The sequence below is a fragment of the Nuphar pumila genome, chromosome 17 (genome assembly GCF_984573655.1).
Source record: "Nuphar pumila chromosome 17, dmNupPumi1.hap1.1, whole genome shotgun sequence".
Classification (NCBI taxonomy): domain Eukaryota; kingdom Viridiplantae; phylum Streptophyta; class Magnoliopsida; order Nymphaeales; family Nymphaeaceae; genus Nuphar; species Nuphar pumila.
Window position 1 is genome coordinate 20563319 of NC_143265.1, and position 72089 is coordinate 20635407.

Genomic DNA, 72089 nt, shown 5'->3' on the forward strand with positions numbered 1-72089 from the left:
GTCATCTCCGTCTGTCTGACTCTGTCCTTTAGCAGATCGTGGAGAGGCTATTTCTTGCTCGGATGCAGAAGAATAACTAGTATGTTGGATGGGTGTGATTATTTGGTTGAACCTTGTCTGAACCATGTAAAATCATGAGTACTCTCTGCAGAATAAGACAGATGATTAAATTTGGAGGATGATTTGGGATAAAAATGAATAAAGAGAAAATATTTGGTGAGAATCAGGTTGACAATTTAAAGAATATTCCATTACCAGGGATCGAGTTGTCGCTGGAATTGCGATAATTGCGTTGCTATTTTTGTAAAGAAAATAAACAACTAAGATATGCCTTATTACCTAGGCGAGATCGATCATCCATGATAAAATGAAAATTGTTGAAGGAAAATGATTTTATTAATAATAAACTTGATAAAGAGGGGGTGAACAAAAAATCTACCACCACTCAAGATAATCAGAGGACACTCGAGGACCAGAAAAAATAGTAAGGATGACAAAAGAGTCCCAGCTATATTTAGCAGAATGGTATGTTCCGGGCCACTGAGCCGACTTCAGATCGAATTCAGACACAATGCCTGATAATAGTCGAGCATCAATTCACTTATGTCTTTGTGAGAACTACCTGACACATTGCTATGGCTGGTAATAGATGGAGAAAAATGGTTCGAGTAACTTAAGGTGCTTGCCATGCGCATAAGTGTATCGAGGGGATGACTCTCGACGATCAAAGTAATCCCACACGATTTCATGGAGGTTCTCGATCAAGAATCTGAACCAAGGAATAGGTAGTGGCACTTTGCTGTTATATATGAATGAGCTTGTTCGAGTTGTCATGTGACAAAAAACCAAGACTGTAATGCGTAGATGCATCCTTCTACTAAGATTGAATCTATGAGCGTGAAGCGGGTCAATCCACGGTACAAGAAGGCAAGTGTGGCCATGGCGATCGAGAGATGGTTGGTCTGTCGACTTCTTCATCTTCGCAAAAGTTGCACTATTCTGATATCAACATAGTTTTCTCCATCCTGAAAGAGGGCTAGTCCTACTGTACACAAGACCATTGCATGATGTATCCTTTCTCGCGCTACTCGGGATAAGAAATTGACTTCTTCAAATGTTACATATTGTCGGTATAGCTTAAACAAATCGACACACTAACTCTCATATGCTTCTATCAATGGCCAGGATATGCGTCTAGTTATCCGGGCTAAAGTGTCTCGGGGGTCAAGTCCCTTGATGTTGATCAAAAACTTCTACTCTAATAGATCCTCTGGCTGACCAGCTGGCTCGGGCAGACCCATGATATTTGAAAATTCATCCAGTAGTAGAGTCATCTCTCCCCACTAGAATCAGAAAATAGAGGTACACGGATTCCACCGCTTTGCCAGTGCTTGAATCAGATTGCCATTGATAATCTGTTTGCTAATTTTCGTTGCCAGTTCCAATCCGTAGTCGCTCAAATGGTCCAGAAACATACGAGAGAAGTTTTTGAGCAAGGAATAATACCATCGGAGAAAGAAAGGTCTGGTGTTCGAAGTTTGATGTTTAGGAAGACCTTGCCATACCTCATAAGAGATATGGCCCTCAGGAAAGACTGAATCAAGCTGACTGAATGCCATCATGATAGACTGAAAACAAAGAGAAAATCAGGACCAGACTTGAGGAATATACATGATTTTTTGAAAAAGATTGCAGACAGGATCAAAACAAGGCTGAAACTTCGAGATCCAGGGGAACGAAAGGATAGAAATTGCCTGGAGCTTTAAAGAAAAATAGAATATTTTTTGAAAAAATCATCTAGGGTTTGATAAAATCTTTGTAAAAAAATAATGTAAGTCAATACAAGAAAAATAAGAGATTTTGAAAATCATCCAAAATTTTTTAAAAAAATATTAGAAAAATAGAAGGGAATAAAGGAAAATAACTAAAATACATTCAATCACATCCTGCACAAACAAGTATGAGCATACAGAACTCTCTAAAAGGATGACTCTAAATGCACAAGTTTTGAAATAGTTATAGGACCCTAACCCTAACTCTAAAGCTCAGATCATCTGTGTTCAATCATGTCATTCCGATATACTCGAGCCAAGGCTCGATGTACGTGGCATAAAAAGAATTTCTTTGGTTTTAGGCTCATATTTTTCAACATCCTTGAGCACATGCTGATATACTTTGGACTATGACCCTCGGTACGTGGTAGGGGAGAATCAACCCAAATAGGTGGCTTAGTTGTGAGGCTTTGTCCCGAATTATGGTTTTGGAAGAAAGCCCAGCAACGTGGTGGCCAGGTAAAAGTAGGTGGGTTTTTTTAAATATGATCAATATGCAAGAAAACAGAAAGCTCTAATGACCTAAAGAGTTACAATTTTAAAAAATTATGAGAAGCAAACATTGTTTTCAATCAGATCCTAGATTGAGGAGGATTGTATGAGACCTAAGTCTATGTGAGCATGAATAATGTCTCCTCAATCGGTCCTACCAAACCATGCCTAAGTCTACATGCAATCCATGTCAGTTGGGTTTGATTCTAGGCTCTTAGGTTCACATGAAATAAAGTTGACATTGTAGAACACGATTTTGACAAGTTGAATAGAGAAAATCACTAGATTGATCAGGCGAAGACAGATCTCATCACGATCGCCAAACCTGATATCATTGCAAAATTTTACTTTTACAAGTCAAACTGACCTTTTGAAAAAGTTTTGGAAATAACTTGCCTCCGTTTTGAAAATTTTGCGGGAAAGGGACTCACTTGTCGGTACGATGTTCAACCATTCTTGATGCTATAATCAGGGGTAATCAAACCAAGGATCAATCATGTGATTTGCTTTACTCAACTATCTAAATCGATTGTTTTATTCCTAAATGCACAATGAATCAGGCATGTGTTGTGAACTTTGGAAAAAACAAATTGAAAACATGATGTATGCTTCGAAGATTGAAAAATAATTGGAAAAAAGAGACACTTTGAAAATCATGAACCACATTTGGGAGATATTTTGAAGAAAAGGAAAATTGATTTTTGAATAAATCCTGATGTTTGGAGAAAGTCGATTTTTGAAGGAAACTTGGGTAATTTTTGAGAAAATTGATTTCTCTAAATTTAACCTCTGGATTTGGGAAATATTGAAGGTTAGAAAATCATGAATCTATACTTAGAAAAATATTTAAAAAGGGAAACTATTCTAATAAAATCGATTTCTAAAGAAAAGGAGGTTTTGATGCCTTGGAAAATCGATTTCTGAAGAAAATTCGGATGACTTTAAGAAAATTGATTTTGAACTCTTGAATTAATCAAAAGGAGGGGCGTGTGGCCCTGTGAAAAACTATTCATGATGCAATCTAGACCTAGATGATGCATGAATGCAATTTGAGAAAATATTTTTTGAAGAATTTATGAAAAATTATTGACAAAAGGATTTTTTTATGCCTGATAGAATTTAGATGCAATAAACTCAACACATATTCCTGAATATAGCCACAAATATGTATTGAATATAGTTTATTTGATTCTAAAAGGGGAAAATACTTGGAAAAACTTTAGAAAATATGCAATGTTTTCTTAAGATAGCCTAAGAGTGTAGGCTGTTTGTAACTTAAAAGAAGATGATAAATCTGGGTATTGTTCGTATTCTGACTATTGCTACAAATACAAACTTCACCGAGTTTATTAACTCCTTAGAAGCAAGTGCACGTGTCATTCGTGTTGACCATTATGAATTTGAAATATGCATGAATCATCATTCATCACATGATTAATATTACTGAAAATAAACTATATGCAATGTAACCCTAATTTAAGCAGAAAAGAAAATTCTTATTCCAATATCACAATTTACATCAATAATAAATTGAAAAAGAGAAAAGAGAAATAAAGAAAAATACAATCTTGAGTGTCCCTGCAAAATTAGCAAACTTATTAGTGAACAAATATTGGCTTTTTAGCATTTATCCAACAATATCTGAAATTGAGGGATTTATCTGAATATAAGCCTTTTTTTCATGCTTCTTTTAAATAAAAAACATTAAATAACATAATGGATGATGCATAACTGAATAAATAATAAAAATAAACAACTTTAAAATTTGGAAATTGAGGAAAATGGCTAAAATACCTTTGAAAATTGACCTTTATTGCAAAAAAGGGTTAAAAACAGGGTTTTTCAGAAACATTTTTTGTAAAATGCTTAATCCGGGGATCAAATGGATTCAAAACAACACCAAATCGGGTGGAGGACACCCTGATATGATTATAAACATGATCAAATCCTAAAAATATAAAATTTTGCATGAAAAAAAATAAAATATTGAAAAAAAATCAATTTTTGTTCGTGTTTCAATTAATACAGGTCTTCGTGGGCATCCTATTTTAATGAATTAACTAAGTAATGTATCAAATGAATTCTAAAATTCATAAAAATCGACATGGACACTTCTAATAACCCTAAAATTAAAATCTAATTGAAAAATGTATCTTTGGGATTTTTTGGATATAAATATTAAGTAAAAAGATGAAAAATATACGATTTTACTTGCGGTCATGTATCTATCACAATGTCAGACCTGAATCGGATATCAAATAGCCATGAAAACTTATAAATTTTGACAAAGAAAAACTAGACAGATTAATAAAGATAACCTTTTTTACAGATCTAAAAAAGCATCTTCGATTAGGGAGATATGATTCTGACAACACGTACCTGATTCTGGTCTATGCATAACGATGTGAAGTAGATAGATTTGGTTTTGGGTGCAGGAAAATATAGCAAACAGACTTCAAAATTTATAAAATTTTATAGAGATAAACTAGAGATCACAATGAGAAAAACCCTTTTCATGGATCATCGATACGATCTTCGGTGAGGGAGAGATCTTCTGGCATTATGACCCACGGTTCGAATCAAGATTATCAATCAAGAAACACAGGTTCTGATTGCGAGCTTCAAGAAAATAAAAATCAACAGTGAAAATTTATAATAATCACAACATAAAAAATAGAGATGCAGACGAATCAATAGCTATTTACAGATCATCGATACAATCTCCAGTGAGGTAGAAATTGCTCTAGCAAGTTGACCCAGGCCCTGAATCATACCTATCGGTTCAAGAAATACATGTACTGTTGTTGGATCAAATATATATAGAAATCAACTGTAGAAATTTATAAAAATTTCACAGATTAAAGTAGACATCATGACGAGTACACTTCTTTTTACAGATCATCGATATGATCTTCGACAAGAAAGATATGACCTTAGAAAGATGCTCCTGGATTTTCACAGCGCTTTTCCGACTCAGAAAACATATTATGACTTTGATTTTTGAAAACGGGATTACATACCTAAAAAAAAATCCAATTTTTTTTGTTGAGAACTATAGGCATATGCATGATTCCACCATAATAAATTCAGATTTTATTAATGAATATAAACTGATAAAATAATTACATTAACAGACAGCCAAATTTGTAAATATGTAATTTAAAACCCTAAAATGAAATAAAATTGTTTAAGCATGCTAAAAACATAAAAAAATGTGTAAAAAATGATATGAATCATGATTTAATGCATGAACAACTAAAATAAACATGAATATAATAAAAAAAAATCAAGGAAGCATGGCTGATTTTTTTTATTTAGCCATCAAAAGAGGGATTTGACCTATAGAAAGGTTGAATCTCGATCTTTTTCGAGCATTTAACATAACAATCATATTGCAAATGATTCTAACAGATCAAAAATGTGTAAAACATCATGGATGATCAGTAAATCATCATCTTGGGTCATGAGCATGGGTTTTTGAACAAAAAAGAAAGGAAAAAGATGAATAAAAGGGGGGCGACAATGGAGGATTTAGTGGAAAAAGTAAATAAATTAAGCAAAAAACAAAAAAAAAATAAAAGGAAAGAGAAGCTTACCTTGGGGCTTTAATGGAGAAGGGCTGCTAGGGCTTGAAGGAGAGATAGGAGGGAGAGCATGGGTCGACCTCTCCCTTAGGAGCCTTATTTATAATGTTTTTTTATTAGGTTTATTTAGAGAGTTTTGATTTTTTGGAACTCTCTTAATTGATTCAATTAAGGAGGAGTGATTTCTACCTGGACTTCTAACCTAAATCAAACACTAATTAATTAACCTAATTGAATCTGAAAATCTCAAATATGGCGCCACCTAATGTGGGCCCACATTTTGTTTTTAAAACCCTAATTACAAGATTTAAAAACAAAGTTTTTAAAATACCAAAATAAAGGTGAAGTTTTAAAATCAATTTTGACTTTTTCAATTTTCTAATTTAAGTAGAACACTAACTAAACCTAAACTAACCTAAACACCTTCAAATGTGGCACCACCTACTGTGGGCCCCATTTGATTTTTTTCAGAAAACGATTTTAAAAACTTAAAAATAAAGGGGTTAAAAATGATTTTTTTTTCAAAAAACTTCAAAAGGACACCTAGACTCACTAATATTTTTGTATTTATGAAATGTGTATTATATGAAAATGAAACAAAATTAGACAAAAGAATGAAAAAATAGGGTTTGCACCCCTACAGGGTGGGTCCCACATGAAGAAAGTTGATAAAAATGAGAAATTGATTTAGAAATCAAGTTTAAAACAAATCCAGATCATTTTTCTAAGGAAAATGTTTTTGAACTAAGGAATGTAAAGCCCTGGGGGGTGGCCAAACGACAAATGTTGGTTTAAAACCTAGGTTTTTGGAAATTGATTTCGAAATAAGGTTTTAAAACTCGAGTCTGAATTTGAAATTTTGAAAAACCAAAGTGCTGGATCTTGAAAATGACATGCAATGCGGCAAAATGACATGGAATGATACAAAATGATATGAAATGATTACAAAATATAAACCCTGGGCGAGGGATTTGAAGTCTCGGACCCCTGGCAGAGACAAAGAATTGAACATTCCTGTCCGAGGATGAAAATTGAGGATTGAACATCAGACCCGATATTGGATCCGATCCAAATGTGAATTGAGTCTTGGATATAACTAAAGTTTTCAAGAAGGGAACTGATCTGAGCTCCGATTAGTAGTTATACCAACTAGGGGAATAATAAAATGAAGTTATGAACAAGAATGATTTGAGGAATGATTTTGCCCCTGTAGGGCATGGAGTGACACTAAAGAAACGAGTTTGAACCAGTTTCGACTGGTTTAAACAGAATCCTAGGGTTTCTAAACTCAGAGGTACTTAAACGATACTGACTCAACTAAAATTTTAGGCTGAATGATTAAGAAATGGTACAATTCTCAGAGAAATTGTGAGAAATGCACCCTGGAGTGAAGTGGGTGACAGAAATATACTGAGTTTGAGCTGGAACAAAGGTCAGAAATACTAAGGTGAACTAATTTCAGAGCTCAAACACTAGCTAAACTGGCTGGACTTAGCTCAATTTCAGCTGAAATGAGCTAAAATGGGCTCCTAGACCGCGGAAAATAGATTTGAATTGAAACTGAGCCAATTGAACTCCTGGTGAGCTCAAGTTAGACTTAGGTGAACAAGATTAACTGGACTTGACAGACTCGAGAATAATTGACTGAAATTTGAGCTAGAAATAAGCTCATTTCTTGAGAAATAGACTAATTTTAGCTGAAATGGTCAGGAATGAACAGGATTCGCTCATCGTGAGCTCATGGGAGCTAGAAATGATGAACATTCTAACTGTTTTGAACTTAAAAATGAGCTTGGTCGGACTCTGACTGACTGAGATCTAAGGTTACCTAGGGGTAAAATGGTAAATTTTCTAACAAAATAGGGTGAAATGACACGTAAACTTGGATCAACCTAGGGCTAGTCTCCTAAGGGGATTGGCATCTGCTGAAAAGGGGTGTATGAGGATGAATGAGGAAATTTTGGGGTGTTTACAACAACCCAAACCGGTCCTTCAGGCATCGGTGAAAACTACAGAACCTCTATGTCCTGAGGGTAAGGTCAGCACTGAGGCTGAGGTGAGCTTTTGCTTCAAGTTTTGAAAGCTTTTTTGGCACTTATCGTTCCATTCGAACTTACTATCCTTTCACAGTAGCTTAGTTATGGGCATTGCTATTCATAAAAATTCTTGAATGAAACGTCTGTAATAGCCAACCAATGTCAAAAATCTCCTTATCTCACTTATGTTCTTCGGCAACTCCCATTTCAATATTGCATCTACCTTAGCAGGGTCTACTGACAATCCATCCTTAGAGATTATGTGGCCCAAGAACATTACTTGTTCGAGCCAAAACTCACACTTGAAGAACTTTGAATAAAATTGGTGGTTTCGAAATATCTCCAAATTATGATCCATAGATAATCTCGATGTTGCTCGTTATCTTCAGAGTATATCAAGATATTATCGATGAATACAATTACAAATGAATTGAGATATGGGCAAAATACTTGATTCATCAAGTTCATAAACGCTGCCTGAGCATTTATGAGTCCAAATGGCATCACAACAAACTCGTAGTGTTCATATCTAGTTCAGAAAGTCATTTTTTGGACACCCTCATCCTTTACTCAAAGCTGATGGTAACCTGATCTGAGGTCGATCTTTGAAAACACCTTTATGTTTCGCAATTGGTCGAACAAATCCTCGATACGTGGTCGTGGGTATTTGTTCTTGACTATGGCCTGATTCAACATCCTATAATCGATGCATGGTCTCATTGATCCATCCTTCTTCTTTACGAATAGAACAGGTGCACCCCAAGCTGATACATTGGGTCATATGAAACCCTTATCCATCAACTCCTACAGTTGTTTTTTCAATTTTTCAAGCTCTGTTGGCGCCATCCGATAGGGTGCTTTGGAAATTGGTACAGTTTTTTATACTAATTTGGCACCAAACTCCACTTTATGTGTTGGTGGAAGTCTCAACAGATCTTCCAAAAATATCTCTAGAAACTCTTGGATGATCTCTACCTCTTTCATCGATACGTGTTTTGGATCTACCACTGTCATGCTAACCACAAATGAAGTACATCATTTCCTGATATACTTATGGGCCTTCAATATGAAGATAATCTGACTCCTCAAAACATGCCTAAGAGGATAAACTCAATTTTAGGGCATCCAAGTCAAGAAAACACAACTTTTTTTCATAGCACATCACACATGCATAGTGTTCGTACAACCAGTCCATACCCAAGATCACATCATACTCAATCATGTCAAGCATGATTAGATCAGCAGGTTGACTATGGCCATCTAATTCGATGTTTACATTTGATACATATGTCACATACATTGAATTAAAGTCTATTGGGTTATATACATCTAGTGAATGATTCAATGGCTCTATGTGTACCCTAAGTTGTTTTGTAAACTCAAATGATATAAAAGAATATATTGCTCCATAATCAAATAAGGAAAGTGTCACATTTCTAACAACAGAGATTATACCTTTCACCAGGTCACCCTTCTTTAGTTGTATGGTGATAGTGGCACACACTCACCCCTAAACCTTCTTCTGGGTGGTATGCAACTATGGTTGTTGATGTGGTTTCCTTCCTCTAGTGGTTTGTTCCTGAGCGTCCGCCATTGTTTTTTTGCAATCCATCAACCTTTACACAGTAATGATAGGTGCTTGTGTTATAGGGACACAACCATCCTAAATAGAAATGGTTGCATTTCAAACATGCCTAGTTCTTCTTCTGTAGCGAGTGATTTCTTTCTTGTTGTTTATGCTTCTTGTAGGGAGGTTGTCCCTTTCCACCATTGAATGGTGGTCTGCAAACTCCACCTTTGCTACCTGACCTATTGTTGTCCTTCTTCGATCTTTCTTACTCTTCAGTCTGAGTGGTAGCTGCTTCGATAGCATCGTTGAACGTAGAAATTTCTCAGATCAGTACTCGGTATCTCAATATGTCCTTAAGTCCTCAGACAAATTTATTAGTCCTAGCCTGATCGTTAGGAAAAAGATTCAGGTAGTGATGCTCTAAGTTCCAAAACTTTATGGTATATTCAACTAGGCTCATGTTGCCCTAGATAAGCTTCAAAAATTCTTGTTGTTTCTTTTGTCGTGCATGTAGTAGAAAGTATGTCTCTAGAAAAGTTGTCTTGAAATCTCCTAACGCAATTTGTTCTACCCTAACAAATCAAACCCCTCAAACAGTATCCCACCACTTTCGAGAGTTTCCCTTCAGTCGATACATTCTTAAATCCATCTTTTGGTCATCTAGCACTAGTATAACACGAAAGGCTTGCTCGATTTCTTCAAGCCAACTCTCAGCTACCTCGGGATTAGCTTTTCTCAAGTACGTAGGTGGGTCCAATTTTAAAAACTTCTTATAAGTCACCTAACCGTTATGTGGGTTTGCTTGTACTGGCACTGCCTCAACTGATACTGCCTGTTCAGGCTGATTTTACATGTGCATGTGAGTGCCTCCATGATGAAGCCTCTCGGCTGCTGCCACTCATTGGCATTATTGGTAGTCATGCTTGTGTTTGCATGTGCACTCACATTCGTGTTCCCATTAATATTTGTGCAATGAATCATCTGCCATTTCAATCAACTTTTGTCATGAGTGATAGCCATCACACAACTAAGTATAGAAGTTTCAGATCAATAGTTTTATTATGATAATGGTACTATATTAAATTAGATCCAGCCTTTCAAAAGATTATCATAAAAGAATTTATTCATCACGAGTCCATTCTTGACTCGTTTCAACTACTAGGAAAAAAAAGGAATCATTGTCCTTCATGGACATCGCGAGTACCTCCTATGGTATCCCTCGTGTTACCCGTGCACCTTTGCTTTGGCAGATGTTCTACCTCCTCCTTCACCACTATGTTAGACAAGGAAGGTCCCACGTAGTGACTTGAGTCGTTATCAGAGAGTTGATGTCATAGTGCATTTTCTATATGTGGCCTTCCTCACTTGGCAGTCTCAAATTGTATGGTACATCTCACCACAATAGATACAACCATTTCCGTTGTGGGGACAGATCTGTTCCTCCATGTGGTTACGATACCACCAACAACTGAGTCCTAGTTGGGTACCTGACTCTGACATAACTCTCGGGTTGGAATTTCCCCAAACTATCAATTGCAGGTCCCAAATGGTTGTGGCCTATTGTTGTACTATATTGACAAGATCGTGAATAGTTTCAATCAACACACTCATCTGAATTTCCATAGTCATCTAAAATTTACAAAACCAATTTTCAATAAAGTAAAATTTCAAATTAAATATAGTTTCTACTTACAAAGTGTTGCCAAGTTGCTTGAACAGGTCATGAGTTCAATCTTCCCAGATCTTGGCTCTGATACCAAAACTGTAATGCCTCAAAATTTAATCTAAATTTTTAATTTTTTTTTTAAATACACACTGAAAACAATTGATTGAAGTTGAAAAATCTTGGAGAATTACAGATCAGTGCATCTTGAATCAAGTAACTAAAAATAAAATGATCCCATCAAGTTTTAATAACTATTACATCAAAGAGTTTCAAAATTTAATAATAAGCATCAAACCAAATAAAGATAGATCCCAGATCGGCAAGGAAGAGGTGAACACCATGACTCCGATCCTAGCATCTAGCAACAACTATCAATCATTCATCCTGACATATAAATTGGTAATATCGAGAGTCAAATGCCATAAGCCCTAGTAGGAAATCTCTTTCCAAGGCATGTAAATAAAGTGCCAGCACATAAGAGCATAATGAAGTTTAAACAAACTAGAAGTACATTGGATTACTGACAAACAATATGTAATATAGGCATAACAACAATCATATTCATTTCTTATAAACATTTTCAAAAGTGGAATATAAAATTGTCCAGTAATAATTATGTTTTCACTTGATTAATTCCCTGTGGGTACGGGCAATTCAAATGCGTTGATACATATGAGATCAATTGGGAGTTTACTACGTTGTAAGTGGTTTACTACCCTAATTGACTATCTGGATCAGACTCCAAAAGAGGCAGTATAATGACCGAGAGATAACCCCTAAAGGACAAGATAACATGATGCATCTGACTTCTGCAAAAGTTTTTGGACCTACCCGCCTACGATTAAATTTTGGTAGTTCGGATTGTTGAGAAACTATATTTTGATGACACACAATATGATACACTGTCATATTTGATTTAATATGATATGATAATATGTCTTCTTGAAAAATATTATATTATGACTGAATATGCTTTGCCATGTATCTAACGAGTATTTGATGCAAGGATATTTCATCACAAAGGGATGGAGACCTCCTGTTCAAGTACAACCGTGGTGCAATCATACTTCTTGAAGAAAAAGCATGTTGAGCCATGCGTTCTTAAAGATCATCTAAAGAGATCGGCTACCTCAAGATGAAAACTTTTTTTCTTCTTTAGAGTCATATGTAATAGAACCTTCAGAAGCATGCATATTGTATATTACATAAAAGTCACTCATTCCCAAAAGCTATATTTCATAAAAGTATACGATAGTTTCAAAAAGCACCTTTTGTAAAAACCAATAATTGTACATTCTTACAACCCTTTATGAAAAATGTATTTTGACATGATATATTAGCTCATGATTTCAAAAAGTAATAATTGTACCTTCTATCATGAACAAGACAACTTGAAAAATAATGATTTTAAATAAGTAAGAAAAAGACAAAACATAGAAATCGGCTAAACAAAGAAAAACAAATATAATATGTTTTGAAAAGACTTTAGTTACCTTTTTACAACTCAAGAATGTCGACTTACTTGAAGTCATCATTCTCTTTGTAGAACATTAAATACCTCCTCTAAAAATCTTTTTAGAAATAACTAGTTTAATCCCACTCAAGAATGTCGACTTACTTGAAGTCATCATTCTCTTTGTAAAACATTAAATACCTCCTCAAAATCTTTTTAGAAATAACTAGTTTAATCCCACTCAAGAATATCGACTTGCTTAAAGCCTTCATTCTCTCTATAGACATTAAATAGCACATCATAAAGCAATTCTTGATATGACTATTTACAAATAAAGATCTCAAGGAATTTATTGTACTTACACTCATTTAAGTAAGGAAGTGACAATCTCTAAATAAAATACTTAAGTACTACAAATCATTAATTAGAATAGAGACAAAACTACATAATGGCTTACACATCCAACGTTCAATGTACTATTGTAAGAAAAAGACTTATTACATAAACTATATAATACCTAAAATTTTACAACGACTAGTGTACCTCATATACAACTTTTATGGAAATAAGACTTTTTCGAAAATCCATAAAGATGGTTTTTGAAATGACTTGACATCTCACATCCCAAAAAGACTATCATTTCAAAAAGGCAACGACTATTTTTCTAAGGCTATATAAACACAAACAAATTACTTATTTTCACAATGGACATGTGAGCTTACAATGAGAAAAATTCTTATTCGATATTTGAAAGAGAGCCTTGAAAAAAAGAAAAGAAAAGAAAGAGAAAAAGTCAAGAATAGCTCTTTGACAAAGAGTATCTTCTTAGTGAAAAGAACAGAACATTCTGAGAATCCTTCATTCGTGCATTCATATCATTCTAAAGGTTCTATAAGAAGTATTGTAACTTTCTGTTATTCACTGTATTCCTTCTTTGTTAAAAGAAGTAGACCTCTGAGAAAGAGGGTGTTGTCCTTCTCTGTTGAGAGAAGAAGACCTCTGAGAAAGTGGGTGTGCCCCTTCTCTGTTGAGAGAAGTAGACCTCTGAGAAAGAGGGTGTTGTCCTTCTCTATTGAGAGAAGAAGACCTCTGAGGAAGAGAGTGTTGTACTATTTATCCGGTGACTTGGATGTTATAGTGGAAAGCTCAAGTGGTTTGCTTGGGGACTGGATGTAGGTCTGGGAATTGACCGAACCAGTATAAATTTTGTGCTTTATGTGTTGTGCCTTATTGCATTATGTCTTTTATTTTATCGATCTTTATCGTATTTCACTATTCACCCCCCCTCTAGTGGAATTTCATTTGGTATCAGAGCAGGTTTGTTGGTTTCGACATAACAAGTCTTCCAGCACATATGGCATCTACCTCTTATGCTCGTGATATTGAAGGTCAACACGCATCTCGTCCTCCTTTCTTCAACTGCTCCAACTATGGATACTGGAAATGCAGAATGACTATATTTCTCAAGTCCATGGATTTTGTTGTATGGAAAATTGTTGAGCATCCATACACATCTCCATCCGCAGACTATAGCTCATGGTCTGATGAAGAAAAGAAAATGGCAAATTTAAATGCAAAGGCTATGAATGCCTTATATTGTATCATTGATCAGAATGAATTCAATAGAATATCTATTTGTGAATATGCTTATGATATTTGGCATTCTTTGGAGGTTATTCATGAAGGAACCAACAAAGTGAAAGAAGCCAAAATCTCATCTCTTGTCAGAAAATATGAGCTGTTCAAAATGAGCAAAGATGAACCCATTACAGAGATGTTCACCAGATTCACCAACATCACCAACGATCTGAAATCTCTGGGTGTAACCCATTTCCAGACAGATAAGGTGAAGAAAATCTTGAGATCTCTCACAACTGATTGGGAGAAAAAGACTACTGCTATTGAAGAAGCTCAAGATTTATCCAAACTTACCTTGGACGACTTAATAGGCAATTTTATGGCCTATGAAGTCCATATGAAAGAAAGAAGGGAAGAGAAACAACCTTTAAAGAAAACTCTAGCCTTCCCAGATCTTTCTGAGAATGAGGACTCAGAAAAAGAATCTGAAATTGCGCTACTCACCAGAAAATTCCAGCGCTTTATGAGAAGGAACCGACTTCCAAATAAGCACAAGGAAAGAAAAGACCCTAAGGAAGACTCCATGTGCTATCAGTGTAATAAGCCAGGTCACTTAAGACGTGACTGTCCTCTTCTCAAAAGAAAATCCAAGACTGAGGAACCAAAGAAGAGGTTCTTCAAGAAAAAGGCTCTGCATGCTCAATGGGATGATTCAGAACCATCCACAAGTGAAGAGTCAAGTGATGATGAAGCAGAAACCGCCAACATGTGCTTCATGGCAGAAAGCTCTATAAGTGAATCCCTTGATTTCTCCTTTGAAGAACTTCAAAATGCTTTTCAGGAACTTTTTGAAGAATCGAGGAAAACAATTCTCAAAAATAAACTTTTGAAATCTGAAAATCTAGAGCTTATGCTGAAAAATGAAAAACTCAGTATTGAAAATTCTAAGTTACAAAAGAAAAATTTTCTGATTACTTCTGAAATCTCTTCTACTAGCTCAAAGACTAAAAATCTGCAAGTAGAAATTTCAGAATTAAGAAGTAAAACTGAGAACCTTATGAAAACGGTTTTCAAGTTTACTAAAGGAAAAGAGAACCTGAATAAACTTCTATTCTCTCAAAAAGTCTCTTTCTACAAGAATGGTATTGGCTACTCTCATTTCAACAAATCTTCTTGTATGAATCAAAAGACCACTTTTGTCAAAGGTTCTTCTGAACCTAAAAAGGAGTATAATATTTCTTATTCCTTGAACTCCTCTAAAGTTACAGACAAACCCAAATCAAAATGGATATGGGTTCCAAAGTCTAACAAAAAGGGACCCGACTGGGTACCAAAAAGAAGTTTTACAGGCTCCAAAGAAGAAGAACAGATGGATATTAGACCGTGGATGTTCAAAACACATGACAGGACATTCAGATCTTTTTGTTGTTCTTCATCATAAAGAAGGAGGAACTGTCACCTTTGGAGATAACAACAAAGGTTTGATTATTGGTATTGGTAATATTGGCAATATTGATAAACCTCTTATCAAAGACGTTCTCCTTGTTAAAGGCTTAAAACATAACCTTCTAAGTATTAGTCAAATGTGTGACACATGTTATAATGTTAGCTTTAAACATGATGCATGCCTTATAGCAGACACCAACGAAAACATCATTTTAAAAGGTATAAGAAGAAATAATATATATGAATTATACCTAGAAAACATTACTGAACATCGCCTCATAGCTAATAATGACACTCAACTTTTATGGCACATGAGAATGGGTCATGTCAACTCCAAATACATGTCTAAATTAGCTAAAGATAAGTTAGTACGTGGGTTACCCAAAATATCTTTTAAAAAGGATTATTTTTGTGATGCATGTCAATTAGGAAAACTGTCAAAATCATCTTTCAAATAAAAAAAATATCATTTCAAGCAAAAGACCCTTAGAGCTTCTCCACCTGGATCTTTTTGGTCCTTCTAGAGTAGCTAGTCTTAATCATAATAAATATGCTTTTTTCATTGTAGATGATTACTCAAGATTTACTTGGGTAATATTTTTGAAAAACAAAAGTGATACGTTTTGTCAATTTGAAATTTTATGTAAAAAATTACAAAATGAAAAATCATGTTCTATTGTAAAAATCCGTAGTGACCATGGAGGAGAATTTGATAACGAACTTTTTGTAAATTTTTGTAACGTGCATGGTATTTCTCATAACTTTGCCTTTCCTAGAGCTGCACCTCAAAATGGTGTAGTAGAAAGAAAGAATAGAACCCTACAGGAATCTGCTAGAACTGTGCTCCAACATAATAATCTTGCTAAATCTTTTTGGGCAGAAGCTGTTAATACTGCATGCTATATAACAAATAGAGTTATTATCAGGCCCTTATTAAATAAAACTCTCTATGAATTATTCTATGACAGAACTTCAAGAATAGACTATTTTAAAGTCTTTGGATGTAAATGCTTTATCCTTAACACAAAAAGATAGCCTGAATAAATTTGATGCTAAATCTGTTGAAGGCATATTCTTAGGATATTCAAGTCATAGTAAAGCATACAGAGTCTTTAATAAGAGTTCATATACTATTGAAGAATCTATACATGTCAGTTTTTGTGAATCTATTGATGAAACTGTTCTTAAGCAGACTAACGATGATGATGTTGAGAGTACAGATTTATTCCTAGATAACACAGCTAAATCAAATGAAGATGATCATCAAAGAACATTTGTTGAAATCAGAGATCATCCTCAAAAGCAGATTTTGAGAGACCTGACCAAGGGGGGTCAAACTAGAGCTCAGCTGGAACAGATTGCAAACATGACTTTCATTTCTCAACTTGAACCAAAGAAGATTGATGAAGCCATCATCGATGAGTTCTGGATGCTAGCCATGACTGAAGAACTGAATCAATTCCAAAGAAATGATGTTTGGGATCTTGTACCAAGACCAAAGGATCATCAGATCATTGGGGACAAGATGGATCTTCAGAAACAAGCTAGACGAAACAGATAATGTTATAAGAAACAAGGCAAGACTGGTAGCTCAAGGATACAACCAGGAGGAAGGTATTGACTTTGATGAAACATTTGCTCCTGTTGCTAGACTTGAATCTATTAGAATGTTTTTAGCATATGCAAGCTATATGGATTTCAAACTATATCAAATGGATGTTAAAAGTGCATTTCTAAATGGTTTTATAAATGAAGAAGTTTATGTAAAACAACCTCCAAGTTTTGAAAATGAACAATATCCAGATCATGTTTATAAACTAAAACGTGCATTATACGGATTGAAACAAGCACCTCGTGCTTGGTATGACAGACTAAAAACTTTTTTATTAAAAACTGGTTTTTCTTTAGGCAAAGCAGACTCTACTCTATTTGTGAAAATAGTGAATAATCATACCCTTATTGTTCAAATTTATGTGGACGATATCATCTTTGGATCTACTAACAGCACTCTCTGTGAAGATTTCTCTAAATCCATGCAGAAAGAATTTGAAATGAGTATGATGGGAGAACTCACCTACTTTCTTGGACTGCATATTAAGCAAACCAAGGATGGAGTTTTCATCAATCAATCCAAGTATGCTCATGAACTTCTAAAGAGGTTCAACATGAACTCAACTGCTTCAAAGAATACTCCTATGAGCACAACTACTGTTTTGGACAAAGATGAAGATGGTAAGTCTGTAGACACAAAGGTATACCGAGGTATGATAGGATCACTACTCTATTTAACTGCTAGTCGTCTAGATATTATGTTCAGTGTTTGCTTATGTGCTAGATTTCAGTCAAATCCAAAAGAATCACATCTTAAAGCTGTAAAAAGAATAATGAGATATTTAAAAGACAGTTGATTTTGGATTATTTTATTCAAAATCTTCTACATTTGATTTAATTTCATACAATGATGTTGACTTTGCTGGAAGTAAATCTGACAGAAAAAAGCACAAGTGGAACATGTCATATGCTAGGGCACTCACAAGTTTCATGGTTCAGTAAGAAACAAAACTGTGTATCTTTATCTACTACTGAAGCTGAATACATAGCTGCTAGCCTAGCGTGCACTCAAGTCATCTGGATGAAACAAACTTTAAAAGACTTTGATTTAAATTTTGAAAATACAACTATTTTCTGTGATAATACTAGTGCTATAAACCTATCTAAAAATCCTATTTTACACTCACGAACGAAGCATATTCAAATAAGACACCACTTCTTAAGAGAACAAGTCTTAAACAACATAATTAAACTTGAATTCATACCCACAAATCAATAGTTAGCAGACATCTTCACTAAACCCTTGAAACATGAAGATTTTACACGAATTAGAAGAGAATTAGGAATATGCAAACTAAGTGACTTATAATTAATCACACTTATTAATACTAAAACATCTTATGAGTTCTATTAAAATTTTATTTTTTTTCTCTTATCGATGTTTTTTTATAAGTACTTTTTACCACTATTCAAAGTCAAACTATATTCACGTATGCTCTAAAAAACACATTCATCATGACACATTCTTTGTCTTTCAACTTGTCATCTTTCAAGTACACATCAATAATTACTCCTTGTCCTATTTCCTTTTCACTCATATCCATAAGAACAATTAATATTAAGTAAAGCTATCATGACTTTGTTCACATCACTCATCTCATAACACCTTTTATCACTTTTGTCTTCTTGTGAAAACCTCTCTTACGATAAGCTGGCCATGATATTATGTTATTCATTTATTCTATTTGTTAAATAATATATCCTTTTTTTTGTTTTCATGACTTCCTTTCCTCCTATCAAGACACTTCACTAAACTTTATGGTAAATAAATCGAGTGTTTGTCCTTCTTATTTTTCTTTACCACCTTTTTCAAAATCAAGTTGTTATATTTCACGTAAAATTTTACTACATCATCCTTTATATCATATACTAAGTACATTCTATTATCGTCCCTTCATCCTTTACACCTTTTTATGAAAAATTATTCGACAAACTTGTCCTCCATTTTGTTTCCTCGTGAGTACTACTAGTATCACTCTTTTCTTTTTTTCTCTTTCTCTCTCTTATACAAAGTGAGACTCCATCTGTGACCCTTGACCTCTTAAAATTTATTTATTTTAAGCAAAACATCAACTCTTATCAATCATATCTTTACTTATGTCATACATCAAGTGTTTGTTGTCCTTTAGGACCACCTTTATCTCTCTATATTCACACTCCTTCCACGCATACCTATAAAAATACTTATTAAATAAGAAATTATTGCATCTCACTCATATGTCCTTGTTTGTCTTATTCACGTCTCATTCTTCACGAATTTAGAATGCTTTCACATAAAGTAAAATTTTGTATAAAAAATTGCTTATTTTATTAGGCCATTATTTCCTTCACTCTATAACTATTCTTACATCTCTTCACTTCACGAAAATCTTTAAAATCCTTAGAGTATTCACCTTCTTGACTTTATTCATTCATCACACGTGAAGTCCAATAGGACACTCCATACTCAATACATGACACTTCTCACAATTCGATAACCTCTCCTATAGAAAAGTTTTTCTCTTTATAGAAAGTTATTCAAAACTATGTCCTTCTACACTAATATAATACACTATCTTCCAAAATTTGATTTGATTTATCATTCACAAGCTTCTCAATCCACAACTCACGAATTTCTTCATTCAACTAAAATCTAAAAATCATTCACTTCAAATGTCATTCATTTCATATCACAATTATTTTCTTCCTTCTATTTATTAGATTGGTCCATCCCTCATCACTCACTCGCAACTCTCTATCCTCATACTAGCCATCATCCTTTCCAAGTTCTTCTTTTGTTTGAGTCTCTCCTTTCCTTTTCAAAAACATACAATGGCATCCTCTTCCACATCCGACATGCTTGAAGCTTCGGAGTTGAGATTTCCGGATCTCATTCATACCTTTCACTCCATAAACTCCATGACCATCCACCCAGGAAAGTTGGTTCACCTTGAAGCCTTTCCAACTTTTGATTTACAAACTTCTCTTTCCGAACTTATTCATGTTCTAGCCTCTCCAAAATTAATTCCCATCTATCCTCATCTCATCAAAATATTCTACACCAACCTTTCTGTCAACCATGATCACTTGTCTATCACTTATGATGCATGGAAAAGTTTTCTCCTTCGACATGTCTCAGTTAGGGAACATTCTGAATATTTCTTCCTACGGGATTGAGCTTCCCAACATTGTTCCTCTCGACCACTCAGTGTTTCAGAAAATCCTTCTCTCCACTCGCTCCACTCACTTCCAATGGCATGAAAGCAATCTCAAACCTCATGCTCTATTGTTGTCCAAAATTCTTTCCTCCAATATAGTCCCCAAGTCACCTTTTAGGGGGTTTATTTCAAATGAAGTCTCCCTTCTTCTTTATGTCATCTTCTCTGCCTTTCCCATCAACTGGTCCAGTGTCATATTTCATAACATGATCAACTTCCGTTCCTTTAAGTCTATTCCCTTCAGATATTTCATTACACTCATTCTCAAATTCTTCCAGATTCCTCTTGTAACCGATGTCGTCTATTACTCAAACCGTATATTTGATGACTCCTCTCTCAATGAAGAAGAGTCCTCTCACCTTAACTCTGACGACGAAGGCCCTCAAGAAGCAGATCAAGCAGCAACTTCTAACCTTGACATCTTCTCAGCTATTGTCAATGTCTAGAACACCCAGGATCTACTTCTCAAGAATCAAGCTTCACTACAAATTGGCCAAGATGCACTACTCCGGAAGTTTCACCCCTCCTCCAGATCAAAATGAACTCTTCATTCATATCGTCTGTAATAACTTTAACTATTTATTCTTTTCGGTCTGTAATAACCTTACTCTGATCCCCTCCTTTTTGTCCATGACAAAGGGGGAGAAAAACCCTGTCTCCAACATGGAGAAAAATACTCTTTGACATTTTTCAATATTTGTTATGATATTATTATTACTATGCATAATATGTTTTTGACAGGGGAGCATATTTTGTCATCATAAAAAAGGGGGAGAATGTTGAGAAACTATATTTTGATGACAAACAATATGATACACTGTCATGTTTGATTTAATATGATATGATAATATGTCTTCTTGAAAAATGTTATATTATGACTGAATATGCTTTGCCATGTATCTAACGAGTATTTGATGCAAGGATATCTCATCATAAAGGGATGGAGACCTCTTGTTCAAGTACAACCGTGGTGCAATCATACGTCTTGAAGAAAAAGCTTGTTGAACCATGCATTCTTAAAGATCATCTAAAGAGATCGGCTACCTCAAGATGAAGACTTTTTTTCTTCTTTAAAGTCATATGTAATAGAACCTTCAGAAGCATGCATATTGCATATTACATAAAAGTCACTCATTCCCAAAAGCTAGATTTCATAAAAGTATATGATAGTTTCAAAAAGAACCTTTTGTAAAAACCAATAATTGTACATTCTTACAACCCTTTATGAAAAATGTATTTTGACATGATATATTAGCTCATGATTTCAAAAAGTAATAATTGTACCTTCTATCATGAACAAGACAACTTGAAAAATAATGATTTTAAATAAGTAAGAAAAAGACAAAACATAGAAATCGGCTAAACAAAGAAAAACAAATATAATATGTTTTGAAAAGACTTTAGTTACCTTTTTACAACTCAAGAATGTCGACTTACTTGAAGTCATCATTCTCTTTGTAGAACATTAAATACCTCCTCTAAAAATCTTTTTAGAAATAACTAGTTTAATCCCACTCAAGAATGTCGACTTACTTGAAGTCATCATTCTCTTTGTAAAACATTAAATACCTCCTCTAAATTTTTTTTTAGAAATAACTAGTTTAATCCCACTCAAGAATATCGACTTGCTTAAAGCCTTCATTCTCTCTGTAGACATTAAATAGCACATCATAAAGCAATTCTTGATATGACTATTTACAAATAAAGATCTCAAGGAATTTATTATACTTACACTCATTTAAGTAAAGAAGTGACAATCTCTAAATAAAATACTTAAGTACTACAAATCATTAATTAGAATAGAGACAAAACTACATAATGGCTTACACATCCAACATTCAATGTACTATTGTAAGAAAAAGACTTTTTACATAAACTATATAATACCTAAAATTTTACAACGACTAGTGTACCTCATATACTACTTTTATAGAAAGAAGACTTTTTCGAAAATCCATAAAGATGGTTTTTGAAATGACTTGACATCTCACATCCCAAAAAGACTATCATTTCAAAAAGGCAACGACTATTTTTCTAAGGCTATATAAACACAAACAAATTACTTATTTTCACAATAGACATGTGAGCTTACAACGAAAAAAATTCTTATTCGATATTTGAAAGAGAGCCTTGAAAAAGAAAAAGTCAAGAATAACTCTTTGACAAAGAGTATCTTCTGAGTGAAAAGAACAGAACATTCTGAGAATCCTTCATTCGTGCATTCATATCATTCTGAAGGTTCTATAGGAAGTATTGTAACTTTCTGTTATTCACTATATTCCTTCTTTGTTAAAAGAAGTAGACCTCTGAGAAAGAGGGTGTTGTCCTTCTCTGTTGAGAGAAGAAGACCTCTGAGAAAGAGGGTGTGTCCCTTCTCTGTTGAGAGAAGTAAACCTCTGAGAAAGAGGGTGTTGTCCTTCTCTGTTGAGAGAAGAAGACCTCTGAGGAAGAGGGTGTTGTACTATTTATCTGGTGACTCGGATGTTATAGTGGAAAGCTCAAGTGGTTTGCTTGGGGACTGGATGTAGGTCTGGGAATTGACCGAACCAGTATAAATTTTGTGCTTTATGTGTTGTGCCTTATTGCATTCTGTCTGTTATTTTATCGATCTTTATCGTATTTCATTATTCACCCCCCCTCTAGTGGAATTTCACAGATTCCCTAATTATTGTGGGCAGAAGATCATCGAGCTATTGTCGTTCGTAGCATGATAAAGAATGTTGTATGTTTCAACAACAACAACCCACAAAGTTTGTACTATCTACCCTCTTCAAGGTAACCCGACACTGAATGGGTATTTAAATCTTGTTAATTTGATTAATTCAAAATTATTTTACCTACCTCTATCGGCAACCCAAGGTTTTGAGAACCCAAGTACGACACTAGGGTACACAAAAAACATGTTTATAAGGCAATAAAGTTAATTACTCAAAAGAGATAGTCAGTCAACCAGATTTTTATTTGGTATATTAACAACACCTATCCACTTGGCTCGTGGTGCATTCAAACCAACGAGTGTCAAAAACAATGCCCCAGTACATTTAAACCGGCTAGACATTATTATTTTATATTATGTACATGCAACTTATTAGTTTTTATGTCTTGGGTGTACCCATGGTACTACCCCGCATGTCAGTATTGACAATAAGCCCGATTTGTGATCAATCACCCAAGTGTGCTCAAATGGTTTTACAAAACCTCAAGCTCATTTTGAGCCTTAGCGTGATCCTACAAATACTTATTATAATGCAACATGGATAATCATACATTCAATAGGACAGGGTCTGTGAACGATACCCAATCACACCAAATAATTTTTGAAACAGTTGCAGGTGAACTAAACATCACAGTTCTCATAATATATGTTCTAAAAAAATCATTCAAGGAAAAAATTCATTCACTTGAGCATAGAATAGTAAATGTATCCAACTTTGCAAAAGTACATCCACAATTATTATTTCGCATAAAATGATGGCCAAAAGCATCAGTTTTCCATTTTTCCTTGTGTTGCCGTCAAGAGTAGGCATCTAGGATATGTATTTAATCGAACTTATGCATATTCGCTCATCAAGCTTATACATTCGACAAATAAACAATCATTGTTTGCATTATTATAAAACTTGTCGTTTGAGGCCTATATATATATATATATTGTATTCCATTTTCATCATCATTTTTTTTCAAGGACTGCAGCAGGGCGGGGGGCTGCTGTCACCGACAGGCTGAAGCTGCAGCCCACATAGGCACGCCGGCAGGGTAACGCACCTTGCCAGTATTAGGCTGAAGCGGAGCACAGGGGCAGGGATCGTTCGATCCCAGCCTACTACAGCACCCATGGGGGCAGCAGAGGCTAGCACCCTGTCGAGCACAACAGACTCAGCCTACTGTGTTCAACAGGGTTCAGTAGGCGTTGAGCCACCGAAACAGGGGTAGTCGGTTGTGCCCAAACAGCCCCAGCCGATCTACCACTGTTTGCAGCTTTTTTTTTTTTTACAGCAGACCCCAACAACCTTGCGACTGGGTCTGCGAGTGCAGTACGAGGCCACAGCTGGGGTCAGTATGACCCCAGCTGACTGTGTTGAGCAGGGCACGAGATGCCCTATTGCGCATAGTGGTCGTCAACCACAAGCAGCCTACAACATCAGGATGGGGTCTAACAGACCCTAGTCTGTTTTGCCTTGATGCTGATAGCAGCAGCAGGTTGCGGTATCCCCCTACCGTGCTTGGTCCAGGCCAATTGACCCATGTCACTCAGTTCACATAGGGTCACGATGGGTCAGGCTAAGTCAGGCCATGTTAGGCCGAATCAGACTGACCGTGATGGTCTGGTCTGATCACTACCCTCACCAAAATCGGGAACCAGGGCTGGGGTCGAACTGATCCCAACCCGTTCTCAACCTGATACATATCACTATAGATATGTTTATTAATATTTTTTTCTAAATCAAACATAACATAGATTTAAGCAAAGTGTGTGTCGGCAATAAAGTGTAAGAACCACATATCAAACATGGATGTATTGCCCTTGCATAAAATAACATTTTCATGATACCATTCTAATATCATGTACCCAAAGTAGTGCACTAGTGAACCAATGATATTTATTCAAAAAGAATAATGCATAAATAGTTTTTTTTTCTTAACTAATGATTGGAAAGAAAATCATGAACCTTATATGCTAAATACATATATTCTAATGTAATCATTTTCAACATAGATATGCATATCATGTTTCAAAGGTTCGACTCCTGTTCTGCCCACCACAAAAGGAGGATCGACAGGGAGTATGGTCCAGCATGATCCCACATGTTGGCCCAATACTCACGCACTCTTAAGAAGAGATTCTACCATGGTGTATGAAAATAAAACGAATCCAGTTCTAGTCACATGCTCGAATTCGAGCAACCCATTTAGTTCTACCAATGGAGTCCTTCCTCTAGCCGTGTAGGAGAGCAAGAGAGAGAGAGGGTTTGAGAGAATAGAGAGGGAGAGATTTGGAATGAGAGAGGGGCACCACCCTCTTTTCCCTCCGGTTTCTCACTCACACAAGGTAAGTCTCTCATTTTGATTTATTTCCTCTCTTCCATTTTTCTAACTTCTTTCTTCACTTATTTTATGGTATGTATCTTTTTTTCTTTTCTTCTTATTTTTTTTTGAAATATAGATATAGAGAGAGAAGAGGTTGATCCTCTCTTTGAAGGCAAGTGGATCCCACATGGGGGCGATCCACACTTGCTTAAGTTATCACACTTCATTCCTCTTTATTTTTGGGAAAGTAGATTAGGTGAGTGATTACCCTAATATAAAATTTTACAAAATTATGATCCTATCCCATATATAATATTTATTATTTTTTTAAGGTATTATTTATCTAACAGGGTAGGTGGGTCCCACATGGGTGAGCCACCCTACCTTTCTATATATATTTCTTATTATTCTTAGGATTTTGATTCCTCATCTTTCCTATTTGGATCAGGATCCAAATTTAATCCTTTGCATTAGAATTGGGATCACCCCATATCCAGTCATTGGGTGGATTTCGTATCCCTCTGAAATCCAAACCCACACACTGGATCCAATGACTTGGTACTGGATCACAAATCTCTCCAAAATCCAGATCCAAATCCAAATCCAAATCCATTTTTTTAACCCAATCACCAATTTAAACACAGGATTTGAATTTCAAGTTTTAAATTCCGTGAACCCTTAATTTCACTAGATCTCATGATTTAAATAATAACAATATTATTCAGAAGTTCTGCATAACCTCATAATAATTTTTTTACAAAATTCACGTCTTACAGAATCTGTTCTTATCAATTTAATATTACGAGCTTCAGGATTCATGACCCTGAACATAGTTACAAATCTTGTTCTCAAGATCTTCACAGCAAGGGAAAATCACAAATAAATTAAAGAAAAAAGTCAGAAGAGAATATCAGGGAAACCTCGGCAATATATATAATAAAACTTTCAAAAACAACAGAAAATGTGGAAAAATAAAAATATCTAAAACATGATAACATTGCATTAATATCTTTTTGTATTAAAAAAAGTTGGATTTTTATTTTTCTCTTGATTTTATTGAGAATGTCACGGCATTTGAAGTTCTCGCAATAAAATTGAGAGAACTTCAAAATATCAATGATATTTGTGACCACACAAAAAAGGATCGCTTGACATCTTTCCTTAGAAACCATTAAATGTGGACACAAATTTTCTTCAGTCAATCAAGCTAAACGTTCAAAATCACAATTAGCAAGCTACAACAACAACACATCCTCCATGAACAACCCTTTCCAATTGATATTACAGTTTTATTGATTGGACATTAAGCTATCCATGACAAGTAAATGAATGCCTAAATACATTTTCTCATGCAACCACATGCTTTTACAACAGTGTGCAAGCTTTTAGCCTGCCCGTATTCTATCCAAGCGATCAACACTTTTCCTAGCCCTATCCAGCTGTTCCATGCATTTTTTGGGCCTGTAGTGCCGATCTACACTCCTACGTGACTTCTCAAATTGGCTGATAGAGGTTTTAAACTTCTCTAGAATTTCAAAATTAGATTTAAGATCACTACCTTGTTTTGGAGGCCTGTCTGTGCTAGGCCTTGATTTCTCTCTTTGGTCAGTGCTCTTTCTTGGCTCTTCATGACGGTCAATGCTTCGCCTCGATGGCTCATACTGATCAGTGCTTCTTCGTGAACCACCCTGCAGTTGTAATTTCTCGATGGTTGAAACAAATTTCCTGAGGTGTCTAATGTAGTCAGGGTAAAGTTCAAGGTCACAGTGGTGTCCTCCTTTAAGCCATAAAGGCTCATACTTCTCTTTGCAAAGTTCCCAGAGCTGTTTACCATGAGACCAATCAACTACTTTATCAGATGTCCCCTGCATAATGACAACCAAGTTACAAGCATCAACTACCCCATCTTTACATAAAAACTGTCTTGACAGTAAAATCCGGTGGAAGTAAAATCACCAATGCAGAAAATTCACTCAGATATAACAAGGTTAAACCACAAACTAAAGGTACGTCAAGAATCAAAACATTTGAACAGAACAACTCTTAACACCAAAAACACAAGTTGCACCTAAAGAGAAATCAGAATACATGAGACAAAACCATATTAGGAAAAAAGATAATGAAAAATCCAGAGATTGGGCTTTTGCAAAAGAGATTCTATGGTTTCCTTAAAAACTGTGAAGATAGTGTTTGATTAGCAGGGTCATCAAACACTGAAGAACATGGGGCACAGAGAGAGAGAGAGAGAGAGCCAAGCCAAAACAATCTTGATCAAGTCATAAAGATGGAAAACCTAGAGAAAGATTTAATGATGCAATATAGTTTTAACCTATGTGGTATAAGACCTCAGCAGCAAACTATGAAGCCAGTGGTGGCTTCAGTTTCTAGCTTTTCTAGATAATAACATCAAACAAACGTGCCTTGTTCCGAATTTATATGTAGGATTAGTTTCTAATAATCCTTCTAGATCAGGTTTGTAAAACACTTCCCTATGCAAATTCCTTTATTGCCAACTAATCATGTCCATTCAAGATTTTCCTCAACAAATTTGCCTCTAGCTTTGCTGAAATTTTTGAAGCTGAACAATTATGGTTTCTCAAAATCCCATGGAAATGAAGGATCCACCTACATGTAGTTTCTCCTCGGTGAGGGAGGCCATGACATTTCAAACATGGGAGGCACTAAGTTGCATTCTGTACACTAAAAGCACCACCTTTCAGTACTTGTTATGTGATAGATGACTTTTAAGTTCCTTTTGGCAAAAATGTGACGAAATTGTATTTCACAACCTTGAAGCAGATTCTGGAGCCCATTTCCTTTATTCAAGAACCAACCTTGTAGTATACAAATTAAGAGTAGATTTTCTCACACCAAAACTTTGTTTGGTTCTTTTATATTGAATATGGCATAACCAACCAAAAGCATGTAGGCAAACAAGATATGATGAATTCAAAAATTTGATTATTATTGTTTGAAAATAAATAAATGTAGACTTTTCAGCACATAAATGAATTCAAATTTCAGAATGTAGGTTAACATCTCAAAAGCACAATGTTAGCTAGGCAAATTAGATTCTTATCATACTGACCTAGTGGGGATCCATAACGTCTTGTCATCTTATCCATGAGGAACTCTAAGATATGGTAAATTATGTCATCTACCACTTTCCTATTGCTTTTATATTGAGACATTCAGCCAGATGAGCCTAGACATGTCATCTAAACACTTTCCACTTGGAAGTGTGGGCTAGATTTACTCCAATGGGAACAGTTTATCAATTTCATGTTTACTTCATGTCTTCAGTTTTTTGTCCATCATGTGGTCATTTTGTTCATGGCTTTATTAAAATTTACATGCACACTGTGAGCTGTGAGTTATCACATCAAGATAAAGGAAGGGAGCTAGTAGACTACGCCTAGCTCTTCAGCAACTGATACCCACAAATGACGTGGACTTGTAGGAGGGAGCTGCAAAGCGCGGATCTTCCAGAGTCATTAATTACTGGATGAAAAGTGGAAAAAAAGATGCCCATATTTTAAAACCTTCCATATCTTTAGCAGCGTTCTTAGGAAATTATGTGAAGAAATTCATATATATTACTTTCGTTCTGGGCATATTACTTCCATTTAATGATGTATTTTCAGTGCTATGATAAGGGTATACAAGTCAAACTGGTAGATGCCAAAATTCTTTACTTTCTTTATATACGCAACCTTATTTGACTTTACATAACAAACACTGGTACAATCTCCTTATTTAAATTTTCAGCTCTTTTTTGTTCAAAGGAGAAAAGAAATGCAATCATAAAGAAATTAAAGATGGAATCCAGTTTCTTTCACTAAAACGAATGCTACATGAATATATGCAACCTATGTCACATGGGTGCGGGTGCGGGGATTCGGCACTTCCAAAAAAACTGGGTGTGGGGGTGCGGCAGGGGTAAAAATGTAAATATATATATATATATATATATATATATATATATATATATCATGTATATATATATATATATATATCATGTATAGTGTATATGTATGAATGTATGGTAGCTGTTAAGGTCCATGACATTTATGCCCAACTTACTTTTTACCATTTTTTTATCTTATATGGTTGTCCCCAAAGATGAAAGTGATGAGTTGTGGAGCCTGATTCATTGTTTTTAACCTTGCAGGAAGGGGGGTCTGGGGGCTCCCCCCAGTGCGGGTCCCGCTGCGCGGTCAGCGGGCAGGGGTCCAGGGGGGGCCGCCCCTGGTGGGTGGTTATAGGGGGGCAGCACCCCCCTCCCCCCCCCCCCCCCCCCCCCCAAGATTTTTTTTTTAAATTCCGCAGCCCATTTCATAGGGCAAAAAATTAAAAAAAAAAAATCCAAAAAAAATGGACAAAAATGACCCTGTGTGCGGTCAATGCACCCAGGGTCGGGTTGACCGCACCCGCGTCGAGTCGCGTCGACGCGGGTGCGGCACCCTGCTAGCCGAATCCCTGTGACATAGTATGCAACCCAATCACATGATGCTTTCTTACTAAAATAGGCATAGTCTATCAAACGTGGAAATAGTCTATGTCTATGACAATGATAAGTCATCAAGTATTTCCATATTTCAGGTCACGCTTCATGACATCTAGTAAACATCTCAACATTTATGCCAAGAAACAACAAAAGAAGTGCCAGTATTTTGTTCAATTATGAGAATAAGAACTAATATCCTGTCATTATGGATATAATCTCTTTTAAATGCTTGATGACATTTATTCTTTTCAAGAAATTGTTCTCCAACCATGAACTCTTCCAGGCGTATTCAGTTTATAAGAGATGTATTTGATCATGATTGATAAGTGCAGTAACCCTGGAAGATTTATTTTCTTTTCAGTAAGAGTTTCTGAAAAGAAAGATCATGAATATCCAGCAGAAAATGAGAAAAAACCTTGACAAAGGAAATGTACACACACACAATCTCTCTCTCTCTCTCTCTCTCTCTCTCTCTCTCTATATATATATATATATATATATATATATATATATATATATATATATATATATATAGAGAGAGAGAGAGAGAGAGAGAGAGAGAGAGTAATGTGTACGTTCCAGACCATTTATGTCCCAGACCCCTTTAAAAACATACTTGCACGTGTTTTTTGCTTAATCCAAACCTATTTATGAATTTATCATTACTTATTTACTAAGAACCATGCTTTGGACTAAATCAATTTAACAAGAGTTCCTGATTTTTAGTTAATCAAATTTTTGGTGTAATATGAACCGTTGATTTTTGTTAAGTTAAAAACACATCTAAACATGTAAAATGTTTAAACTATTATATATATTATACTAAATAAAGCATAGAGATCACATCTACGGGTTTATATTAAGTAAAAAACATATGCAAATATGTTTTTTAAAGGAGTCTGGGACGGTCTGGAACTTGCAAATTACTCTATATATAAATATAAATTATATATATGCATTGATCTAATCGATAGAATTTCAATGTGCTTTTTAAATTTAATTGAGAAAGAAAAGCTACTTACATGAATAACAAAGACAGGACAGGTTACAAATGGGATTTTGTCAATGTTCTGCACCACAAGAAGATGAAACTTAATCAGTATTGCGCCAAGCATGTGCATGTCCCAAAGTGAAATTATAGATATTTATGATAAGAACGAGACCTTATAAATATCAAACCAATATGTGCGCTTCACAGGATACATAACCCGCAGGCCTGAAAGAATAGGACTGTGCAGAACGATAGCACTCAATTGAGACAAGTGAGTTGCCAGATCTAGTGTTGGCCCACTTCCAACAGACTGACCATAAAGAATTATATTTTCCTCCTTTACCCCGTAGTTTTCTATAAGACACTTATAAGCAGCTTCTATATCTGCATAAGTATTGCTCTCACTTGGCTAACCAAAAAAACAAAACAATCACAATACAGTTTAAAAACAATAGTGAATGGAAATACGCACAGAATATCACTCTTGCAACTAACCTTTCCAGAGGACTGGCCGTACCCAGAATAATCATAGCTGTATAAAAGAAATTTTCAATTATACAAAAAATATATCAGATGATACAATGTATTGAAGAGAGAGAGAGAGAGAGAGAGAGAGAGAGAGAGAGAGAGAGAGCAAACAAACTCAAAATGCTACAAATTAAAGCTATGATTTATATCTGTTCACTGCTTGTGCACATTTGTGCTTCATTTTTATAATCATAGAAAATGAAGGTCATTTAATTCTTTCTGATTCACAAAATAGAATGATGCTCCAATTCAATAGGTAGAAAAAATGTATTAGTAAGAGATTTGATTAAGATAAGGGTGGCCAAAGAGATTAAATTTTGAATTGCATGAGCCTTTCATGGGTGGAATAGAGTCATATAGGTTTCAACATGGAGAAGAAAGGTAGTTCATAGCCTGATTGCATGGGTAGAAAGAAGGGCTAATGAATGAAGAATGACCCAAGGTAATCCATGATTAATATGAGAAAATTTCAAATAGAATGGTTAAAACGATAAAAAAATAAACAAAATTAATGAGTAAGTCTACAAGTAGAATACAATAACAAAATTGTCTGCAAGACTGTCCTTGAAGATATGCTTAAAGTTTGTTCAACAAGCACCATATCACAGGCGGACATTACGCTACTGGAAAAGGAAAATGGGCTGGTACACAAAATGAGACTTTAATTTGCTTCCTTCCCTAGTTATGAAGAGGATAGGAGAGTAATGATGGAAATTAACTCAACGATATACTAGCCAAAAACTAAAATTATTACAGCAAAATGCAAAACATGGTAGCTGTAACTAAAGCCAAAAAACACAAGCAATATCTCAAGGTAAAATTCTGGGTCCGGCCAGAGCAATCATCAACTTTTTGAAAAATTAGGTCTCGCCATGAGTTCTCCTACTCATCATTGTCATCTTAGAAAACCCTATCAATTGAAATCTGTAACAGCAGAACAAAAAGAATACACATTAAAATATGGACAAGCGCGCATAACTTGCTCCGAACAAGCATTCTAGACATGGGTGTCATGTTGTTTCTTCTAGTTGTGCCAATTGATCCTGACTTATTATTGATTTTGCATCCCCAGGGTGTTCAACTCTTCTAGATCAAAGCAAAAAGAAAGGCAAACTGGGTCTGCTATAGAACACTCTAAATTACAAGACCATGATCAGAGAAAGACTTCTATATCCAAAATCTTTTGCAGAAGGACATAAAATCCAAATGGGTATCAGAGAAGATTGCCAAAAATAGTAAAAATACTGAAATTTACAAAGTGTAAACCTCCAAAATTGACAAAATAAAGAAAAAAAAGCTAAATTTATCATGAGAAGCCAGAGGTATCTCAATCTAAAGATTAACAATTCCATCTCACAGAAGAAAACAAAAAAGAATAAAACTACTTGAACACAGAAAAGAAAGAGAATGAAACAAGAAAGTCGTACCCCATCAGATTGACTCTGAGATGAATACTCAATTCCACGAAGAGCTCATACATTTGGCCCAAATCGGCGGCGTTTCCGTGGGAGTAGAGGAGGGTGAGATTGGCCATCGGGTTTCGCACGTAGATGGTGATGATTTCGTTCCCCTTCCTGGTCTTCAACCTCAGAACGTCAACGTTCTCTCTGTGGGGCACGTTGGTCATAGACAAATAGCCCCCACCAGAATCATCCTCAACTATCTGGTAGGAAGGAGGGTTTGGTGGGAAGAAGGCGAACTTGGCAGCCATGGAGGACGTTACAGCACCCATCTTCAGAGAACCCCACAAGGAGGAGGAAAATTTTGGAAGAAAAATCAGAGTCTTGCAGGGATAACGGCCATTGCGAGTGAGAGATTCCAGGTGGTTAAGAGACTTAGAGGGGGTCGTACGGCCGAGAGTGACAGTCCAAAAGCAGGAGAGAGAGCAGGGGCGGTTCACAATTAGTGAGAGAAAGAGAAATAACCATAGTGGGTTTTGGCTTCCTAGAAACTACAACAATGACACTATCCAGAATACTCAACCTAGGTTGTGCAAGACCTAAAATAACCTTAGTAGAAGACATGAATTTCATCAGTTACCACAATCTAGCATTATTTAAGCTACTTTAGGTAAAGAAATTTGGCTCCAAAGAATGTTATGAGTAATAACAATTTATTTTCAGGAAAAAAAAACAATGATTCAAGTTCAAAGGATACTCTGGTCATTTGCATAGCAGGCATGTCTGTTTACATTAGTATGTGTGTAATGTTAGGCCTTCTTTACTTGTTTATGGTTTAGCCTGTCCGCTATATAATAATCAATGCATGCTATCATCAATTGGGTCACATGTGCCTTCCTTGCCCTTAAGCAAAGCGAGGAAATTTAGTAGAACATCCACCTGTAACCTTATGTTTCATATCCTTTTCCATCTAAGGGTGACTAACAAGACACTGACATTAGTGTATATATACACTGCTTTATCTTAGATAAAATATGATAAATTGGGATATTTTATTGAGGCCCATGGTACAAAATCTCAACTTATCCAAGTTATCTGAATATCTAGCCAGATTCCAACACAAACTAACTAAGACTGTAAACACTTGGTGTCCTACATTCATATCCAAGAAATTGTTTATAGCCCAATAACTAGTTGAATACATAGCCTTTTTCAACTTCTTGAAATTATTTATGATAAGGAAAAGGTCTAATGTATCCTCAGATGTGTTTGTTTCTCTTTTTGTCTTTCAATCACCAAGCAATATTGTGAAGTCGACTCTGATATAGAGTGGCAACCAAAAATCTAGTTTTTGTTTTTATTGGATTTTTAGATTTATCTTTGTTTATTACACAGGGAAACTAGTGTTGGGTTGAGAGATCTGCTGCGGTAAAAAGTCCTGCAGAGTTATGGTCGCCATGCCCAATAACCATCAAAGCCCACCTCCCTCGTCGGCATTGTGACAAGCAAAAAAGCACACCTTGGATATCAAACTCTCGACGTCCTTCAACTTGATTATCTTAAGCCGACCTAGCTAGCCAAGTGTGCAGAGCCCTTACCGACGGGGTTCCACTTGTCTGATTAGAGCAATCACCTTGTGTTGGGACGTTGCAGGTTCAAAACCCAATGGTATAGTTGTATAACCGGTAGGAGTCAGCCTAACCTCAGCTTGCCTTTCAAAAAAAAAAGTGTGAGGAGCCCTTACGGAATGGATTTCTAGATTTGTTGCCACTACACATCCACGAAACTTTTTATTTGGGTGCTGTGGCTAGTTATTCCTTGTTTGTTAGCCAAGATCTAAATGTCATAAATGATCCTACCCTACACCAGGGTTCTTTAGGTAACAGCCAACACATGAGCTTAGTATCTAGGTTTTGTTGTTCATGGAAATCCAAACATGCAAGATATTTTTCATCTTCATAACATACAAAACAAACACTTACGCTACAAGTTCAGAGTTTCTGGCCATTGATGGGTCAGGTTTAGCCCTAAACCTGCTGCCAAAGTCCAAACAGAGATAGGGGCCAGACCTGGCCCAGTGCAGGCTTGGACCTAGTGAGCAAATGCTTTCTCACAATACTTATCCATTTTTTTTTCCTTGGATCTTATATAGACTCAGGTTCACCTTTGGAGTGCTAGTTAAATTGGACCAGGGTTGGGTATAGCCCAGTTGCCTAATCACCATGACAAGCGGATCAAGCCCTTGACAGAAGCGGATCAAGCCAGAACACAACCGGGCTAAGGTTAAACTTTGAATCCCAAGGACTAGTTCTCCTGTGAGCTTCATAGGCTCATATGCAATTAACCCTGCCCAATGTCTACCCCTACCTAATTAGCGTCACTAAAATTACCAGGATTTTGAGAAGTGTGTCATATTTTCACAAGAGTTTCATAGGCTTACTGTGATCATTAAAAAAAAATCTCATGAATTTTTTAATATCTCATTATTTAATAGGTTCCAGCATTTTATTAGTTTTTACATTTTTTTACACTATTTTTCAGATATTTTATGAAGAAAATAACAAATTTCAATTTATCACAGGATTTTCTCATGCTTAGAAAATCTCAAAACTAGATTTTGAATATGATATGTATGTGTGTGTAGTAATCCATAGTATACTTACCAGTACATGAAATTGAAAAAAACCATTGAATTTATGTGATTTGAGAGGTTTTACATTCAAAAGGGCAGACGAAAGAGACGACATAGGGGGGAGGGGGTCTCCGTTTGTCTGGTAGGAACAGCGAGTGCACGTCACATTGTGTTGGGACGTTGTAGGTTCAAACCCCAATGGTATAGTTGTATAACTGGTAGGGGGTCTGTCTAACCCCAGCTTGCCTTTCAAAAAAAAAAAAAAGGAAAGACGACATAAAAAAAACGAGTTAAAGAAAACCAGCAAACGAAATGACAGGTTTAATTGCATTTTAATTTTATAAAACAGGGTAAAAAAGGAATATATGATATTTTTCCTTGAGAAATAAGTTAGGGTGTTGGGACTGCAAGATTCAGATTCACAAACCATTGTGATTTGAACCCGAGATTAAATCCAATTGGATCCATCATTTAGTTTTTTTCTTGAAAAGTATTTTTTTATAAATGCAATTTTTCATGTGCTAAACATTTGTCTCACAAAACGCTTCTTTTGTATTTTTTTTTTTTTTTGAAAAAATAGTTTCATTTGTTTTTTCATTTTTAAATATTTATTGAAAAAAAAGTGTCCTAAACACAGTTTTGCTAAACAACCCAATAAACAAAATTTACAAGGCTAAAATGGTCATCTAAAATTGGAGAAGGTCATTTAGGTCACATTGAAACCCTAGACCATGTTCCAAAGATCAAAAGACATCCTACGAAGGTTCAAAGGAATGGAAGGAGATGTCGTTATTGAGAATGTGTGGGGATCGGGATTCGAACCCGAGACGTCGTTCACACGCCTGGGTCAACTGTCAACATCGATGGCTTGAGGAGGAGGGGGGCAACTCTCTCGAGAGGTGGGTCGAGCTCACGGGCATGTGTGGGTCTGGTCAGCACCCAGAGTCGCATGTGTTGACTCCCGGATTTGGTGGGCTTTCATGGCAAGGGTGGACCACACTAGGGCCAGGTGGCTTGGCCCCGGACCACCCTAGACTTGGTTTCAATTGACCGGGTAACGGTTTGGTTTGGTTTGGTTCCAAGAGTCTGGATCAGTAGTGGAAGGCCTTTGCTTGGCTTGGTCTAACTAAGCAAAGGATCTGGCACCGGCCCTGTGATGACCCGGAAACGGATATGGTCGGATATCTGATCCGAATGCAACATATTTTTTAGGATATGGATCCTTTAAGTAAAATCTGAATGTGGATTTGAATCAGATTCGGATCTGTTCAATCGGATCATTTTTAGATTCGGAGCAGCATTTTAAGTCGGATCTAGTGTTGATCCGAATCAAAATTCTACGGGAATGCATCTTTTACATGTAAATAGCTTGTTTTCTTCTACTTTTTTTAGATCTAATATTACCACATGTATTTCGGATCCGGATTCAATCTAACCTCTTCAAATATGATTTGGATCTGGATCTAGATCTACTATTTGTATTTTGAATTTGGATTTGGATCTGATAAGATCTGGTCCAAATCTGACCCGTTTTCACCCCTAACAGGCTGTGTTTTTTAGGGATGGCAGTGGACTGGGGGGCAACGAGGCTCCACCCCGCCTTGCCCCATTTGGACCAGGAATGAAGGGCATGAAACGGGGATGGAGGCGGGATGAAGGTTAAATTCTATCCCCGTGCAGGGATAAAGGCGGGGATGGACTTAAGCTTTTTCCCACCCTGCCCCGTCTCGTCCCCAATTCTTTAAGGGATGACTATAGACTAAGGGGAAACGGGGCTTCGCCCCACCTCGCCCCCATTTGGACAGAGGATGGAGGACATGAAACGGGGATGGAGGCGGGGGTGGAGGTTAAAATCCATCCCCGTGCAGGGATGAAGATTCAGATTTTGAAACAGAGCGGGGGTATTTTGAAATGGGGCGGGGGTGGAGACCTTGTCCCCCGCCAGGGTCTACTGCCATCCCTAGTGCTGTTCTTAATTGGTTGTGATAGGATCTACTTTTTTTTTGTATTGTTGGTGAAAATAAAAGAACAAGGAGCTTTAGGTTCAACAAATAGATTAGGTGGCCTAAGTCTCCGGCCATTCACTGAGGGGAAGCATAAGACTTCAAGTGTTCAACTGTTTTTAAGGTTGAAAGAAAGTTCGCATTTAATGTGAAAAATATATCTCAAGCAATGTTGTTAGTATCGGTATCGACCCTGAATCGTTGGACCACCCATTCGGCTGTATTCCATACCGATACTCAAGTGAATCGTGTTGGACATTTTGGGTTACGGGTCCAACCCACAGTCTGACCCGGTTTGACACCTACTAGTGGGTCACGTAAGTGGCCAAGTAATGGAGATAGTGGGTGGGAGTTACGTGAATGTGGAGAGACCACATTCACGTAACTGCCTAATCTCCCAAGGGGTTAGGAGCTACGAACATGATGAGTGTTCATAGCCATTATCCTGCCCAAATTCTATTCCGCATTCAGACTTAGCGGAAAGGGTCCTGCTCACCGTCGACCTAAGGCCTGGGCTCATTGTGGGCATCGACCGGCTGAGGAGAATGCCGAACTTCCTACACGAACAATGGCGAATTCAGGTACGCTCCCTGTCATGTTGTTTTTGCAGAGTATTCGCCAACATTGGGTTATGGGCCCACCACGCTTCCGCTATCACTTTGGTGATTACATGAATCAGTCAATCAAATATTTTACTGAAAATCCTATTCGTATTATGGAGCACGCCCATGCACACATTTTAATGCATGTATATTCATGACATAATATAAGTTCATGCTTCAACAAAAATGCATAAACTAATTGTCATAAATTTAGTTACAATTCATGCTTAAAATCATCATGCATAACTTAACCAACGCAAAATACATGAATTAACATGCATAAGTCATGCATTATTCAAAATAAATACTTTATAAAGCATGAAAAATAACAAAAGCATGCTCATATGGGTAAAACCCAGGGTCCACAAGTAGTACCCGATATAAAAACACTCTGAACCGGTCTGAAATCGCCCCGAACCGGTCATCTAAGGGTCCGAACCGGTTCTAAACCTTATAAACTGATACTTAATATGAACAAAAGTTCATAAAACCCTATAACTGTATGCCAAAATCCCTGTATTTCTTTATATTTATGAAAACAGGGTCTCAACATCCCGGAACCGGTGAAAAACTGGAAAGAACCGGTCAAAAACGGCTCTGAACCGGTTCCGGAAGGGGTCGGATCATGTTCCTGATCCGATTCAGTCTTAATAGTGTTCGGATCCTGCATTACATGGATCCGATCTGGTTTAAATAAGATCTGGGTCGTACCCGGGGTCTGTTTCGGACTGGGTCATACCCGGGGTCTGTTTCGGACTGGGTCGTACCCGGGTCCGATTTGGACTGGGTCGAACCCGAGTCCATTTAGGACCGAGTCTAACCCGGTTCTATTATGGACCGGGTCGTACCCGGGGTCCATTTAGGACCGGGTTTGACCCGGGTATGGTTTGGGTCGGGTCTGACCCGTATTAAGTATGGGTCGGGTCAGACCTGGATCCCATTTAAACCGGATCGGATCCATGTAATGCAGGATCCGAACACTATTAAGACTGAATCGGATCAGGAACCTGATCCGACTCCTTCTGAAACTGGTTCAGAGCCGTTTTTGATCGGTTCTTTCCAGTTTTTCACCGGTTCCGGAATGCTGAGACCCTGTTTTCATAAATATAAAGAAATACAAGGATTTTGGCATACGGTTATAGGGTTTTATGAACTTTTGTTCATATTAAGTATCGGTTTATAAGGTTTAGAACCGGTTCGGACCCTTAGATGACCGGTTCAGGGCGATGTCAGACCGGTTCAGAGTATTTTAAGACCGGGTCCTACTTGTGGACCCTGGGTTTTACCCATATAAGCATGCTTTTGTTATTTTTCATGCTTTATAAAGTATTTATTTTGAATAATGCATGACTTATGCATGTTAATTCATGTATTTTGCGTTGGTTAAGTTATGCATGAGGATTTTAAGCATGAATTATAACTAAATTTATGACAATTAGTTTATGCATTTTTTTTGAAGCATGAACTTATATTATGTCATGAATATACATGCATTAAAATGTGTGCATGGGCGTGCTCTATAATACGAATAGGATTTTTGGTAAAAGATTTGATTGACCGATTCATGTAATCACCAAAGTGATCTGAGTCGTGTTAATTAAGGATTCTTTGGACCGTATTAAGATTCGTAATTATGATTGTGTGTGAATTTATGAAACATTGATTATACCCAAAGGTAGGTCGTTGTATTCCAAATTTACAGAGGGTGTGATAGTAGATGTGAATTTCAGCCCATGAAGCATGTTCGTACCCAAAGGTACAATGCTGAATTGCCTCTGGATTCATGATCTACTAGTTTCACCAACTGAAGTCAATTCCTTGAGAATTGAAGAGACGGAGCAATTATGAGTATTGTCGTTTTTACCAAAGTGAAACGATAATGACTCAACTATGCTTGTCTCACAAAAGGTGAAAATAAAGGGTCTCACTTTTACCTTTTCAACACGAGTCTCGTTTGAGCAATAATAGTAATGTCTTTCCATTTTTTGCTCCTTGATTTATCAGGTTTCTTCCATATTGACGATTCAAGTAGTATCCCTATCTTAGACGGATCAAATTTTTCTGATTGAAAAGAAATCGTATTATTCACTTTGGGCTATATGGATTTAGATCTGGCTCTTAGAATTGACGAACCTCTCGCTCTTACAGAGCAGAGTACAACTGATCAGAAGGCTGCCTCTGAGAAGTGGGAGCGCTCGAACAGACTTAGCCTGTTGCTTTTGCAATCTCGGGTGGCTAAGAATATTCGAGGCAGCATTCCTCATTGTAGGACAATTAAGGAATTTCTGGGAGCCATTGAGGCTCAGTTCGTCACTTCTAATAAAATAAGGGCCAGTACACTCATGTCCAAATTAGTGTCTATGAAATATGTTGGTGATAGTCACATCCGACAGCACATTTTGGAAATGAGGAATATTGTGACTCAACTGAATGACATGAAGTTCGCCATCTCTGATTCCTTTTTAGTCCATCTGATCTTAACCTCATTACCTATTGAGTATGGACCATTTAAAATCTCCTACAACACACATAATGATGAGTGGTCTTTTAATGACCTATTGGCAAAGTGTGTTGAGGAAGATGAGAGATTGAAGGACGAGAGGGTGCCAAGTGCACATATGGCCTCTCATAAGGATAAACAGAGGTCGAGGCCAAAGAAAAGCTCCTTCAAAAGGAAGAATCAGAAGAAGGCCACTGAGGAGAGTTCAAACTCTCAGGAGAAAGCTAAATTCCAGTTTGGTGGCCCTTCTATAAAGTGTTTCTTCTGCAAAAAGAAGGGGCATAAGAAGGTGGACTGTTTGAAGTATAAGAAGTGGCTCGAAAATAAAGGTAATAAGTCATTCGTTTCTCATGAGTGCAATCTAATTCATGTTCCATTGCATAGTTGGTGGATTGATTCTGGTGCCACGGTGCACATTGCCAACTCTTTGCAGGCGTTTCTGAACAAAAGGGAACCAACGAAACATGAAAAAAGCATCTTCTCAGGAAATAAGATGCGTTCGCATGTCAAGAGCGTTGGGACCTGCAGAGTTGTGTTGGAGTCGAGATTTATATTGGATTTGGTCGATACTTTTTATGTTCCATCTTATAGTCGGAACCTAATTTCAATTTCAAAACTTGACAAGTTTGGTTTTGCTTTTAAATTTGAAAAATCTGAACTTATTGTTATAAAAAATTTAATAAATGTAGGTTCTGCATATATGTGTGATGGTTTGTATCAATTAAGAACCAAATTCAAAAATCTCACTCCATTGAGAACACAATGATTGGCAATAAACGTGGCCTAAAAGATGATCAATCCTATTTGCTTTGGCATCAAAGGTTAGGACATATCTCGAAAGAAAGAGTCCAAAGACTCGTGAAAGAGGGAATCCTTGGATCCCTTGATTTTACGAATATAGAGCCATGTGTTGACTGCATAAAGGCTAAACAGTCTAACACATATAAGAAAGATGTCAAACGCAACAATGAAAAATTAGAAATAGTGCATACGGATGTCTGCGGCCCTTTTTCACCGTGTTATACGGGTGAAAAATATTTTGTCACCTTTATAGACGATTACTCACGGTATATGTATCTCTACTTATTATCTGAAAAATCAGAGGTCTTTCAGGTTTTTAAGGACTTCAAGAAAAAAGTAGAGAAACAAACCGATGAAGTTATTAAGGTTGTCAGGTCAGATAGAGGTGGCAAATATTATGGTCGTTTCACTGAGATGGGACAAAAGGAAGGTCCATTAGCGTGGTTTCTAAAAGAGGAAGGCATTGTACCTCAGTATACCATGCCTGGTAGTGCTTACCAGAATGGTGTAGCTGAAAGGAGAAATTGTACGCTTAAAGAAATGGTTCAAGCGATGTTGAATCACTCAAACCTTCCTTTGACTTTGTGGGGTGAAGCTTTTAGGACTACAGTGCATATTCTGAATAAGGTTCCTACGAAGGTTGTTCAAAAGACTCCTTATGAGTTATGAACAAGTAGAAAACCTTCTTTGTCATATATGCACATATGAGGATGTCCAGCAGAAGCTAAATTGTATAACCCACATATAAAAGCTTTTGATCCTAGGACAACTAGTGGTTTCTTCATTGGTTATCCAGAAAGATCGAAAGGCTTTAGGTTTTATTGTTCATCTCATACACCACAGATAGTGGAAACAGATAAAGCAAGATTTCTTGAAAATGGTTTTGTTGGGATAGATGCGTCTCAAAATATTGATTTTGAGGAAATGAAGGATTCAGGTTTCACACCTGCTAAGGATAAAGACCCAATTTTCTCTATCATTGTTCCTTTGAGTAATGTAAGAAAAAGTCTAGTCAATGAACATCAATCCCAACTAGATCCGGTTGTTGATGAGGATATACAACAACAACAGGATACAGAGACTCATTTTGAAACACCTGTAGCACCTGTATGGAGGTCCACCAGAATTAGGAAATCTGCTATCCATCCGGACTATGTGGTGTATTTACAAGAGTCAAATGATTTCATAGACATTGATGAAGATCCCTTCACATTTACAGAAGCCATTGAAAGTGAAAGATCAGCACATTGGATTAATGCCATAAAAGAAGAGCTTGACTCTATGGCAAAGAACCAAGTGTGGGATCTTGTACCTCGACCTGATGGAGTTAGACCTGTTGGTTGTAAATGGGTTTATAAAACCAAAACAGACTCTAAAGGTCATGTGGAAAGGTACAAGGCTAGGCTTGTTGCAAAAGGTTTCACACAGATAGAGGGTATTGATTATAATGAGACTTTTTCTCCTGTCTCAACTAAGGAATCATTGAGGATAATCATGGCCCTCGTAGCTCATTTTGATTTAGAGCTACATCAGATGGATGTGAAAACTGTCTTTCTGAATGGGGATCTGGATGAGGAGATATACATGCAACAACCTCCTGGTTTCAGTATAGATGACTCGAATAACTTAGTTTGCAAATTGAATAAGTCAATTTATGGACTTAAACAGGCCTCTTGCCAGTGGTATAAGAAGTTCAATCAGGTAATAATGAACTTTGGATTCACTGAAAACATTGTTGATCAGTGTATTTACATTAAGACTAGTGGGAGTAAGTTCATAATTTTGGTTTTATATGTTGACGATATTCTTCTTGCAACTAATGATTTGAGTCTTTTACATGAAACAAAAGACTTTCTTTCCTCTCATTTTGATATGAAAGACATGGGTGAGGCCACTTATGTCCTTGGAATCGAGATCCGTCGTAACATCACTAAGGGTGTCCTTGGCCTATCTCAGAAATTCTATATCCTTAAAATTCTTAAAAGATATGGGATGGAGAATTGTTCTCCTAGTTCGGCACCTATAGTGAAAGGGGATAAATTGAGCTTGAAGGATTGTCCTCAGGATGATATTGCGAAGGCTCAGATGTATGCTGTCCCATATGCCTCGGCAGTTGGGAGTTTACAATATGCGCAGACCTGCACTCGACCTGATATAGCATTTGTTGTGGGAATGCTTGGTAGATATCAGTCAAATCCAGGCATTGCGCACTGGAAGGCAGCAAAGAAGGTCATGCGCTATTTACAAGAAACGAAGGACTATATGTTGATCTACAGGAAAGTTGACCACCTAGAGGTCGTTGGATACTCTGATGCGGATTTAGGAGGGTGTATTGACAGTAGAAAATCTACTACTGGATACATTTTCCTTCTAGCGGGTGGTGCTGTCTCATGGAGAAGCGGAAAGCAGTCTACCACTGCTGCTCATACCATGGAGGCGGAATTTATTGCTCTATACGAGATTTCGTCACAAGCCATTTAGATAAAGAACTTCATTATGGGTCTTGGTATAGTGGACTCTATTGAGAGACCACTAAAGATCTTTTGTGATAATGAAACAGCTGTGTCCTTTTCAAATAATAACAAGAACTCAACATCGTGTCGACACATGGAGTTAAAATATTTTATTATTAAAGAAAGGACTGAGAATCATCTGGTATGTATTGATACAATTGGGATGAAGGAAATGACTGTGGATCCCCTTACTAAAGGGCTAGCACCGGGATTGTATTCCCAACATGTAAAGGGGATGGGTCTTTTTGATTCGTTCTGATGTATGACAATACATTATGTGATCACATTTGTGTTTATGTTTTGATTCTCTAAGGTTTTGTGTTATTGTTGATTTTGCATAAAGAATCTCTCATATGGGTTAGAGAGAATAGTAGAATAACAATATTAAAGGACCAATAGAATAGGTAAGAGACCAACCTATTCATAAAAGGTAATTTCTTTACATGCCTAAGCACTGAAGGTGAATTGTAGCGTAGTACAAGGAAATATGATATTTCATAAAGGGGTGTTTATATCCTTGACTCATATGATTCATCATTGTGATAAAGGGTGGCATGTAAACCCACATGAAGAATTAAATCGAGATAACGGTATACACCTCGATTTAGTACACTTTTGGTGTCAATGAGTCAAGTGGGAGAATGTTGGACATTTTGGGTTATGGGTCCAACCCACAGTCTGACCCGGTTTGACACCTACTAGTGGGTCACGTAAGTGGCCAAGTAATGAAGATAGTGGGTGGGAGTTACGTGAATGTGGAGAGACCACATTCACGTAACTGCCTAATCTCCCATTACAAATAAGGGGTTAGGAGCTACGAAGATGATGAGTGTTCATAGCCATTATCCTGCCCGAAATCTATTCCGCATTCAGACTTAGCGGAAAGGGTCCTGCTCACCGTCGACCTAAGGCCTGGGCTCATTGTGGGCGTCGACCGGCTGAGGAGAACGCCAAACTTCCTACACGAACAATGGCAAATTCAGGTACGCTCCCTGTCATGTTGTTTTTGCAGAGTATTCGCCAACAAATCGTTCTATATCGGTCAAAAAATAAAAAAAAAATATTACATGTTAAAACCATTAAAATAATATTAAAATAAAAAATTTATTTTTTAGTATATTTTTTGCATTTATTAAAAAGTAGTCGATTCAGAGGTGAAGCGTATCCACTATCTGCGGGTAAGATGCTGATACTGATAACATTGAGGACAAAGTGAGCGATTTGTCAAACTATTGTGAACAAGTGAAGTGGCAACTGCTCTGTTGGCATAATTGGATCGGACATACCAACAGGGGCTTCACTTGTCTGGTAGGAGCAGCTAGTGCACGTCACCTTGCCTTTAAAAAAAAAAAATTGGATTGAACCTATATACATATGAGAGAAATCTTTCATGACATTGCACTAACAATGGACCATTATCTGTTAGGTCAATTTGCGTGTAAAATGTGACATCATAACAAAATGTTACGTCTTGCCCCATCTCTCTCTCTCTCTCTAGTGTGTATGTGGATTTGTAGGGTCCAATGTGGCCTCAATTTGAGATGATTTATAGTTTTGAATTTGGCTTCATACTTACCATCATATTTTACCTAATTAATGTGGTCCAAAGTGTTAGGTTGGTGATTTAACTAGTAAAACTTCCATTAAAAAACAAAAATTTTCTAAGTTGAAAAACTTGCATGTCCGAAAAAAAAACATGAGATTCAGTCATCTTTGCTAAAAAAATTCGAACCAATCTTGTTAAAATCAGTTCTATAATAGAATTGTTAAAAAAAAAGAGATAAATTAAATTGATCCAAGTCCATTTGAATTTGTTCATTCTTGGTTGGGCACCTTTTTTCATTTTGGCTGATTCAGATCGATTTTCATAACGTTGATTAGAATATGGCTTTGCTTGGCAGCTTGAATTGGAGGTGTGTTGCAATTTCTCCAACACCATCTGTTGTTTGGGAGCAGTGCATTGTGATTTTGCAGCATCTTTTGTTGGTTGATAGCAATGATGTTGCTAAAACACTGTTGAAAATGAAGTCGACAACCTCATTGCTACATTTCTACAATTCATGAAAGCATGTTTTTGACAACTCTATCCCCCAAACATACATTTTGGTAAGACATGAAAAGTTTATTTTTCGTTATAATGCAAAAGCTCCCAAAGCCCGATTAAAAAGCAGTCCGTTCGGTAATTAGGAGATAAAAACTGCACACATGAGAAACCCATGATAAATGGCTAAAAAGTCCTGATTGCTCTATTATGGAAAAAAAATTGCAGATTAGATTGTTCATTTTATGCGAGAGGGTGGTGTATGTTCTCCCCCGATGATTCACTGAATCTCACGTCTGTGTTTGAGGGTCCGAATGAGCGCCATGTATGTAAGTACATGGGGCTCGTATTCCCGTGTATGTCTGCATCACTTAGCATCGGGGTCTGTTGCAGTTGCAAAGACTTAAGTACCCTTTCTTGCTATTCTTGAGATGAAACGACGGTTTGAGAAAATGACAAAAATATCCTCCATTCAAAAGTTGGGAAACCACGGTTTGAGAAAAGGACAAAAAAGTCCTCCACACAAAAGTTGGGAAACGACGGTTGACAAAAAAGTCTTCTATCCAGAAAGTTTGATGTTAACTATTTATTAAACTCTTGCGCCATTTGTTGTAACAGTAGCTCCCATTGACAACACAAACTTTGTTGTCGTCTTCAAACGATGTTCCTGCCTTGTTTTCTATCCAGATCGACACCACATTGTCTCCTTCCCGTTCCTGCCGTTAGGCATTATGGAAGAAAGTAGCGACGCACAAACATTCCAACTAGTGCCATTAAGGCGTCGCAAGTAGCTTTCCATCTCATCATGCTATCGATGAAGAACGCATGTCGTCTTGTGTGTCATTAAGACATTGTTTTGTTATTGCAGGTAGATCTTGTCCTTATGATGGTTGGAAACATATTGATATTTGTAAGACGCTGGGACCTGTTGACAAGAATGCTTGTTTACAAATGCTAGGAAGGGCCTCTACCCCATCAGGTATCCTCTATTCACTCAGTATATGCATTGTATCTCAAACCGCTGTATTAGTAACATACTACCGATTTGTGAGGTATTGTTTTGTTAGTCAATATCGATTTGTTTGCATCATGTTCAATTTTCGTATCGATTTGTAATATATTTTGCGATATATTTATCACCTTTTAAGATATTATAGTTTTGTATAGTCGATTTGTAAGTTATTATGTTGAATTGTCGTATCGATTTACAATATATTATTCGACATGTATATCGATTTGTAAGATATTATATGTTTTGTAATATGTATTTGTAAGATATTTTTCGACAGACTTAAAAAACGTGTGCGTGCAGAAATACATTTTTACACGCCTGTGGTGGCGATTTTCGTATTCAAATCGCTGCTCAGTTAGCGATTTCAATTAAACTCGCTTCACAGCCTCGTGGATATAATGAAAGCGTTGTCATCAACAGACATGGATGACATGTCGTTTCTTTTATTGGCATGGTAAGTAATAACTCGATGCTCAGTATAAGCAAATATCAGACCGTAGTTGCTTTTATACTGTGATTCATTAAATCATTTCATTGACTTGCTTAACCTTATAGGTATCCGTTGTTATATGCATCTTGATTAAATCGTAGTAAACGTATGCGCTTGCTAACACAAATTGACATCTTGCTTACAAAACATTCTCGTGTCTTCTCTTCTTTTTCGTTGTCATTAGGCATTATGGAAGAAAGCAACGACGCACAAACATTGCAACCAGTGCCATTAAGGCGTCGCAAGTAGCTTTCCATCTCATAATGCTATCGATGAAGAACGCATGTCGTCTTGTGTGCCATTAAGACATTGTTTTGTTATTGCATGTAGATCTTGTCCTTACGATGGTTGGAAACTTATCGATATTTGTAAGACGCTGGGACCTGTTGACAAGAATGCTTGTTTACAAATGCTAGGAAGGGCCTCTACCCCATCAGGTATCCTCTATTCACTCAGTATATGCATTCTATCTCAAACCGCTGTTTTAGTAACATACTACCGATTTGTGAGGTATTGTTTTGTTGGTTAATATCGATTTGTTTGCTATCATGTTCAATTTTCGTATCGATTTGTAATATATTTTGCGATATATTTATCGACTTTTAAGATATTATGGTTTTGTATTGTCGATTTGTAAGTTATTATGTTGAATTGTCGTATCGATTTGCAATATATTATTCGACATGTATATCGATTTGTAAGATATTATATGTTTTGTAATATGTATTTATAAGATATTTTTAAACAAACTTAAAAAACGTGTGCGTGCAGAAATACATTTTTACACGCCTGGGGTGGCGATTTTCATATTCAAATCGCTGCTCAGTTAGCGATTTCTTTTGAACTCGCTTCACAACCTCGTGGATATAATGAAAGCGTTGTCGTCAACAGACATGAACGACATGTCGTTTCTTTTATTGGCATGGTAAGTAACAACTCGATGCTCAGTATAAGCAAATATCAGACCATAGTTGCTTTTATACTGTGATTCATTAAATCATTTCTTTGACTTGCTTAACCTTATCGGTATCCGTTGTTATATGCATCCTGATTAAATCGTAGTAAACATATGCACTTGCTAACACAAATTGATATCTTGTTTATAACAGTTGTGAGCTTATCATCTGGTTGTAATAAAAATGATCTATCTCAATCATTTGAAAGATATGGAAAATTGAACATCTATACTAATGACGCACCTGAAGAAGTCAACATGTGCACTAATGATGCACATGATAAGAAGGGTACAGGCATTAGATTCACTCTTGACTTGAATGTTCCAATAGAAGAAATGCAATTCGATAATGAGGTAGATGATCACGACAGTACACTTAATAAAAGTGTAGGCACTGAGAATGTACATGGAAGTACACTTGACTATGTTCCAGTAGAAGGAATGCAGTTTAATAATAAGGAAGCTACATATAAATTTTACAATGATTATGCCTTAAAAGTTGGCTTCAATGTTAGAAGGTTTTCTTGGTCAAAAAATGCACAGGGTGTCGTGGTGAGAAAGACATATGTTTGTTCCAAGCAAGGTTGGAAGAAATAAATTAAAAATTCAACAAGAAGCATGCCAGAATCAAGATGTGGATGTCAAGCGAGAATGGTGTTGAGAAGACTTTTGAATAGGAAATTTGTAGTCCGTACTTTAATCAGTGATCATAATCATGATTTATCTGCATCATTTATGACTCCTATGCTAAGGTCACATCGTAAAGTAACTGTAGCGCATGCTGCAATGGCTGAAATAGCCGATAGCATCGGCATTGCACCAAGAAAGACAAATAATTTGTTTTCCCACATAGATGGTGGTCGCGATAATGTGCTATTCACACCTTTGGATCTAAGAAACCACTTGAGAAGGAAGAGAACAAATAACATGAAGAATGGAGAAATATGTTCTTTGGTTGATTACTTACAGAAGAAATCAAACATTGGCCTTGGTTTCTTTAGTGCAATGCAACTGGATGAAGATGGATATGATGTGAATATGTTTTGGGCAAATTCGAAGTCAAGAGTAGATTATGAATGCTTCAATGATGTGCTTGTATTTGATACTACAGTAAAGATTAATACTGAACAGTGGCCATTTCCGCAGTTTGTCAGAGTGAACCATCACTCACAGAGTTGTATATTAGGCGACACTTTTTGTATGACCAGACCAAGGAAAGCTTTGAGTGGTTGTTCAGAGTTTTTACACAGACAATGAATGGGAAACAACCTGAAGATGTACTTACAGATGGTGATCACACAATTGTGGTTGTAGTGCTTCATGTGTGGCCAAATGCACATCATCGCCTGTATTTGTGGCATATTTTTCAAAATGCAGCAAAGAACATAGGACACATATTTAATCAGAAGACAGGGTTTGACAAAAAGTTTACAAGATGTGTACTTGATAGCGTAGACGAGGTCACCTTTATGTCAGATTGGGAGAAAATGATTAAGATATACGACCTAAGGATGTGTTTGTTGAAACACATAAATGGAAGACCACAGGAGACTTCGTATCAGATAAGGCGAGAACGACAACGGTATGTATTTATTCTATTAATAATCATTGCAATATGCAAGTTATCATAATGTTATAATTAATTATTAATGCATACTTTAAACATTATTTTGTAGGAGGCATATGAGCAATAGATGGTAAAGCGCTATGGCGATGACGCTACTCAGCATCCATCATTTGATCCTACAGCATGGGTGACTGCAGCAGGTGAACCCAAAAATGGTCGTGTGTTTAGGTTTGGGAGTAATATGAACACTTCACTTGTTATTGTTTCTTCTAGTTACGGCTCACAGACTTCTTCCGTCGACATAAGCTCCAAGCAACATCCTATTCTTTCCGGTGATGATGTACGCCAGATTGTTAAGGACACAATGCGTGACTACTTCCATGAAACCGTCATTGACGTTCTCCGAGCTGAGTTCAACAATTTTTTGCTGAACAGGGGAACTTTGACTGCAGGTTCCTCTCAGATATGAAAGTTTAATGCAATATATTGCATGTCGTTAGATTTCATGTAACTTTGATTGCCTTAACATATTCAGTTTTTTTTACTGCCTTAGAACACATATGAGCATGCTATAATCACATATTCAGTTTTTTGACTGTCGTAGAACACATATGAGCATGCTAGAATCACATATACAACTTTTTGCCTACCTTAGAGCACATATGAGCATGGTAGAATCACATATAGAGTTTTTTTGATTGCCTTAGAACACATATGAGCATGCTATAATCACATATTCAATTTTTTAACTGCCTTAAAACACATATGAGCATGCTAGAATCACATATAGAGTTTTTTTACTGCCTTAGAACACATATCATTCATGATAGAATCACATATAAAGTTTTTTGCTTTGCCTGCCTTAGAGCACATATGAGCATGATAGAATCACATATAGAGTTTTTCTGACTGCCTTAGAACACATATGAGCATGCTATAATCACATATTCATTTTTTTGACTGCCTTAGAACACATATGAGCATGATCGAATCACATATATAGCTTTTTGTCTGCCTTAGAGCACATATGAGCATGGTAGAATCACATATAGAGTTTTTCTGACTTTCTTAGAGCACATATGAGCATGATATAATCACATATAGAGTTTTTTTACTGCCTTAGAACACATATCATTCATGATAGAATCACATATAGAGTTTTTTGCTTGCCTTAGAGCACATATGAGCATGATAGAATCACATATAGAGTTTTTTTACTGCCTTAGAACACATATGAGCACATGATAGAATCACATATAGTATATAATTTATTTCAATATATTTTGTTTATCAATACTGACTGTTCTTTTCTTGTGTAGGTTGCTAGCGATAATCAGCGTAGCGGAGCTGAAGGGACAGATCAAGGCAATGAACAAGAAGATGCACAAAATCTTGGCGATGATTAGATTAATGTGTTGAATTTGTTCTATTTTTTTTTGTTTCGAAAATGTAATTGTTGAATTGTAAATAATTAAACTTGTTAATTTTAAAGTGGAACAATTAATTATTTTAGTTTCCTTTTATATGAAATTTTATGTGTACTTTGTTTTTTATTTATAGGAAATATAAATTGTACAGGAAATATAAATTGTAGCGTTCTCGATATTTAATTTTCAAATAATTTTTTTTTCTTGTTTGCGACGGATTAGCAACGGATATATCCGTCACTATACATATAATTTAGCGACGGCTTAGCGACGATTGTAAATCCATCGCCAAGCCGAGGTCGCCGTTTAGTATCGGCGGATTTGCGACAGAATTCGTCGTTCGTTATTTTGTCGTAATTAGTGACGGAACTGGCAACGAATTTATGCCGTCGCCAGTTAGCGTCGAAAAATTTGTGATGTAAGCTATCCATCGCTACTTCATCGCTAATCTGTCGCTAAGCCTATTAGCGACGGAATAGCGACGGAATGAGGTCGTCGCTAATCCACTACTTTGTTGTAGTGGTCTGCCATTCAGTATCGAGCTTTGATCGAGAGTCTGCATCAGGAGGAGATTGTTTGGGATTACGTCGATAGGCAAGAATCAGTTCCCTTCTACACTTATGCCCGTAGCAAGCGCTACAGATTGCTTAGCCCCTTCTTTTGTGTCAATTATCAGTAAGAGAGGTATCTCAGACAGTTCTCACAGCGGCAAGTTCATGCCAACATTCGCTTCCTGATGGGTAACATGCCAAAATTCAATCTGCAGTTAGATCAGTGGTCTGGGGCATACCATGTAACCAAATACACTTGGGATTCCTTTATTTCTCTATCTATATTTCCTGGATCCAATGTCTCTACTGAATATCAAGAGTGGTGGCAAACTGTCTGTCTACCTTCTCTTTGTCTCTGAATCTATTATCAATAAAATTTACTTTTTGTTCTACTAAAAAGTTGTTTGGGCAAAATTTTATTTTGTTTTATAACATAAATGGTCACGATTCTTGTGACGACCTCATCCCTGGTAATTGGACATTCTCTGTATTCTTCTTTAAAGTCTTTTATCATGATTGACGACCTCGCCTAGGTAACAAAGCACATTTTTCCTTTATCATGAAAATGGTAACACAATTATCACAAGTCTTGTGATGACCCGATCCCGGGTAACGGGATAACCTTTAAAATTGTCTACCAAACCCTCCATTCTTGCTTTTCTCAAAATTTTTTCAAAAAAGCTTCTTCTACGCTCGAACCATTCCCTTATTCTACCGAAAAACTTTGGCATCTCAAAATGGTTCAGACAAGAACTGGCAAGCAAATCGTTCAGCAACACAGTGACAACGAGATAGCGGAAATGAAATCTCCCAGATTGTCCAGGGGACACGACTCAGAAGGGGAAGATGATGTCAATCCTGCCATGTACAAGATATTTCAGAAGATGATGTCTGAGCAGGCTAGTGTTGGTCTGAAGAAAGCATCATCTAAAAGCAAAATCAAGAGAAAACCCATAAAAAAGCATGTCAAGATCAGTAAACAGAAAGTCCAGCATGACAACACCTCTGAGGATACAGAATCAACAGAAGAGGATTCTGAAGAAGAAGAGCAGCAAATGTTTATCCCAAAGCATCTGCGACAGTCTAAGAGAGTGGTTGAAGAGCTTGTATTAGTGAACAAACCTAAATATAGGGCCCGCACAAAAGACTCAATCCAAGCATTGACTAAGATAGTCAATGATCTACAAATCCGAGATAAAGGAAATAAAGTGTATACCAGGCAGAACTTCTACCTTGGATTGGATGGAGATAACAACTTAGAAAATCTTTCCAGGAAATTCATTAAGTTTGATGGATCCGGCGATCCCAAGGTCCATCTTGCAATGTTTTTCGCAGAATATGCCAGATTCAGTGAAGATAATTGTGCTCTTTTCTAGTGCTTTCCTCGCAGTTTGGAAGGTATAGCAGCTAACTGGTATACAGAGCATGTCAACCCCATCGAGTTGCGAGATTTCAACAAGGTTGTTAATCTATTCATTGAGCGATTTCTGCTTAACACGGAAGCTCTGCCCATGCTCAATCATTTATAGAGCCTCAAGCAAGAAAGCAACAAGAAGGCCGAAGATTTCATCCGCAAATGGAGAAGTATTTGCAACAAAATGAGAAATCTCATCTCTGAGGAACATGCCCTCCAAATTATCCTCAACAACTTCTCTCAGCCTTTGAGAAGTGTCATTTCCATATACCCATCAAAATCATTCATTGAGCTGACAGAACGAGCAGAATGACTTGAAATGGGAATAGAAAATAGAGTATATGAAGGCATTACTCTAGTCAAGAATGCTCAGGATCAGAAGAAAAATGCGCATTTCACTTACTCAGCCGATACCTTAGGCAACAATCATGGTAGTGGCAGCAAGAACGGTAACAACAGTGGCACAAAGTCTGATCAGAACAAAGGAAGAAAATGAAAATTCTTCAAGAACAATGACAAGCCTCTTTCGAACGATTCTCAACAAAAAGGGGATCTTCAGGAGAAACCCAAGCACATCAATTGGAGTAGGGATCGTGAATTTACTCCTTTGGATCAGCCTCTGGAGAAAGTCTTGGAATACCTATTGTCCCAAGGAATGGTTAAGCTTACCAAAATCACAGACTCTTCAGTGATCATGGGAAGGTTCAAAGAGCAATTTCGCAAATTCCATAGGACAACGGAGCATGATACAAAGTATTGCTTCATCCTCAAGCATTTAGTACAAGACTGCATTGATAAGAATATCCTCATAGAAGATGAAGAGGAAGAAAAGATGGAGATCCTGTCAGCTCCGTTCCCGAATCATTCCGCAACAACCATCTCAAAATGCTCCTTTTTACCACAAAACCATATATGCCCATGCTTCAATGAGGACATCAGTCTCCAGCATTAGGTCATGGTTCTGCATCGAGACTAGCCTACCCCCAAAAAAATAAACATCATCTCAATCCTAAGTCATATGAACTCGTCAACTGAGAATAAAAGGGTCCCTGGTTTCCCCAAGAAGTTTATTAAAAAGCAAATTCCTGCAGAAGAAGCAGAAACCTCTAAAGCAGCTGAAGATCGAGCCAATCTGTTGCAAAAGCCAGTCACAACGCTCTCCAATGTTTCAATCTTGGAGCTGACTCATGACTCCTCAAAGCATCAAGAGATTCTAGATGATCTGTTGAGAAAGATCAAAGTAAAGCCAGGCACCACCCTGGAGGATATGGCACATATTGTAAATCAGGCGATGACCAATGCGCCTATCACCTTTTCTGATGAGGACTTTCCAAAACCTCATTCTTTCCATAACAACGCACTATATATTGTGGTAAGAACCAGGGGCATGATTGTCCCACATGTGCTCATGGATGGAGGCAGGAGCCTCAATATCTGCCCAGAGATGACAGCAAAAGCCTTAGGATTGAAAGAAGAAGAATATGTACTTGATCCGATCATAATCTACGGCTTCGATAACCACGAGCAGACTGCAATGGGAAAAATCTTTTTAAAAATCTCCATCAACTACTCAGTACATACGGTCCTGTGCCATGTTGTTAATATGCCGCCAACCTACAATCTTATGTTGGGACGAACATGGATCCATAATGCCAATGATGTTCCGTCGACCCTCCACCAATGCATTAATTGGTCCAAGGGAGGGATGATCACCACCATTCTGGGAGAAGATCCCGAAGAGAGGCTACCATAGCCTATGATCCCCCATCTGACATTTACAACAGACATCCCCAGCATCCGAGAAAGTGATAAAATCAACCTCAACAAAAGTTTAGAGATGTTGAAACTTAAGGATGTTCAGGAAGAAGAAAATATTGCAGCCATGGTCCAATGGCGAGGACCCCATTTCTTCAAGCTGGGAGGACGTATCAACTACACCTCTTTCAAAGATCATCCCTTATTCCCTCAGTTTTCCAAGACCAAAAGGGGATTTGATCTTCTAATAAAGCACGGGTACCAACCATTCTGAGGCATGGGAAAGAATGAAGATGGTATAGTGGAGCCGATCATTCCTGCTCGACATTCAGCCAGTTCAAGGTTGGGGTTCGTTGGCCAAGCCTCCAGCGAAGGAACCGTATTTGTCAGAGGAACCAAATGAGGAGGATAATGCCTTAGTTTTCCTGCTTTCTATTTTCCAATCAGTTTTGTAGGGACAACACAGTCTCGGTCTCTTGCGTCATTTGTCAAGTCTTGTAAATATTTGGTCGTTGCTCTCAACTTTGTTTCAATGAAAGCTTGATCTTCTCTTCACATTTGGGCGTCTATCATTCTTGCATATATTTTGTCTGTGTCATTATTCTTTACTTTTATACAAAAGTTTGTTTTGGGCTTGTACTTTCCTTTAAGAAAACCTTTTTGACATTTTTAGGACCATCAAAACATGGCTTCTAAATCGATAAAAAGGTTTATTATCATTCCTAAATTCTCCCAAAATAATTCAAAGATGGCAAGAAATCATAAGATAAAGGCAAGAGCAGGGGTCAGCAAAGCATCATAACAAACTGAAGAGCTAACAGAGTTTGATTCAACTATTCAAGAATTGCCAGAATTTGCTCATATCCAAAAACAGGATGAACCATCATCTTTGGTTCAAGATCCAACTAAAGATATCAATATTGGATCAGAAGATGATCCGAAAATCCTTAAAATCGGTTCAAGCCTAAATGCAGATGAGAAAGCAAGACTCATCCAGTTTCTTAAGCAGCATTAAGAAGTATTTGCCTAGACTTATGAGGATATGCCAGAATTGGATCCCAAGCTGGTTGAGCATCGGCTCAAGTTGAAACTAGATTCTAGACCAATCAAGAAGAAATTGAGGAAGTTAGACCCTCGAGTTGAGCAACAAGTTAAGGAAGGGCTTGAAGATTTGTTAAAAGTAGGCTTCATCCGAGCCATTGATTATCCAGTTTGGTTGGCAAATATCGTGGCAGTTCCTAAAAAGAATGGCAAAGTTCGGATTTGTATTGATTTCAGAGATCTCAATAAGGCTACCCCGAAGGATGATTATCCACTTTCCAATATTGATTGTCTGATCGATAGCACGGCAGACCATGCCAAGTTTTCCTTTATGAATGGATATTCAGGCTACAATCAAATCAAGCTGGTTGCTCATGATTAGTCAAAAACCTCCTTTACCACGTCGTGGGGAACCTTTTGCTATACAGTCATGTCGTTTGGGCTCGAAAATGCTGGGGCAACCTATCAGAGGGTAATGGTTGTTATTTTTCATGATCAGATGCACAAGAATATGGATGTATATATGGATGACATCCTGGTCAAGTCTGAAGAAGATGAAGATCACCTCGATGCTCTTGGTCAAGTGTTTGAGAGACTCATCCTCTACAAGTTGAGACTTAATCCTCAAAAATGTGTCTTTGGAGTAGAGTCCGACAAATTGTTTGGTTTCATAATCAGCAAAAGGAGAATAGAGGTGGACCCGACTAAAGCAAAAGCAATTATTGATATGTCACCCCCAACCAATCTCAAGGAACTGCGAAGCCTTCAGGGACACATTCAGTCTATTCGCAGGTTCATCTCCAATTTGGCCATGAGATGCGAACCTTTCAATCATTTGCTAAAAAAAAGAATAAAATTTAAATGGGGATCGGAATGTCAACTCTCGTTTAAGCGCATCAAACAGTATCTCCTTAATCCACCAGTTCTGAAGCCGCCAAAATTGGGGAAGCCTCTCTTATTATATATCTCTGTCAATCAAAATGCTTGTGGTGGATTCCTTGCACACTATGAAGAGGGCAGTTTGATAGAGCACACCATCTACTATGTGAGCAAAACTTTCATTGATTATGAAAAGAAGTATTCTCAAATGCAAAAGACTTGTCTAGCTCTGGTTTGGATATGCCAGAAATTAAGACATTACTTGTTGGCATCTGAGGTCAATTTTTTGTCAAAGCTTAATCCTCTCAAATACATTCTTGCGCAACCATTTCTCACTGGACGGATTGCGAAATGGCAGGTCCTTCTAATGCAATATGACTTAGAGTATGTTTCTCAAAAGTCAATTAAAGGCCAAGCTATCGGAGATCAGTTGGCAGACTTTTTCTTGACAGAAGAAATTAAAGCAGAGGATGATTTTCCTGATGAGCACATCTATAATGTCCAACAACCTCTAGTTTGGAACCTATTCTTCGATGACTCTAAAAATATGTCTGGAATAGGGATTGGAATCTTGTTGATCATTCCAGAAAAAGAAATGATCGCTTTTTCTCTCAAGCTTGGTTTCCAATGTACTCATAACATGGCCGAGTATGAAGCTCTAATACAAGGCTTCAAAGTTCTGCAAAGTTTCAATGTCAAGAGAGTGCATGCCTTTGGTGATTCGTTACTTGTCATCAGTCAAGTTAACACTGAGTGGCAGGTGAAATATTCAAAATTGATCCCATATCAGAAGATCGTTCTAGCTCTCGTTGACGGCTTTGAAGAATTTCAACTCAATCACATCAGGAGGGAACGCAATCAGATAGATGATGGTTTAGCCAGCCTAGGCTCCATTTTATCTTTTAAGGGCAGTGAATCATGTCGTTCTTTCGAAATTGGTAGGTTTGAACAACCTGCCTTCATTTCAACCATGCAAGTAAACCAGATCAGTCCAAAGGAGAAGCCTTGGTACCAAGATATCAAAGTTTTCATTAGGACTGGTGATTTTCCACCAGAAATGCCAAGAAGGGAGCAGAGTGCAATTCAGCGCATGTCCGCCCGTTATTTCATCCTTGCCAATATTTTTTACCATCGTGGGTTCAGTTCTGAATATGCCAGATGCTTAGATAAAGAGAAAGCTATGAAAATTATCCAAGAGGCACATGAAGGGATTTGCGGTGGCCATGTTGGCTATCAAACTCTCGTCAAACAGATCGTCCGGGCAGGGTATTGCTGGAAAACCATGCAACAGGACTGCCATCGATTCGTGAAGAAGTGCATCAAGTGCCAAATGCACGCACCTTCCATTCATGCGCCAGCCACATATCTATAATCAGTTGTTTCTCCTTGGCCATTTTCTATGTGGGCTTTCGATGTCGTAGGCCCAATCACTCATTCCGCTTCCAACGGCCATAAATATTTTCTAGCCGCTACAGAGTATTTCACCAAATGGATTGAAGCTGTTACTCTGCGCACAGTAGAAGACCACCATGTGGTTTCTTTCATTCATAATAGCATTCTTTGCCGCTTCGGCATACCACATGACATTGTTTTGAATAATGGAAGTCATTTAAAAAATGAGAGGATGAAAACCTTTTGTTCCAAATTCAAAATTTGTCATCATTTCTCAGCTCCCTATTATCCTCAAGGGAATGGTCAGGCAGAGGCCACCAATAAGATTTTGATTCGCATTTTGGAAAAGACTGTGAAAACAGGTCGTGATTGGCATGAGAAAATTCATGATGCACTCTAGGAATATCGAACCACCATTCGGACTCCGACCAATGCCACTCCTTCAGAACTTGTTTACGGGACTGAAGTAGTATTGTCTCTCTATATCCAAAAGCCTGCCCTCAAATTTGCATTACTTATAGAATTGCCACTTGATCAATATCAGCAGCAGAGATTGGTGAAACTTGATCTACTAGATGAAAGTAGACTCAAGGCAGCCGAGCACACCCAATCCTATCGGCAGAGAATCACCCGACAATATGCTAAATCAGTCATTGAAAGAAAATTTCGAGTTAATGATTTGGTACTCAGATCAACAACTCATATCAAGCATCACCCGCAGGGCAAGTGGACACCTAATTGGGAAGGTCCCTACATGGTTAAGGAAGTGCTTTATCGTAATGCATATCGTTTGATCAATGCAGATGGGGTAGAATTGTGAGATTCTATCAATGCTCTACATTTGAAGAAATTTTACACCTAAAAAGTGTCCATGTTATCATTTGTATTCTTCCAATAGCTCTTTCAATAAAAATGATCTTCTATTATCCTGATATTCTTCGCCATCATGCTGGGGCATTTTTTTTTATAATCTCATCTTACTTCAAAGTTTCTATATGCAGGCAAAACCAAATCATTTCTCTTCTCTACCCATTCAAGATAAGGGGATAAATCCTGAAAGCGGGCCACATGCAGTTAACTATGATGGTCCATTGAATTCAGAATTTTCACCAAGAATCTCTATGTTCTAAATTCATTTTGAAAATCGAGCTCATTTACAAAACCCAGTCCTCGCACTGGTTAGTTCTCAAAATTTTTGATCATATATCGAGCTCATTTGCAAAACCCAGACATTGCACTGGTTATTTCTCAAAATTTTCGATCGTATGTCGAGCTCATTTGCAAAACCCAATACTCACATTGGGAACTTTCAAAAATTTAATCTTCTGATTAAAGTTTGTTTCTTCTAAAAATCTAGTTCTGACTTGAACTCCCAAATTTGACTTATTTCAAAAGATCCAACACTCGTTGGTCATGTATTCCAAAAGATCCAGCTCTCGCTGGTCATGTATTTTAAAAGATCCAACACTCGTTGGTCATATATTCCAAAAGATCTAGCTTTTGCTAATCATGCATTTCAAAAGATTCAGCTCTCGCTGGTCATGTATTTCAAAAGATCCAACACTCGTTGGACATGTATTCCAAAAGATCAAGCTCTTGCTGATCATGTATTCCAAAAGATCCAGCTCTCGCTGGTCATGTATTCCAAAAGACCCAGCTCTCGCTGGTCATGTATTTCAAAGGCTCCAGCTCACACTGGTCGAGCTCCCAAATCAATTTGTTCCACAAATCAAACCTTCAGGGTGCAATTTCTCAACCTTATCATTTCCTAACCTTTGGGTTGCAATATTCTAAAAAATTTCATCATTTTCTCAACCCTCGGGTTATAATCTCCCAAATTCAATCATTTTCAAACCGTCAGATTAAACCTTTCATTCAAAATCCAGTGTTTTCACTGGTCGGGATTATCAAAATTCAGTATTTTCACTGGTCGGGATTGCAAAATCCAGTTTCTTATAACAGGTCAGGATTTTAAAATCCAGTTTCTCATAACTGGTCGGGATTTCAAATCCAGTATTTTCACTGGTCAGGATTTTAAAATCCAGTATTTCACTAGTCGGGATTTCAAAATCCAGTGTCTCATAATTGGTCGGGATTTCAAATACAGTATTTTTCACTGGTCGGGATTATCAAAATCCAATGCTTTCACTTGTCGGGATTTCAAAATCCAGTGTCTCATAACTGGTTGGGATTTCAAAGCCAGTATTTTCACTGGTCGGAATTATCAAAATCCAGTGTTTTCACTGGTCGGGATTTCAAAATCCAGTTTCTTATAACTGGTCGGGATTTCAAAATCCAGTGTCTCATAACTGGTCGGAATTTCAAATCCAGTATTTTTCACTGGTCGGGATTATCAAAATCAAGTGTTTTCACTGGTCAGGATTTCAAAATTCAGTTTCTTATAACTGGTCGGGATTTCAAAATCCAGTGTCTCATAACTGGTCGGGATTTCAAATCCAATATTTTTCACTAGTCAGGATTATCAAAATTTAGTGTTTTCACTGGTCGGGATTTCAAAATCCAGTTTCTTATAACTGGTCGGGATTTTAAAATTCAGTTTCTTATAACTGGTCAGGATTTCAAAATCCAGATTCTCATAACTGGTCAGGATTTTAAATCCAGTGTTTTCACTGGTCGGGATTTCAAAATCCAGTGTCTCATAACTGGTCGGAATTTCAAATCCAGTATTTTTCACTAGTCAGGATTATCAAAATTCAGTTTCTTATAACTGGTCAGGATTTCAAAATCCAGTGTCTCATAACTGGTCGGGATTTCAAATCCAGTATTTTTCACTGGTCGGGATTATCAAAATCTAGTGTTTTCACTAGTCGAGATTTCAAAATCCAGTTTCTTATAACTGGTCGGGATTTCAAAATCCAGTTTCTTATAACTGGTCGGGATTTCAAAATCCAGTTTCTCATAACTGGTCGGGATTTCAAATCTAGTGATTTCCACTGGTCGGGATTTCCAAAATCTAATTTCCTCCTAAAGCTAAATCAAAGGTTCCAGCCCCGTTGGTCGGTCTTTCAAAATCCAGTTTCTCATAACTCGTCGAGATTTTAAATCCAGTGATTTCCACTGGTCAGGATGTCAAAAATCCAGTATCTTATAACTGGTCGGGATTTCCGAATCTAGTGTCTTTCACCAGTCAAGATTTCCAAAGTATGATTTTCACACCATTCCTCTAAATTTCAGCTAAAGGTCTCATCAAAATCTATATTGAGTAGTTGTTTCACAAAAGATTCTCGATCATTTTGCCAATCTGCTAAAATAGCCATTGTTTTCAATATTTTACGGCACAAAGAAATCACCTGAGATTGCCTCTAGTATTCCTTCCAAAAGGTGAAGCTCTTTGTGAAAAAAGGATAAAATTCAAATCTTTTTTCTGTTGATCAACCAAAAGGATATAAGAGATATCCTCTGTATGATTAGCGAAAGGAATATTCAATGATGTTGAAAAGCCATAAGTGAATCGATATTGATCATATCTATGGCGCATGTTTTAAAGACAACTTTTTAGCAATCAGGCAGTGAAAATATCCTGAGCGATAAAAAGAATCCACTCAGTCCATATCTCCTCATTCATTTAAGCTGCAATCAAATATCTGCAAAAGGGATCTCTCAATTATCATTAAGATGAAGACGAATATGCGAGCTAGACCCCCGAGGCCCAAGAAGATTTGGATCATCTCTAAGGTGAAGGAGTTTGTGATGGATCCTTCAAGGGAACGTTCAGATCACCGTCAAGATGAAGGCGACTGCACTGAACCTCCCGACAAACCCTAAAAGATACTTGATTGCTGCTATCATCAAGAGATTTCTGACCAATGATCCAATATCACCAGTATAATTCATGAGAAAAAGAAGGACCAGAGCATCTCCAAGATGAAGGAGTTTGTGACGTACCCTTCCCCGAAGAAAAAAAAAAGAAAAGCCAAGACATCTCCAAAATGAAGGATGATGTGATAGACTTCCTTCGAGACCCAAAAAAGCTCAATGTCTTAAAAAGAGTGCCAGAAAGATCATTATGGGAAAAGCCTCAGGATATCAAACAGCCAAAATTGTCAGAAATCATATTTTCTTATGTGAAATTCTTTCATTGATATCTTCATTGTTTGCTTTTATGAAATTAAGAATATTTCTTCTCTATTCATATCAAGGAAATAGATAGCTTCCTTAAAGAAACTCAACAACATAAAAATTTGAATCTGACTTTAGAAACCGGGGAGTTAACCTCATTTAGAAGAAATACTCTAGGTAAAAAGAGGAAATATCTTTTTCACACACGTGCACATTCTCAAGCATTTGAATCAACTACGAGTTATCTTATTGGCAAAACTTTCTAGTTATCCGAGAATGAAATAAATATTCAATATCTATTTTTTATGCAACCTAGTGTTGTTTACTTTTTTCAAAAGAGTTGTCTCATTCAGGCAATGTATCTTTTCTAGTCTCATCACGGTCGTCAAACCTGTGATCATCGCAAAAATTTTTCTCTTGTATTCCTTCTCTTCTTTCTCTTTTCCTTTCTAACATCTATTTCCCTTTTTGAAGAGAAAATAAAAGACAGAAAAGAAAAGTGAAGAGAAAAGAAAGAAGAGAGAGAGGAACTCTTTTGCAAAGGTCTCACTTGACCTTAATTTTAAAGAAATTTTAAAAATTACTCACCTCCGTTTTGAAATATTTGTGGGAAAATGGGAGAGACGGGATTCGCTCGTCGGTACGAGGTTCGACCGTTCCTGGTGCCTTTACCAGGGGTAATCAAACCAAGGATCAAATTTATGCCTTTTGCTTTGCCTAAATATCATCTAAGAATTTATTCTAAGTCTAAATGCACAAAGAATCATGCTTGTGCAATGCAAATGCAGAAATGTATGCTTTTGAGAAAATAGTTTAGAAATTTTAAGATTTTCCAAGTGATTTTGAAATAAATTTGATAATGGAGTGAAGAAATGATTCAAAGGTTTGAAATTGGTTTGAAAAAGTTAGATTTTGAATCTAACTTAGAATTTGAAATAAATCTGAAAGAAGAGACTTGAAATCCCAAGTCTTGGAATAATCAGAGACTTGAAAATAAGTCTTGAATTTGAAGAAATGAAGAAAAGAAGAAAAGAAGAAAAGGGGAGATTTGAAACTGAAATAGAATTTTCGAAGTAAAAATGAATTTTTAAAGTCCGAATGAACTTTGAATTTGATGTTGAATCTAGCATTTGAATTTGAGATAGAATTTTGAAAAGGAATTGAATTCCGGATTTAAAGTCTGAAATTAGAATAGATCTTGGATCTAGGTGAAATTTGAAAACAAAATTGGATTTGAAATCTGGATTTCATGATGGATTTGAATCTGAAATCTGGAATCCTAAATGGAATTGGATTCGAAGTCTAGGATCCAAGATGGATTTGAATCCGAAATCTAGAATCCTAAATGGAATTGGATCCAAAAATCCAAATGGGACTTTGAGGATGGATCTGGATTTTGAAAATCCAGATTTGAATTTAAAAGTGGGCTTTAAACTTTAGGAAAAATTGAATTTTGAGATTCAGAATCAATCTCAAAACTTTGATTTTGAATTTGAGAATCAAGACTCAATCTTTAGATAGAACTTTGGAGATTTTGAAAAATAAAGAATAAATTCAATTTAAAACTTGAGTTTTGAAATCAGGACATGAATCAGGAATTTCAAAGTTTAAATTGAACTTTGAAATTTGATCTGAGATGTTAAATTGAATTTGAAATTGAATCCTAAAAATGAATTTGGAATTTCAAAGTTGAATTGAACTTTGAAATTTGATTTGAATTGAAAATTGAATTTTGAATATAAAAATGAATTTAAAATTTCAAAGTCAAATTGGACTTTGAAATTGAATTTTAAGATGAGATAGAATTGAGAGGATGAGTTTGAATAAGAATTGTTTTGAGAAATAAAGAAGGTATTTGAATAATTATCTCAAAATTACTTGGATCTTGAAATAATATGAAAATATTTTTGAAAATATGTTTTAATTCTATCCTAAATGATGAATGAATTGAAAGAATTTTAAATTGAATTTTTGAAAAGCATATTTCATTCTTTAAATGAATTAAAATAAGATTGAAGATATAATACATTTCTGACTATGGCCATAAAATGTATTATATAATAATCATATTTAAATTCAAGTAAAGAATAAAACACATTTTGGTGCCTTTATAGAGTTCAAAATAAAATTAACTCTCAATATATCCTGACTATGGCCATTGATATATATTTTGAGTTAATTTTAAGTTACACTCTGATAAAGGAAGAAAACATTTTGGAAACATGATGATTTTTTGAAAAGGATCCAGTGTGGATCCAATGTTGTCTAATAAAAGATGATTAAATCCTAAGTCGATGATTTGCATCAATGGCCATAGTCAACAACATAAAAATTTGAATTCGACTCGGGAAACCGGAAAGTTAACTTCATTTGGAAGGAATACTCTAGGTAAAAAGAGGGAATATCTTTTGCACACACGTGCACATTCTCAAGCATATTGAATCAACTACGACTTATCTTATTGGCAAAACTTTCTAGTTATCCAAAGATGAAATAAATATTCAATATCTATTTTTGATGCAACCTAGCGTTGTTTACATTTTTTTTTAAAAGAGTTGTCTCATTCAAGTGAGGTATCTCTTCTAGTCCCATCATGGTTTCTTCATTCGAGGATTCTGTACGGTTACACCCGCTCAGAATAAGGGTTAAAACCTGAACTTTCTATGAAAGGTCATCCATTTTCAAAAGCTATTTTAGTCTCAACAATGAGACGCCAAGATCAATCCCTTTTTCAGCTTTAGGGAACCCCATTTTTTTCGTCCTTCTTCAAACCCCTCTTAGATTTGTTTGTCCAAACTCCGAAGGTCCCATCATGGTTTCTTCGTTTGAGGATTTCATATGGTCGTTCCGTTCAGGCTTGGGTTAAACCTAAGCCTCGTTTCGACGAGACAATTCTCTCAGTCTCATCATGGTTTTCCTCATCAAGGAATCCATGCTTTGTATATCCATCATGCAAAGGATCATACTTGAGCTTCATATCACAGGGCATCTTTCTCAAAAATGTTTCATCAAGTCCTTATGTATTCCTTTCCCATTCAGGTAAGGGTAAAACCTGAAATTCATCTTGCTATATCTTCGTCCCATCCAGGTTAAGGGCTAAACCTGAATCATTCCAAAAAGAGGATCTTGTCTCACCATGAGATTTGATCAAAATTCCCATTTTCACCATTTCGGGATCTTCACCCCAAAGTCCCATCACGATTTCCTCATTTTCTATTATCCAGTTATATCATTTTCGAGGATCTTGTCTCCCCAAAAACCATTCAGGATAAGCTGCTAATCCTGAGAAACCATGTTTTCAAAATAATTCTTCCACACCTAGTTCAAATTTTCATACTAGGGCATTTTTTTTTTCAAAATTTGGAGTATTTTCTTTGCCACTAAGCTCGACTTTCAACTGGCTTAGTAGCAAAGAGGGGCATCTGTGAACACCCCAAATTTTTTAAAATTTTGTAAATATTCCCTTTTTTCCCCTGGCCTTCATTTTATGAATAATTGAGTCAGTTTCAAACTAAATCTCAGTTATTCCTCAAATATTATTGGAATCAAATCAATTTTCTATATTTGACTCAATTTCGGATCCGGATCCAATATCAAAATTTGAATTTGAGCCTCGTTATCCAATTTTCAAATTTAAATTACAAAAATACTAAAAGTAAACTTTGAATGGCTCAGACAGTCCATCCGGTATCCGTTTGGATCCACTGTCTTATATTTCTCTATTCAAGGTTCAAAACTCGAATATCTTCTAAAATTCCGGATCCAAACCCGTTGTCTGAGAAAATTTCAAAAGTTTTCCTCAGAAAACTCCTCTTTTGTAAATATTTCTCAAAAATATAAAATAGTTTTTAAATCCCTTATTTTTGCTTAGATTTTAGAGTGTTATTTCAAAAATAACAAAAAAATACAGAAAATATGAAAAACAGAACAAAAAAAAATTAAAACATAAAGAAAATTACAAAAAAATAAGTTTTTAAAACCCCTTTTTGAGAAAGTTTTTTTTAAGAGAGCCTTGTTTTTTAAAAATTGGAGAACCCTGCAACGGCTTTCCATTGCGCTCTCTTTTTCCCTCTCTCTCTCTCTTTCTCCCTCTCTCGCTCGCTCGATCGATCAACCGGCCATCACCAGCCTTCTTCTTCCTCTCTCGTTCATCTCCAACAAACTTTCTCCCTTCCCGATCCTTCCTCCCCTTCTATAAAAAGGCCGCAGGGGGAAGCCCTCGGGCATCGATGGTTCACCTCTCCACCCATCTGAAACCCAGCTTCTGCCTCTCCATCCCCATTGGTGTCATTTACTCTGAGAGTTATCCTTTCCTTTCTCATCCCCTTCGATCGAGTGAAGAAAACCTTGTAAAAAAGAGAAGCAAACCAGCTTCTCTTGGTAGACTGAAGGGATCTTTCATCTTTAATCTCCGAATCGATCAAGGTAATTAGTCTTTCTGCATCCATCCGGCAGCACAAGGCGCTCCGACAAAAACTGGCAAGCAAACCGTTCAGCAACACAGTGACAGCGAGATAGAGGAAATGAACTCTCCCAACCCAGAAGGGGAAGATGATGTTGATCCTACCATGTACAAGGTATTTCAGAAGATGATGTCAAAGATGATGTCTGAGCAAGCTGGTGCTGGTCCGAAGAAAGCATCATCTAAAAGCAAAATCAAGAGAAAACCCATAAAAAAGCATGTCAAGATCAGTAAACAAAAAGTCCAGCATGACAACATCTTTGAGGATACGAAATCAGCAAAAGAGGATTCTGAAGAAGAAAAACAACAGATGTTTATCCCAAAGCATCTACGACAGTCTAAGAGGGTGGTTGAAGAGCCTGTATCAGTGAACAAACCTAAATATGGGGCCACCACAGAAGACTCAATCCAAGCATTGACTAAGACAGTTAAGGATCTACAAATCCGAGATAAAGGAAAGAAAGTGTATACCAGGCAGGACTTCTACCTTGGATTGGATGGAGATAACAACTTAGAAAATCTCCCCAGAAAATTCATTAAATTTGATGAATCCGGCGATCCCAAGGCCCATCTTGCAATGTTTTTCGCAGAATGTGCCAGATTTAGTGAAGATAATCGTGCTCTTTTCTTGTGCTTCCCTCGCAGTTTGGAAGGTATAACAGCTAAGTGGCATGCAGATCATGTCAACCCCATCGAGTTGCGAGATTTCGATAAGGTTGTTAATCTATTCATTGAGCGATTTCTGTTTAACACGGAAGCTCTGCCCACGCTCAATCATTTATACAACCTCAAGCAAGAAAGCAATGAGAAGGCCAGAGATTTCATCCGCAAATGGAGAAGTATTTGCAACAAAATGAGAAATCTCATCTCTGAGGAACATGCCCTCCAAATTATCCTCAACAACTTCTCTCAGCCTTTGAGAAGCCTCATTTCCACATACCCATCAAAATCATTCATTGAGCTGACAGAACGAGCAAAATGACTCAAAATGGGAATGGAGAATGGAGTATATGAGGGCATTACTCTGGTAAAAAATGTCCAGGATCAAAAGAAAAAGGCCCATTTCACTTGCTCAACCGATACCCCAGGCAACAGTCATGGCAGTGGCAGCAAAAACAGTAACAATAGTGGCACAAAGTCTGATCAGAACAAAAAAAGGAAAGAAAAGTTCTTCAAGAACAATGACAAGCCTCTTTTGAATGGTTCCAAAAAAAAAGTGGATCTTCAGGAAAAACCCAAGCACATCAATTGGAGTAGGGATCACGAATTTACTCCTTTAGATCAGCCTCTGGAGAAAGTCATAGGATACCTATTGTCCCAAGGAATGGTTAAGCTTCCCAAAATCGCAGACCCTCCAGTGATCATGGGAAGGTTCAAAGAGCAATTTTGCAAATTCCACAGGACAACGGGGCATGATACAGAGTATTGCTTCATCCTCAAGCATTTAGTACACGACTGCATTGATACGAATATCCTCATAGAAGATGAAGAGGAAGGAAAGATGGAGATCATGTCAGCTCTCCTCCCTCCTTCAGAGTTCCTGCAATACCAAGGTAAGGAATCCCTCCTCCTTTCATCTTTTACTCATAGATTCCTTTAAGTTTTAATGCACGTTTAGAGCTGATTCATCTTCTTCTTCTTTTTATTGAACTTCAATTTTACCTCTGTATTTATTTTCCTTTGTTCTTTTCTTTATGATTTCTCTTTTAGTTTTCAGCTTTTAACCCCCACTAATGCACCTTCGATGGTATTGAGTTGCCGATAGCATCCTCAACCCATATCCGTGCAACAGCAATGGAATTATTTCATTCCAACATGATTTCTCCCTTCTCATTTCCTTTTATGCTTTGCTATTTTGTTTAATTTTGTATCCCAGTCTATGACTTATGTTACTTTTTTTTTCTTTCATTGTTTGCAATTTCCGAATTCATATCTGATCTCTGTTTTTTTTTTTTCTTCTCTTTTTCATTTTTCCATTTCCTTCCGTTTGAAGCAACATACACAATGTCGATCTGTGTATGGCAGCATCGACTTGTGTTTTGCAACAAGAACTTGGCCCCATCGTTGGCTACACCCCTTTTCGTAGATCTGTATATTTTGATTTTCTCCGGTTTTATTATATCCCTTTCTTATTTGTTATAGCCGGATTGCTACGATTGACTCTATGTGTTTACTAATTTTTTCACTCTAGATATCATAAGTCTCTTTGATTCCATTTTGTTTTCTAACATTGCATTTTAATTTGCAGTCTGTATTGATTTCCCGTTTAGTTTGCATTGGATCATACCTTTAGTTGCATTTCATCCATATAATTCACTGTATCTCATGCATTTTAGTTATGTTTTGCCTCACCACATCTTTACGACATCTAATATCTTTTTTGATTTATTGAATTTTCGCTCTGATTTGAGTTCTCTGAGGCTTCATTGGTTTATCTATATTATCATATTTTATCGATCCCTCAAACGTCCATTAGCCATCAACGGGATTCAATACTTGCTTGGATCTGATTCATGATGAAATCCATCTGCTCTGCATTTGATTTCATCGTGAATCCAACCATTGAACCAGCTATAAGGATTGATCCCATCTATATCGTGGAATCTCCTGCGTTCCATTGCCTAGTCTTCTTCTTTTATTTTCGATCTTCTTGTCGATTTTTTATTGCTTGTTTACATCTTGATTCTTTTTTTTTCTCTCTTTTTCCCTTGATTTTTGTTTCCATTGTATAGTCTTTCAATTTAATCCTGTTTTGTTTCTCTCACTTTCTCGGCACCGTTGGTGACTCTCCCACTCTCTCTGTGGAGATCGGGGGAAGTTGAGCCCTAGTTATCGTCGAATCTGATGTCCTCCAGCGTCAGAATTCTGATTTCCAATCACAATGTCGCTCTGTACTTTGTGATTTCTCTTGAATCTGTCTGAGGGCAAAGATGGTGACTTTGGGGCCTCTGGCTCAAGGAATTCATATGATCTTGGTCCCTCTCGTTGATTCGTGTGCTAAACTGTGACTACTTCATCAGGAATTCGTGGCTCTCTTATTGCATTCTTTCTTCTGTTTTGTGTCTCCCAAAAAGTGCTCGGTTCATGAAATGGAGGTGTTCTGGTCATGTTTCTTGAGGTATAATTTTGGAGTACACAGAGAGTTTTACCCCTTCCAAAGTCAGACACTCAGATGTCAATTCAGTTGAATTAGGAAATGAAGTAATTAAGGGAGATGATAGAGTTATACTATTGGAGGGAGTTGCATCGATGACTTCTTTCAAAGTCCACCACGACAAGTCTGCACTCTCAGGTAAATCGGTCCATTACTTGAACAAGCATCGAACAGAAGAGTGGAAAGGGTGGACGCAAGTGCTATTCTTAATGGACCACTGTTTTGCTGCAACGGAAATCTATAATGCAAGTCGTATGTTCATTGTTGCCTATGTCTGGATGACTGGTTTTGAAAACTTTTCCTATTATTATATCCAAAAAGATTTTAGTGTAGCACGTTTTGCTCAAATGATATGGCGCCTCAATTTCTTTGTGATGTTCTGTTGCATCTTCCTAAATAATAACTATACGCTATACTACACCTGCTCCATACTCACCTTACCATGCTCCAGTTCTCAACATGTCACCTCACAACACCACATTTGCTGCTCACCTCTTCAACGTTCACACATACCTTGTACATACACCTTTTGCAAATGCACGGCAGCACCTCTTCTTACTTCATGTACCTGTTGCATTTGTATATTATGTCATCTTTATCTTAGTTCTCATTTATACATTTTATTTGCATAGGTTTATTTTTCATTCTAGTTCCCATTCACAGCCCCCTGCATGTTACCCACATTGTCACTACCACTTATACCCATTGTTTGTTTTTTCTTGCCACCAACACTATACACCCACTTTTCCTGCAAAATCAACCCTCTGTGCTACACTTATGCACATTTCCTCCTTTCAGCACATTATTTCACTTGTGTATATTCACCCTTACCACTTGTGCATCATCGAGCATTGCATTGCCTTCACACCCTGGGCTACATTGTTGCCCACCTTCATAATGCCCCTCCACACAGTGTTGGTCTGCTGTATCATTTACAACAATATAACTCACAACTCATCTTTCCAACCTATAGCATTCTACCATAACCCTCAACCACATTGCACCCAGCCTCCCACTCACTACACTCTGTATTGCACCTACAGTGGCTGCACACAAGCACTATTCCATATTACATCTGCCACTTTATTTTACCATCTGCAATTCTAGTTAAACTTATCTGTAGCATCATCTATTTTTTTTTTTTTGGAATATCAGCTCACGGGCCAACTCACTGTGAATACATCCTTCCCTGCCTTATACCTTTGCATCAAGCCTTATGATTTCCATTATAGTACATACATACCTAAGTTTTCCTGCAGCATGGATGTTCTCGTCGCGAAATTTTTCCCGTCTTCCCCTTCCTTGCGGAAGAGAGAGGGAACTTCTTTCGCGCTTCAAACTTGACCGGATTTTGGAAATTCGTTTTGAAATACTCGCCTCCATTTTTGAAAATTGCGGGAAAATCCATGGGATGGGGCTCGACCTGTCGGTACGAGGTTCGACCGTTCCTGCCGCCTTTAACAGGGGTAATCGAACCAAGGACCAAAATTGTGCTTGACTTAGTTAAATCATCAAAATCGTGTTCTATCCTAAATGCACAGAGAATTCTGGCATGTGCTTATGAGATTTTGGAAAATGGAAGTAGGAAAACATGATGTATGCTTGGAAAATATTTGGAGTTGAAAGCTATTTCTCAGAAAACGATGAAAGTCAATTTCTCAGAAAACTCAGATGAAAGGGGTTTTTGAAATCATGAGAAAGTTCATAAAGATTTGGGAAAATCATGAGTGGATGAAAATCCTGAGAAAATGGCAAGAATTCTTGAGAAAAGGTGAACATTTGAAAAGGGAAACACTTCTCAGGAAAACTCGAACTTTGAGAATTTTCTTAGGAAAATGGTAGAAACTTTATAGGAAAACTCATTAGAGAAGAAAAACTGAACTTGGGAAATTGAAATCC

At 36.9% G+C, this 72089-nt stretch overlaps 1 protein-coding gene across 1 annotated transcript; it reads right to left on the reverse strand.

Moving 5' to 3' along the window:
- Nucleotides 1-26744: 26744 nt before the first annotated feature.
- Nucleotides 26745-33314, reverse strand: LOC149811773 (uncharacterized). Its single transcript, XM_089993305.1, has 5 exons — nt 32947-33314; nt 31487-31523; nt 31164-31400; nt 31023-31070; nt 26745-27358 (listed from the first exon to the last, which is right to left on the reverse strand). The coding sequence occupies exons 1-5, from the start codon at nt 33249-33251 to the stop codon at nt 26879-26881; spliced, it is 1107 nt and encodes a 368-aa protein (XP_089849431.1). The 5' UTR covers nt 33252-33314; the 3' UTR covers nt 26745-26878.
- Between the last annotated feature and the right edge of the window lie 38775 nt (nt 33315-72089).

What these genes read in the sequence shown, in the direction of transcription:
- LOC149811773 (XM_089993305.1), bottom strand. Translation starts at nt 33,251, where the DNA reads ATGGGTGCTGTAACGTCCTCCATGGCTGCCAAGTTCGCCTTCTTCCCA. An exon ending in ACGGCCAGTCCTCTGGAAAG is followed by an intron (nt 31,401 to 31,486) that starts GTTAGTTGCAAG and finishes TTTTTTGGTTAG; the next exon opens with CCAAGTGAGAGCAATACTTA. An exon ending in ATTGGTTTGATATTTATAAG is followed by an intron (nt 31,071 to 31,163) that starts GTCTCGTTCTTA and finishes CTTGTGGTGCAG; the next exon opens with AACATTGACAAAATCCCATT.